Genomic DNA, 72,089 nt, shown 5'->3' on the forward strand with positions numbered 1-72,089 from the left:
GCTCTGTCATATGGGGGGGGTTGGTCATGATAGGCGATGCATGGCCCACTTCTGCATGGTACTGACTGAAAATATATGCATTCCCTCCTTGCCACCATTTGGGCACACAGGACTACCATCATGTACAGAATTGACAATAAAGGTGTTCTCTGGCAGTTGCATCCATACTCCACTTTGTTCACAATTTAAGACAGGGGACAGTGTTACAGGTGTGAAATGTGTTTTATTGGTAGAAGTGAGTGAATTGTGCCATATACAGTGATGTGTGTCCTAAGGGTGGGGGAGTCCTTAAAACCAACTTGGTGGCAGCATTGTTGGATAGTATTGATGGGTCCATTTTGTAAAACAGTACTTCAAATTGCCCTCAGTTAAGTGTTGTTGGGGAATAGGTGGGATGGTTGCTTACATTTGTAGCAGAGTCAATTGTTGGGGGGGGCCTTGTTCTTAGCTGGGTTTCCAGTGCCATATCTTGGCCTAAGAGTACATTTGGGTGCCTGCTGTGTAGCTTCTTGGGGTGACATTGTTGGCCACTGGATTTCCTTGGATGTTTCTGTTGCTTGGGTCATCTGATGCTAGTTGTCCAGGGCTGTTGTCGGGGCCTCTTGTCCAGTGTGACTGGTTTTTGACCAACTGCAGCAGTGCTCCTGCTATGGTGGTCATTGTGGCATTGTGCTCTTTCCACTGCTCCATGGCCTGTTGGTGTTGTTCCTGCTGCATCCTCGGACTTTGCTCCAGGGTGGACACAATCTGTGCCAACCTGTCTTGGGTATGTTGGTAGGCACCCAATACCTCTGAAATAACTTCCTGGGCTGCTGCATCCATCCCGTGGCCTCCCCCTGGCCCACTGAGACCCTTGAACTTGCCCTAGCCCCCTGTGCCTGTGTCCCCTGCACAGGTCTGGCAGTGCCACTTGTTATGGGGCCCTCACCTTCCCGCATGTTGGGAGTGGGAGACTGTGGCCTCTGTAGGTGTGTTCCACCAGTCTGTGCCCTGGGTACACTGGTGTGGGTACGCCTGCCCTGGCTGCTGGTCTTGACTGGGTGGTAGGGGTGACAGTGGTTTCCTGGGTGGGGCTGCTGCATGGTGAGAATCCAGGACTGTGTGAGGGACCTGCCTGCTCATCAGTGTCCAGGGATCCTGCGCCAGTGTCTTGTGAGGTGCCTCTGTCTCCCTGGAGGGCAGTGGCACTCCTTGTCCTGCCTGTTAGGGTTGCATGGGTGGTGGTGCCTGTTGGGGGACATAGACATGTCTGTTACATATGCATGTAGGTTTGAGGTGTACAAGACTGGGCTATTTTGTGCTGGTGTCCCTTTCAGTGGCATTCAAGGGTGCCTTTGTGAGGTTGACATTGCATTTAGCGCCAGTTTGGGGTTGCGTTGTGGTGGGGGGTATTGTTCCATTGTGGATACGTGCCGGGGTGGGTGGCTGCGCACAGTGGGAGTGATGTGGCCCTGTTAGTGAGTTTGAGGTCATGCAGGGGGGTGAATGTGGTGGGTAATGGCTGGGTGGGGTGTAGGTCCAGGTGGGTGTGGGTGGGGTGGGGTGGTGCATGCATTGCAGCTGTGGTATATATGGGTAATTGTGGATGTCTTACCGGAGTCCATTCCTCCAGTAAGTCCTGTGAGTCCCTCTGGGTGCAGGATGGCCAGGACCTTTTCCTCCTAGTCGGTGTAGTCAGGTTGTGTTGGTGGCGGTCCTCCACTAGTCTTCTGCACTGCGATGTGGTACCTGGATGCCATGCCACGGACCTTCCCCCGCAGGTCATTCCATCTCTTCCGTATGTGGTCCCTGGTGCATGGATGGGCTCCCACTGCGTTCACCCTGTTCACAATGGTCTGCCACAGCTCCAATTTCCGGGCAATGGGTGTGTGCTGCACCTCGGACCAGAAAATTTGTGGCTCCACCTTCAGGATCTTGTCCACCATGGTCCTTGAGGCGTGGATTTTTGGGGGGGACATGGTGAGTGTGGTGGATGGTGTCGCGACTGAGGACTAGGTAAGGGTGCTCTTCTGTCGGTCGGTGTGCGTCTCCTGTATGCTGGCGTTCGCTGGCTGGCTCTGGTGCTCTCCGTCTTCTTGTCCTGCTTTCGTTGCAAGGGATTCTGGGGTGTGTCTTGGGGTGTTTTATGGGGTTCTGGATGTGTATCAGGTGTGGGGTTATACGCCTATCCAATGTTTGCACTTCTTGCTGTCGAGTCCACTTGCCGCCCTTGGTGGTCGCAGCCGCCAATGATCGTCCGGCCTCCACTGTCCACTGAGGTGATTTGTGCATCATTATTTGGAGGGCGGGATGTGGGTGTGCTTGGCGGTAGCGGGGTGGGTTGGGCCGGGATTCCCGCCGACAGTGTCATGGCGGGGAGTGGTGGTCTGGGAATTTTTGGCGGGGTTGTGTTTTTGTTCATTATATGGTGGGATTCTGTTCACCGCCGACACGGCGGTCAGCGGTCTTTCCCGCCATGTTTATAATGGCCACCTATGTTTCCTAAGCACCTGCATAGTAATTAGTTTAATCTCTGATATATATATATATATATATATATATATATATATATATATATATACTGAAAGAAAAATTAAAGTAACTGCATAGGAAACATAGGCCCTCATTATGACACTGGCGTTAAATCCCTCTTACCGCCACGCTGACGGCTGCCAACATACTGCCGCGGTGGCAGATATCTGTTCTACATATTATGACACACACAAACCAAACTGACAGAATACAGCCACATTCACAAATCCGCAAGACAAAAGGTCAGTGATAAAGTGGCGGTCCCAAAACCCATACCGTTACGCCAACAAAACAACGGCCATCACATTATGACCCACAAATCACTATGGCGGACATTCAACAGGAGGTAAACCGGCGCGCTCAGAATGGACACCCACATACAAAACAACACCACATTGGCCAATACCAAAAACACACACCTGACACCCATACACACACCACTATAAAACAAACACCCACAGTACCCACAGCCCTTTGCAAACAAAAATTGCCACCAGGAAACTGAGAAGAAGAGCACAGAGGCAACTAGACACACACACCACTTACAGCCATACACCCCTCACACACTCTACATCCCACCCCCCACCACATCACCCAACACACCCTCACCAACACACAACAGCCATGGCACCACAAAGGCACCCCTGTTTCACTGAGGAGGAGTTATGGGTAATGGTGGAGGAAATTGTCAAAATAGAGCCACAGCTCTTTGGAGCACAGGTACAGCAGATATCTATAGCAGGAAAGATGGAGCTATGGCGGAGAATCGTGGACAGGGTCAGGTCAACGCCGTCATCACGACGAGGTGGAACGAGCTACGGGGAAGTACGTTCCATAGCTGCAAGACACCAGCTCGCAATACAGAGGACTGGCTGTGGACCCCACCTCCTCCCCCACAGCTCACATCCTCGGAGGAGCAGATACTGGCAATACTACATCCTGAGGGACTCGCTGGAGTTGCCGGAGGACTGGACACTGGTAAGTCATTATTTACTACCTATCACCTCCCCAGTAGCTGCATGCCATCTCACACCCACACCCTCATTCCCATCACTCCACTCCATCCCTCACACTGCACCTACACATCTCACTAATCCCAGTGCCAAGCACTACATGCCATACGAATGCATGGATACCCCTCCCAGCCCTGTATGGACACCCATCACTAAAGCATGCACAGCATATGGAAACTAACAATCCCACAATACATCACCATATACAAGCAAAAGCTGGCAGTGCAACACCAACCATAGAGGGGAAGCTAGGGAAGTACAAATGTCATACACTTGAAGCATAATACATCATTTACATCCCCACAGGTCCCCCAGCCAATTTCAGTGAAGAGGAGGTGCCACCACTATCCAGTCCCCCAACAGAAGAGGCCCCCAGTGATGACAGTAACTCTGGACTTCTGAATCTGGAGGACCTACCTGGCCCATAAGGGACCACTGGACAGCCTGTCACCCAAGCCCACTCACAGACCACCACAGAGCCTCCCCCATCAGAAACCAACACCACAGCACCCACCCAGCGTACTCACACCTCTGTCCCCAGGACATGTCAATCAGTAGTGTGCCCTCCTGTACAGGGACCCCAGGCCACACCTCAACTCCAAGACAATCAGGGACCTGGGGTCAGTGGCAGTGAGCACACCTTTCAGGGGACAGAGGCACAGGCCAACAGGGACACTGGGAGGACTGCTGTGTGCTGGGAAAGACAGGACCAGGGAACCGACTCTCCAGGAGGCACGCGCCGAGATCCTGGGAGCCTACCAACATTCCCAGGAACTGATGGGCCAGATCCTTGACAATGTACAGAAGAACAGGTGGCTGCAGGAGGGACGGTATCAGGGGATCAGGGAGGACTTACAGGCCATTAACAACACCCTGATCTCCATAGCAGGGGTGCTGGCAGACATGGCCAACATCATGAGGGAGGCAACAGCACATCAGCGGGCCTCTACCACTAGCCAGTCAACTGAACAGCCCTCAACTTCTGCTGCCGCTAGTGGCCAGTATGCCCAGCCACAGGCCACCAGCATCCCTCCTCCTGCAGAAGGTGAACCACCCCACAAACGTTCCCTGCGAACCAGACAGAAGCCAGAGACACTTGCCAAGACCACCACCAGGAAATGAGACTCTCCTGATTGTCACCCTTGTGATCCACTCAGTTACCTTGTCTACCTTAAACTGCCATTCCTCTCCTTCCTAAGGTGCCCTTGGACACTGTACCTGTGCTACAAAGAGACTGGAACAATACCCTGGACTTTCCTCCATCATCACCCTATTCCATTGCGCTTTCCTCTCTGTTTTTTAGCCCTTCAATAAACACCCTTGGATAAAACTCGACTACTAGTATTTCATGTATTGCAAATGTGTATTGCTTGAAACAGCTACATCCATTGCAAATGAACTGTACATAGTGAGAGCATAGAATGAATGACCAGTTGCTGACTGTAGGGATCACATCAGGACATTGTTGTCATATCACCAACATCTATAAAATGATAATCCATAGGTGATAGTAAGTAGAGGTAACAAGTGGTTAATGCCAGCATTCCACTACCACACAGAATACAACAATAGTCATAGAAATGTGAAGTTGCACTGTCTCACCTGTGTTTCATTGGAAGTACTGACAGATCACTAATGTTCTGTTGTCCTCATCCTCATCCACTGCCTCCTCATCCTCACTGTCCTCAGGGTCCACTGCTGCCACAGGGGCATATCCAGTCTCCTCCTCCTGCAGAAAAGTTACATGGCATCAAGGGCTAGGTTGTGCAACATGCAGCATGCCACTAGTATCTGGCAGACCTTCTCTGGTGAGCAGCACAGCGATCCACCTGTCAGATGGAGGCACCTCAACCCAGCCTTCAGGATGCCGAAGGTCCTCTCAATTATCCTTCTGGCTCACCCATGTGCATCATGATAACTTTCTTCAGCCCTTGTCCTGGCATTCCTCAAAGGAGTCAGCAGCTAGGTTTGGGTAGACAGAATCACCTGCAAGTATTGAGGGACAACATTTAGGCACACACTATCCTATTTGGCTAACAGCAGAGGCATACACCAACATACACTGAGTGGGGACCAAGGCTCACCTATAAGCCACACCCTATGCCTCTGTAGTTGGGCCATCTCATTTGGTATGCTGCTATTCCTCAAAACAAAGGCATCAAGCACCGACCGAGGAGATTTAGCATTGTTGTGGAAGATGTACTGATCCGCCAGGCACACTATCTGCACATTCATGGAGTGGAAACTCTTATGATTCCTGTACACCTGTTCATTCTGCCAGGGGGGGGGATAAACGCAATATGTGTTCTGTCATTCGCCCCAATAATATTGGGTATATGTTCCATTGCATAGAATCCGGCCTTCACAGTGGCCAAATCTTCCACCTGGGGGAAAGCAATGTAGCTGCACCTGTGTTGTTTTCAGGGCAGACAAGACTCTTGCCAGCACGATTGAGAACATTGGCTGTGACATTCCTGCTGCCAAGCCCACTGTCACTTGGAAAGAACATGTTGGCAGGAAATAGAGCAATGATAGAACCTGCACAAGAGGGAGGATCCCAGTCAGATGTCAGGTAGCTGAGATCAGGTCAGGCTCCAACTGGGCACACAGCTCTGTGATTGTGACCCTGTCCAGTCTATTTGTGATTATTATGTACCTGTCCTCCAGTGTAGCTAAGTCCGCCAGGGGCCTGTACACGGATGTATGTCTCCATCTCCTATTCATCCGCAGCGGTAGGTATCTAAGGGGCACAAGAGTGAGTAGGCTGTCACAATTTGAACAACTATACCACAACAGCAGTCCACTTCATGCAATCATGTATAGGGGCAGTGTGATTTAAAAGTATGTGGCTGTTTATCCTGTGACGCAGCAATTATTGATAGGCCTGTTCACCCCCGCTGAAATAGCGACTGTCTGTCCTGTGTGGAGGGACAGGTGGAAGTGAGGTAATTCCGCCGACGTTGTGCACCGTGGTGGTAGGCGGTTGTGAACTGTCGTGCAATTCCTCATTGGATAATATTGGGCCCTATGGGGTACAGAGGCCAATGGGGATCTACGCCGGCGGTGACGGTGTAAACCACAGCAGACGTGACTGCCATTTTCTATTTAATTCCTCAATTGTTTCCTGACCTTCCACAGGAGAAGACTTACACTGCACGTGCTACTGTGACCTGTGTCTGGAACCTACCATGGCCCGTGTGACTGGGGAAAGGGCCCCAGACTTGACTTCGGAGGAGTTGGAGCAACTGTTGGATGAGGTCCTACCCCAGTACGGAATGCTGCATGGGCCTTCAGACCAACAGGTGAGTACACTGTGGGCATGATGCATTTTGCATGGATGCATGAGGATGTGTGTGAAGGCATTGTGTAAGAGGGGGATTATCTGTTGGTGGTGTACCTGTTGTGAGCTGGGCAATATGTGTGCCAATGGTACGGGCATGGAAACGGGCATGGTGGGCCATGTGTGTGACAGCCTGGACTGTTAGTTTAATGGTGTTTTCCTGTCTTTATTGCCTCTGCAGGTCAGCGCCCATCAAAAGAAGGGAATATGGTGTGCCATCGCCAAGGAGGTGCAGACCTTGGGCATTAATGACAGGGGGAGCACCCACTGTCGGAAACAGCAGGAGGACCTGAGATGCTGGGCACAGAAGACCGCGGAGGCGCAGCTGAGGATGGCCTCCCAACGAGGAAGGTGTGTCCGTTGGACCCTGATGGCCCACATACTGGCAGTGGCGTACCCTGAGCTGGATTGGCGCTCGAGGGAATCACAGCAGCCACAATGGTGAGAGTACAGTGGGTATCATTACAACTTATGGCTGCTGGGGTGGTATCTGGGTGGTGGTCGTGTGTTAGTGGGTGCCCCTAAGGCCAGGCCAGACATTGCAGCGTGTGTCCTGTGAAGGGTAATGGTTGCATGGCAAATACAGGTAATCTAGCTTGTTAGTATTCACTTCTAGACAGGGCTGTGTGGGTCCCAGGTGTGATGCAGTTGGCGGTGTGTGCTTCTCCTCATTGTTGTAAGTCAGTAGCGATTAGATTAAGCATTAGCAGAAGACATCTTGTATTTAGCAACTATTGTGAACATTTCACAGAATCCATTTTGTATTCATTTTCTCTGCCATGTGCGCGCCATGTGCTCTGTCCTACCTTTCTGTTAACTACTCTTGAAAATCTGTCTAGTGACAAGTTATATTTAGCATCTCCCACTTTCGCACATGCCCAGTAAGATCTGCAGCTGTTAGTAATCAGTAACAGACAGTAATGTGTCAACTAGTCCTTGAAAACTGTTAGTCCCTCCTACCTGTCGACTGTGCATTTCCATATGACCTTATATGTATGTAAGTCTTGCTTCTATAATTGTACCACCTTCTTTTAGCCCCTGCGTGGGTATAAAAGGACCATGCTCTTTTAGTTCAGTGTGCTACTTCAAAAATTACCGAAGGGTGTTGTTTGAACTGCAGTACCACCTCATGAGGTTTAATAAACTTTGTCTTTTATTTCAGTTTCTGTGCAAACTTCTTCCTATATGGTATGAGGACTTTGTGCAGAGAAGGGCGAACCCCTTGCACTAGTAGGCCTTGCTGAGGCTTACTTCGACAAATTTGTGCCCGAACAGGGACTCATTGGCGACTCGGGACGCCCGACGGATTGGTCACGACGAAGGAATGGGATCTCGCTGTGGACAATCAATGCCTGAGGAGACCCGAGTCTTGGCAACCACAGCATTTTTCCCTTCTTTCTGATTTGACCATCCAGGTGGCGCCAGTCCTCGACTGAGATCCTTTTTGTTCATTCGTTATGCAGTGACCATTTGGTCGATTTTAGAACTTGGCAGTTGGAACCTGGACTCCCTGTGATTAGTAAGAGCCGTTTTACGGCACTTGCTGAGGGTTTTGATGCCTTTGTTTGGTAATTAAGTTTAGCACCACTTACTGTGGCTCTCGTGTTTTGGGTGACTAGTCAATTTGTGTCCTTTGAATTGATATATAAATTGCAATTTATATAGGCAGGTAATGAGGAGAATTTTCTCCAATTTAATTTTGATTTGAACGGCACCTTAAGTGCTACTTTGATTATAATATTGCATGTTCTGCACTATTTTTGGCATGCCTGTTTTTAGCGCACTTCGTAGGATGTGTTGGTTTTGTAATGGTACCAATTTGAGACTGGAAGAATCGCAACCGGCACCCCCAGAGGGGACGCCCAATAGAGATATGTATGTTAAACATGGTCTTTCTTCTATAATGTACAGCACACTATGGAATAAATACACTCGTGCAGATCCTGAGTTACGTTGGCCTATGCATGGGTCATTTGATTTGCGAAAGATTGAGTATGTGGAACAATGTATGTGTAAGCGAAGGTCTAGGCAAGATATGTTTGACTGTGTACGAATGTGGGAGAAAGAAGTGCGTGGAAGAGTGAAGCGTGAGCAAGCCTTGCTTGAGAAAGAGCAGCGGAAGAATGTATATGTGAAAGCATCGGAAATGAGAAATAAATAAATAAATGACTTAAAGGAGCTAGAAGAGAAAGAACGTAAATTACAGGTAACTGGCCAATACACTGTTAGGCAACCTTTCTATCCTATCCTTAATAAACCACACAATGTTTTTTTTGTTACTAGATCGCCCTCCACCTCCGTATGTCGTTCCTTCTGCCACTCATGAGTTAGCTGAGGTCTCCGGTTCAGAGCAACAGAAGATACGAGACAGTTGCCCTATGTTGCCTGCTGACCGTGCGTCTGAGCTTAGATCTATTGCTCGTAAAACAATTCATAGCGTTGTCTCTGCTTCTGAACTTTTAGACAACATGAAAGGGTAGACGGAAAAGGAGCAGCTATATTTTACTTAGGCATTTGGCACAGAAGTTATTGAACTATTTCGGAAATATTCTGATGAGTTAGAGCCCAATGATGTAGCAGCTGATCATAAGAAAATGCGTGATGGTCTTTTTCTTTTCTCCCAGGTGGCTGATGCAATCAGGCGTTTGGTGAAATTATGTGTTGTAGCAGTCTGTTTGCAAGAGGAGAAAAGGGTGTTTGACAATGTTCAGCATTCCGTCCATCACTTGTTGTTTTTGACGAAGTTGCACGGACATCTCAGACCGGTGGGGCGGAAACTTCCATCTTCGGAACAGATAAGACTATGATAGTTCACGCGAAACCAACGCGGGAGGCCACGCCTTTGTATGTTCCTCCTAAAGGATTGGGTACAAGTGATGATAAAACTTCTGTTGATGCTAAGGGTTATTTTATTTATAATTGGGTGTATATTCCTTGGAATAGGGCAGATGTAATGGCACTTAAAACAGCATTACCTGACCCGCGGAAAAATCCAGCCGCCTTTTATGAGGAAGTTGAGGGAGCAATTAGTTTTTGTACTAGGACTTTGGCTGACATTGAGTTATTTTTCGGATTGATATTCCTGCCAGATATGTGGAGAACTGTTCGTAAAGTTGATGATCGTGTAGTTTTTGGGGCGTCATTTAAAGAATTAGAACAGATGGACGGGGATAGGGAACCTGCGAAAAAGCCATATCAGTTGATTCTAGATCTTCCCGCAGCCATGTTAGTTAAGTTAAAAACGATTATTCCCCCAAAGAGATAGATTGGACTGTTTTAGCGTCTTGTAGGCAAAAGGCAGATGAATCGGTCTCTGATTTCTTTACACGCTTTGAAGAAGCATTTCATGATTTTAGCGGCCAGTTATTGTCAGATGATACGGGCAGACATTTGTTTGTCGATAAATATGTCTCAAATCTGTTACCAGGAATAGCTAGTCGTCTAAAAGCTAGTGAAAGTTCATGGACTACTTCTACTCCAGTTTCTCTTTTGACTATGGCTCAGTATTATGAATGTCAGTAATTAGAAGCAAAAGGTAGCGAGGATAAAAAGATTAAAGAATTAAAGACAAAGGTTATGTTCGCTCAAGCTTATGGTCCGCCTTTTAGAGCTAGTGATAGAGGTGGACGTGGATCTTATGGTTCTTCTTACACTTGTTCAAATTTGTCTGTTGATCAGTGTGGGTATTGTAAGAAATTTGGGCAATGGGCTGCCTTTTGTCCAGCACTACGTGTTCAGCAGTGTTCATGTGGTCGGGGACAAATGAGAAATCGCTCAGGATATTCATGGTCTAGAAGAAGCACGAATGCTCATGCTACAGTTAATGCTAATATACAAGCACGGATGGGTTTAACACTTTTGATAGATGGAACCAATACCAGATGTCTAACTATGTGCAGCCTGATTTCCAAGATTCTGCTTATGCATAGGATTGCCTAGGATGGGGCAAGGAATCAGTTGAATTTCCAGTAGATCAGAGGGGTCCTTATGTTAGAGCACATGTTTTGGGTTCTACTGATCAGTTTCTGGTTGATACAGGAGCTACTTGTAGCGCCTTGTCTAAACAATTGATTCCAAGGGCTCCCCTGTCTGGCTTAACCATTACATCGATAGGTTTCGATGGAACACCTTCCCCTAGCCCATTGTCACAACCACTTGCATTCCATGTTGATAAATTTACAGCTCCATGTCCATTCTTGCTTTCTCCAAATACACCAGACAATATTGTGGGTCTTAATATGCTCAAGTATTTCAGGGCTACAATACGATGCTCTCCTGAAGGGGTGCGTGTTATTTTGAATGATAATCATCCTGTGATGGAAAGAGTTTGCCTTGTTAAAGAGGATATTGCATTAGCTTCACTCCCTAGTACTTTGTGGGCTACTTCAGATACTGATGTGGGACAAACGATTATTCCACTGGTAAATATTAGTGTCAAGGAGGGAGCTGTATTGCCACGTTTGCCTCAATACAAAATTTCACAGGAGGGCGAAGAAGCACTCACACGAATTGTGCATGATCTTATTGCAGTTGGAGTTGTTGAGGAAGTTCTGTATAATGTTTGTAACAGTCCGATTCTTCCTATTCTGAAAAAGGATACTGATACTAGGATTTACCGATTCATTATTGATTCACGAGAAGTCAATAAGGATGTGGTACCACAATATCCTGTGGTATCTGACATCACAACACTTCTTACTGTGGTTCCAACTACGTTCTCTGTGATAGACTTGAAGAATGCTTTCTTTTCGATTCCTATTCATCCTGACAGCCAATATTTGTTTGGTTTTACTTTGAATAAATGATCATATAGATTTTGCAGAGTTCATCAAGGCTATACTGAGAGTCCTAGTATTTAAAGTCAAGCGTTAAAATGACAACTTGATTCTTTTGTTTTGCCTGAAGGTGTGGCTCTCATACAATATGTTGATGATATTTTGTTGGCAGCTGATACCCCTGAGCAATGTGAAAAGTGCACTTTGTCCTTACTTTCTTTTCTTGCTTCACACCATCATAAAGTGTCACGAAAGAAATTGCAATATTGTATACCAAAGGTAACCTATTTAGGTCACCTTTTGTCTAAGGAGGGCCGTGCACTTACATCAGATCGTATTCAAGCAATTTTAGACACCAGTACCCTCTACCCAGAAAGATATTCGTGCATTCCTTGGTCTTACTTCTTTTTGTAGGCAATGGATATTAGGGTTTTCACACATTGTCAAACGTTTTCTAGCACTTTTGACTAAAGATACTCCAATGCCCCTCCCATGGACAGATGAATGTGAGACTGCTTTCCGGCAGCTACAACAAGCCCTTTTTCAGCACCAGTGTTAGGTACTCCAGATTACACGAAGCCTTTTGCACTTTACGTACATGAGAAAGATAGATGTGCATTGTCAGTTTTAGTACAGACACATGGCGATAAGCAGCGTCCCTGTGCATATTTTTCAGCAGTACTTGATCCTGTCGCTCAAGCGTTGCCTGGGTGTTTTCGTTCAGTTGCCGCAACAGCTGTGTCAATACGTCAGAGTGAAGGGACAGTTTTGTCACATAAGCTGTTGGTGTTAGTACCCCATGGGGTTGATGCTCTTTTAAATCAAACAAAGACGCAACATTTAACTAGCGCTCGCCTGACAGGATATGAATTGACATTGCTGGCTCCTCACATTACACTGAAGAGATGTGCAACACTAAATCCAGCCACTTTGTTGTCATATCCGGTGACTCAGCCTCTGTCACAAGAAACACATGATTGTATAGTCCTTACCAAAGAACAGACAAAGGGTCGTATTGATTTACAAGATACGCCCCTTCCAGATGTAGACGGGGAATTGTGGGTTGATGGGTCTTGTTTGAAGTTGCCAGACGGTACGACCTAGGCTGCATATGCAATCACCACAATACACACGGTAGTGGAGACAGCTCGTATACCACAGAAGTCAGCTCAAGCAGCTGAACTAATAGCTTTGACACGAGCATTTGAGCTTAGTACTGACTTAAGTGTGAACATTTATACAGACAGCCGCTATGCTTTTGGAGTGGCTCATGATTTTAGTTTGCTTTGGAAGGAGAGAGGCTTTCTCACATCCCACGGGATGCAGATAATGCATGGAGAATTAGTGCATAACCTCTTGACTGCATTGACATATCCAAAGAAACTAGCTATTGTGAAAAGTAGTGCACACAAGAAAGTGACCTATAAGATAGGCCAAGGTAATGCCCTTGCAGACCGCATAGCACATGAGTCTGCGATTCAGCGAAGTACTACTTTTATGTATGTAGTGAAGTCACAAGCTGAACGTTGGCATAATGCTAGACAAGACATATTAGATATACAGAAATCTGCTTCTGTGAAAGAACGTGAGCAATGGTCTGAAGAAGGAGAATTGGATGATGAGGGCTGTTGGCGGAATAAGCAGATGGATAAATGGAAATTACCCATAGCTTTTGTACAACCTATGGTTCAGATGGCACATGGGCTGGCACATGTTGGAGCTTCAACAATAACGAAGTTGCTTACGCAAGTTTGGGAGCATCCAGAAATTTCCAGTACAGCTAAGAGAGTAGTACAGTCTTGTTTGATCTGTTTACAATACAATCCTGGAAAAGGGACACAAACTCCTGCAGGAGGGTTTGCTACACCAACTGCACCTTTCGAAGTTCTACAAATGGGTTATATTCAGCTTGAATGCTGCAACAATTTAAAGTATGTCTTGGTGGTGGTATGTGCCTTCAGTAAATGGATAGAGGCGTACCCCACAAAGGATAATACTGCCATTACCACAGCGAAGGTGCTTTTGAAATAATTTTTCCCTAGGTTTGGTGTTTGCAGACTTTTATGGAATGATAACGGACCTCATTTTGTTGGGGAAGTTATTAAGTATGTGCTGAAAGGATTAGGGATCAAACAGAAGTTCCATGCGGTTTTCCACCCACAATCAGCAGGGTTGGTGGAAAGGTATAATGCTACTTTGAAGCTGAAGTTAGCGAAGATACAGGCTTCCACATCCTTAACTTGGCCGGATGCATTACCGTTGGCATTATTGTCTATTAGGTCAGTGCCACACTCTCGAATAGGCCTTACCCCCTATGAAATAGTATTTGGAAGGCCAATGAACATTTGGGAAGTTCCTAAGCCAAATTCTGTATATGATGTACCTTGTGTCCTGATGAATGATTATTTGGCACAGATAACCGACAATTTGGTTTGTATTCATCAACAGGTTCGAGAAGCACTTCCTGACAGATCTACAGGTGAAGGCCATGAACTCCGACCTGGTGACCAGGTGATGATTAAGTCCTTTGAAAGATCAAGCAACTTGAAACCAAGGTGGCGAGGCCCAGAGCAGGTGCTCCTTGCGACAAGGACAGCAGTTCGAGTGACGAACCGAAAGAATTGGGTCCATAGTACTCACTGCAAGAGAGTGCTACCTACCTTGGTGGAACCTGCTGTGCTGACCGATCATCGAGAGATTTTGACTACAGAGAAAGGCCGTGCTATATCACCTGACGAATCTGCGGAGTTCTTCCCGGACCATACGATTTCTGGAGTGTCGCAATATAATTTGAGACCGAGGAAAGACACCGCAGTGCTGGAGAAAACTGGTTGAGCTACCGCCCTGGGTTAGTGAAACGGAGAGCCAATGTGGCAAGGGAGGTGGATCAGCCATGCATTAGAGTAGTGACACCCGTCTTGGCCTGTGGTGAAGAAATCAGCGGCTGCCCAGGGATAAGAGCTCCAACTATTGTTTTTAATTAATTTCTGAAAGGGTCGATTATCACTGTTGCTAAAATGAATAACAAACTGATCATTAGTACTATGGGGTTTGTTGTTGTTTAGGTGGTTATAGCAATAATCACCTGGTTTGTTGAAAAGAAGGCTCCTGCTCGTGAGTTTTTTGTTGCCACTACTCCAGTACCAGAGGATCACTATTACTTTACGCTTCCCTATCAGGAGCAGAAGCACTGTCAATCGTACTTCAATAATACTTTCATTCAGATGTTGCATCATACTCATAATGCTGCAAATACTACTAACTGTTGGGTATGTGGAATGATACCTGCGCATCAAAAGAAAGGAGGAACACCTTTCATTCCTCTTCCTTTTTCACACAATGGTTCTTGTCAAGCTTGGTATACTCTTTTGTTTGCATCTGGAAAACGTACAGAGGGCGGACTTCTTTTTCGCCTTAATAAAGTATGCTACCAAGACAAAGATGGGTATCCCCAAGCCAAAGGAACTAAATGGGAATGGGAAGAGTATCAACCGGACAATGTTTCAATACCATATGTCTTCGCAAATATAAGAGACTCTGACAAGAAAGAATATTTGTGATTTCTGTTCCAAAATTAAAGCAGATTTATGTATACGTCGCATTGGGCGAATTCCAATAATGGGATAAGCGATTGTACCTTGATTTTAACTATTGAGGGTGTAAATAATAGTAGTTTTACAGCTTCACATAATACATATTTTGTTTGTGGTAACTATGGATATTACCAACTACCTGTTGGGTGGTCAGGTGTGTGTTATGTATCTCTTCTATTACCCCCTGTGTTTTTGGCCCCTGCATCATATCACCAAGATTTTAAACTGTTCAATTACATCATTAAAAATAGATATAAAAGGACAATAAGTACAAATGAGGTAGACCAAACGGACACTAGCCTGCAACAATATGTTGATTTTAATTTAGTGTTGTTCTTCTTTGTGGGTGCTGCCTTAAACAGTAGGAAAGTGAGACGATTGACTAGGGTTGTGGAAGCTGTTACCAATCAGGCAGTTCTGGCACTTGGGAATATTACCGAGGAGCTACAAATTGCGAGGATTGTAGCGCTCCAAAATCGTATGGTACTAGATGTGATATTAGCTGCTCGAGGTGGTGTATGTTGCATCATCGGTAGTAGTTGCTGTGTTTTCATTCCAGATCACTCACCTTCAGTATATGATGCAATATCTAAATTGCATAAAATTGCTGCAGAAATCCACACAGAGACTGGTACTTGGACTTTTTCTGGATGGTTTTGGGCTCTTGTTTCCGCTTGGGGCTGGAAACTACTGACTATCCTGTGTGTAATGATTGCAATATTTTTCACATGCTGTATCTGTATGCAATGTGGTCCAATGTTCTGCTCCATGTGTATTACTGCTTGTATGCCTACCAAAAAAAATATAACAGAAATGAAAGCACAACACATGTTAGATAAGGAAATAGCTGAAATAATGAGCATAAATATACAAGATGAATATTTAGATTATCCCAGAAAGACGAATGTCTTCAGCTAATGCTGAAAGGGTCGTCTGTTGTAAGTCAGTAGCGATTAGATTAAGCATTAGCAGGAGACATCTTGTAATTAGCAACTATTGTGAACATTTCGCGGAATCCATTTTGTATTCATGGCAGCCATTTTCTCTGCCATGTGCTCGCCATGTGCTCTGTCCTACCTTTCTGTTAACTACTCTTGAAAATCTGTCTAGTGACAAGTTATATTTAGCATCTCCCACTTTCGCACATGCCCAGTAAGATCTGCAGCTGTTAGTAATCAGTAACAGACAGTAAGGTGTCAACTAGTCCTTGAAAACTGTTAGCCCCTCCTACCTGTCGACTGTGCATTTCTATATGACCTTATATGTATGTAAGTCTTGCATCTATAATTGTATCACCTGCAAGGGTATAAAAGGACCATGTTCTTTTAGTTCTGTGTGCTACTTCAAACATTACCGAAGGGTGCTGTTTGAACTGTAGTACCACCTCATGAGGTTTAATAAACTTTGGCGGTCGTCGCGGATGACGGAAGCACCACCAACAGGCTGGCGGTGCTTCATAGCCCATTCTGACCGTGGCGGTAAAGCCGCGGTCAGAAAACCGGGTCGGCGGTTTCCTGCAGTTTTTGCCCCGGCTGGGCGAATCCGCCATGGCAGCGCTGCAAGCAGCGCTGCCATGGGGATTCTGACCCCCTTACCGCCAGCCTGTTTCTGGCGGTTGTCACCGCCTGGAAGAGGCTGGCGGTAACGTGTGTCTTGGGGCCCCTGAAAAGGGCCCCGGCCGGCTTTTCACTGTCTGCCTAGCAGATAGCGAAAAGCGCGACGGGTGCAACTTCACCCGTCGCACGGCCGCAACACCGCCGGCTCCATTCGGAGCCGGCTTCTGTGTTGCAGGCCTCCTTCCCGCTGGGCCGGCCGGCGCTAACATGGTTAGCGCCCTCCGGCCGCCCAGCAGGAAGCTTGTAATGCCGGCAGCGGTCTTTTGGCCGCGTAGCGGCCAAATGGCACTTCCCGCCTGGCAGGCGGCGGTGGAATGACCACCTTTGTCTTTTATTTCAGTTTCTGTGCCAACTTCTTCCTATATGGTCTGAGGACTTTGTGCAGACAAGGGTGAACCCCTTGCACTAGTAGGCCTTGCTGAGGCTTACTTCGACATCATGCCTTGGTGACTAGCCATTTCACTGGTAGTGTGTGAGGGTGCTGTGTACGCCAACGGTGGTGTTGTTGCAGTCATTGACCCAGTGTATCCTTTGTCTCTCTCCCCCTTTCTTGTTTTGTCATCCTGCCATTGTCTGCATTAGCATCATCTGGCGGAGGAGCAGGGGCACTGGCAACAGAGGGAGCTGCTTCCCACAGGACCCTTGAAGCAGAGTCCACCAACGCCGAGGGAACAAGTGGGACGGAGGGCAAAGGGAGCACCATGGCGGATATTGAAGGGGACAAGACATACTCTGATACCTCTTCTGATGGGAGTTCCCTGGTGGTGGTGGACATCTGTGTGACCACCCCAGCTGCAGGTACAGCTGCCACCCCGTAACAGCACCGCCCGCCCAGTAGCCCCTCAGCGAGTTGCCTGTGCCCGCTCACCCAGGAGGGTGGGCTTCTCTTTCGCCCCAGGCACCTCAAGCCCTGCCCCAGTGAGCCCATCTGCCCTGAGTGAGGAGGCTATTGACCTCCTGAGATCCATCTCTTCAGGGCAGTTAACAATTGTGATGTCATCCAGGGACAATGCAATGCATTCCTGGAGGGCATTCATGGTGGTTTTGCGGCCCAACAAAGATCGATTCAGGCTCTGGCCTCCTCTCTGATGGCAGTTGTTGTTCCTGTTTCTAACATCCCCCCTCCAACTTCCACTTCCCAGTTCCATTTTCCTCAACCCCAACCCATCCCAAGTACACAGACAGATAAGCATGCACACAAGGCAACACACAAGAGAGGCACAGGCAAACACAAGCACCACACTTCATCCCACAGGCACTCACACAAACACCATACTTTTGCAGACACGACAACATCCACAGCATCCACTGTCTCCCCCTCCTCCTCCACCTCCCTCCCAGTCACGTCCACACTCACACCTGCATACACTACATCTACATCCACTATCAGCATTACCACACCAAGAAGAACAAACACCTCACTGACAGACACCTCTACAACAGCCATGCATGCGTCCCCTGTGTCATCTCCCACCGTGTCTGTCCTCCCCCCTCCTAAGAGACCGAAATGCAAGCACTCAGGCCCCCTAACAGCCATCCACCTCACATCAGCATACAGCCCATGCACACGCACCCAAATCCAGCAGACATACACCTTCAACAACCACTCCCTCATCCTCCACTCCCATTACTCCTCCCTCCTCCTACCCCAACAACCCTAAAAAGCTTTTAATTTCCCAAATTGACCTCTTCTCTACCCCTCCCCTCCCTTCCTGCAAGTATGGGCAGGGTAGCAAGGACACAGCCCAGCACTTCATCCAAACAGTCTACGGGGACAATGGTAGCACCACCTTCTTGTGGTGGTAAGGATACCAGACCTACGACACTGAAGGGGAAGGAGCCAGCACCACCAGGGATTAAAGGGTAGAGTCCTGCATCAGCTGTGAGGAAGGGGAAGGGGCCTGCACCAGCTGTGAAGAAGGGGAAGGACCCTGCACCAGCTGTGAAGAAGGGGAAGGAGCCTGCACCAGCTGTGAAGAAGGGGAAGGAGCCTGCACTACCAAGCAGAGAGAGGAAGAGCCCATCCACCCCTGCCAGGAAGGGTAAGGGATCTCCAACCCATGAACAGGAGGAGACGTAGCACTCCACACCAGTGGAATCTGTTAGGCTAACACCAATTGGCATGTTGCCCCCTCCAGAACCAGTGGGAACGTTCCTGAATTCAGCTGAGGTGACCTCTCCCCCTGAGGTGCCTTCCCACTTGCAAAATGAGGCCCCTGCAATGTACTTTCGGGCTGTGTCAGGGAACATGTTGGGCCTTGAAATGTGCCATGTGGCCTTGTCTGCCCTCATGACTTTGGACTGGGCATTGGCCCTTTATGGACATTTGTATATATTTGGTTCCTGGGGTGGGTTTTGCTATGCTAATACATTGTTGTTAGTCCAGCATTATGGTCCGTGTATTATTCTGCCATGTGTCTTGTGCGATTGGTTTAAGTGTGGAGCTGGTTGTGTGTATGGTGTGTGTAAGGATGGTGTGTGTTGTGTGTGTCTCACTGTCATTTTCCTCCCTCCCTCCCTTGGTGTACTAGGCGGCTGTACTCTTTGTTGTTGGCGTTGGTGTTCCAGGTGAAACATAATGTAGAAAATCATCGGAAAAACTTGCAGTTCGGGTACCATGCCGGCATGGTTCTTCCCTGTGTCTCTAATGGTGAGTCCTTTCACTTCTGAACTCTGTTTCTGCCAGGCTTTTGTTGGCACCTGGCTGTTGGCGGTTAGCGCCGTGGTGGCTGTTGTTTCCGCCGTGGCGGTTGGTGTGGTATATTGGCTGTCTATGGGAGTTATCACCGCCATGGTCATAATTTGGCAGTACTTGCTGCCAGCCTGTTGGTGGTATTACTGCCACTTTATCACCCACCGCCATGGTCGTGATGAGGGCCAGAATGTCTCTGTAGACATTAATGCAATCAGCAATTTATGAAACCATAATGTTGTTCATAAGAGTGTTAAGGTCAATATTTACCATAATGAGATCTACCTGTTAAATACCTAATCTGACATTGAATTTTAAGCTTAAGTCAACAATTTACCTTTATGTTGTAGCCAATGATAAGGCATATTTGTAAAACTACCTTACACACATTCTTCAAATGAGCAGAATGACTTACACCATTACAACAAGGCTTACAATCATTATGCGACTTGAACCATTTGTGAGTCACCTGTAGTTTATAAACTCTACCTATATTATGTCTCAAATTTTCATTGAACTTCTGTAAATAAATATCTATAGCTTCCAAACATCCAGTTTATATAAAAATCGTGAACACTATGTGACCACTCTTTAATGTTAGCATTTGCATAGAAATCCACAGGGTACTATTGTATTGTAAACAAAAACTTTTTTTCTCACATATTTTGTCAACAGGACTTTGATTTAAGCTACACCCTATTTGTAACAAACGTCTATAATTCACACTAGTTGCATTCAGTCTCCACTCTGTTTAAATGAAGCACTTTTTGCACTTACAATTTTTTTAGTGATTAAACTGTGCACAGTGTGAATTTCACAATACTGAATGAGACCTGTTTCCAGGACTCTGCTACTTTTATTTCATAGATGCACATATGTACATATAGTCATTTTATGATGTAATTGTTTGTGGGCCCTTTACTAGTTAGTTTCTTTTCTAAAATGATCAAGAAGTTTATAGAGTATTTTGAGGAGCAGTAACTTGGATGCTGTTATCAGTAATTACATTTGTGATGTCCTTTGAGATGTCATTTGCGATGTCATCAATGATGTCATCAATAATATTATTTAACATGACTTGAGTGATGTAGTATATTAGGTCATAAGTAGTGCATGGCAGGGGTGCGAGTTGTAGTTAGCTCGCTGATCAATAACTGCCAAATTTCAGTGATTAACCTTTGTTTTTGAGTGAATTTCTAGGGTATTTTCATGTAAGCAAATCTCTTATTACGCAACTAACTATTAGGGGCCTCATGATGATTTTAGCATCTCAGGACCACCATGTTGGCAGTGACGGTCATACCACCAACAGGCTTGCAGAGAAGACCGCCAAATTATGACATCGGTGGTATTCAGTACAGAACACAGCCAAACCACCGCTGGCACCGCTACTCTGGTCTGGCCGCCACGGACAATGGTAGCCACCTGCAGGTTGGCAGAGACCATGTTTCCGCCAGACAGATTATGATGTTACACACCGCCAAGATTTCCGCTGTGGTCACACCACTACAGAAACCCAGACAGAAACCAACTTCATAAAAGGAGACACCCACGTGCAGGAAGCCATTCTTGTCTGGAGCCGCCAGTCTTCCCACTGCTCATGCTTACCTGAAGACTTAGGAATCTGCGACGATGACAGCAATCGTGAGCACATGCACTTACCTGTTTTTGTTGTAAATTGTCAATTTTTGTACACTCACACAACATGCATTCAGGAAGGGTGTGCGAGGGCAACACTGACATGTAACAGCACACTAACATGCAAACTCACATACAACCACACACACACTCCCATATGCACAAAAGCCATGGGATGGCCACCAACACACACACACACACATACCCCCATACACACATCACAAACACACAGGTATTCACAGAAACACTGCACAGGCCCACACTCATACAGTACCCCACAACACAAAAACCTACATCACAACACAATGCACCATCTCCATTGTCTTGGCAGGGACCGAGAGGGGACACTACCCAGGAACACATCACACATACACAACGTAACACCAACCAGCAAAAACTATCCACAAATATACAACCAAACTACTTACCGATTGACTTACCTAGAACATCGTATCTAACATACCATGCACAAAACACACACATGCACATATTCAAAGCACACAAAGCCACACAATACAGCAACAAACAAATCTCAACACAAGCAACACTCAATACCAACACAACAAAAAATCTTGAACACACATGCCCTCATTACAACCCTGGCGGTAAATCCCGCTGACCGCTGTGCCGACGGCCGCCAACATACCATGTCCGCGGCGGAAATCCGCAACGGGTATCATGACCCACACTGAGAATTCCGCCACTATACAGACTCCCACACAAGTCCGCCAGACCAACGGTCAGGGTTAAACTGGTGATAGCAAAACCCATACCGTTAAGCCAATGAGAATACGCCTGCAGTATCACGACCCACGAATCAACGCAGTGGTCATTCAACCATTGGCGGTACACACCGCAGCGCTCAAAATACACACACACTTACAAAACGACACCACATTGGACAGTTCAAATTACACACACCTAACACATATACACACACACCACACCCACACACCCAATCCAATATAAAACACACACCCACATTACCCACAACCCCTTACACAGAAAAGTTTGAAGAAGCAGAGAGAGAGAAAAGTAAAGACCACACCAGCATCCAAAGGCGCACAACACCATCACTCATACACCATCCACGCACAACCACCATACACCCCAACACATCATCCCACACATCACATCAACCATCACCTCACACCACATCATGGCACCTCAAAGACACCACTGGTTTTCTGAGGAGGAGCTCAGGGTCATGGTGGAGGAAATCATCTGGGTGGATCCACAGCTATTCAGATCACAGGTGCAGCAGACATCCATTGCAAGGAAGATGGAGCTATGGTGGAGAATTGTCGACAGGGTCAACGCAGTGGGACAGCATCAAAGAACAAGGGATGACATCAGGAAGAGGTGGAACGACCTACGGGGGAAGGTGTGTTCCGTGGTATCCAGACACCAGGTAGCCGTACAGAGGACTGGCGGTGGACCCCCACCTCCTCCCCCACAACTAACAACATGGGAGGAGCAAGTCTTGGCAATCATGCATCCTGAGGGCCTCGCAGGAGTAGCAGGAGGACTGGACTCTGGTAAGTCAGATCTTTACTATTATATCCCTCCCACCCTACCTGCATGCCATCACATACTCCCACCCTCACCCTCACTCCCATGACTCCACCATCTCCCACACACCCCACTATCATGGCCCACCACTCCCACAGCCAAGCCCTGCATGTAACAACAATGCATGGACACCCATCACATACATGCATGGACACCCATCACCGAAGAATGTCCAATAGACAGACTCACCCAGGGCACACAATCACCACTCACACAAGGGCCAAGGTGGTAGCGCAAGCACAGTAACAGAGGGAAACACACCCATTACACAAGATGGCACACAAAGATAAAATAACAATGCATTTACACCCCAACAGGACCCCTACTCAACGTCACTGGATAGGAGGTGCCAGCCATATCCAGTCCCCCCCACAGAAGAGGCCCACAGTGATGAAAGCATCTCTGCCCACCTGGAACAAGATGATCAGCCTGGTCCATCAGGGACCTCTAAACAGTTGGTTCCCCTGCCACTGTCCAAAGCCACCACAAAACCTCCCCCTCAGGAAACACCACCACAGCACCCACCCAGAGGACCCATGCCACTGTCCCCAGGACACTTCAATCAGCAGTGTGTCCACCACTACCGGGACCTCAGGCAACCCCACTAACACAGGATGATCAGGGACCTGGAGTCAGTGGCAGTGGGCACATTGAGCAGGGGACGGAGGCACAGGACAACAGGGAAGCTGGGAGGACTGCTATGCGACAGGGGGAGGACAGGCCCAGGGAACTGACCTTCCACAAGGCACTATCAAACATCATGGGAGCATACCACCATTCCCAGGAGACCATGGGCACGGTACTGGCCACGTTTCAGGAGACCCAGCAGCTGCAGGAGGGACAATACATGGGGATAAGAGAGGACCTGACCAACATCTACACCACCCTGGTTACCATAGCAGGGGTGCTGGCTGACATATGCAAGACCATGAGGGAGGCAGTGGAACAACAAAGGGCCCCTGACACTAGCCAAATCGAGGAACAGCCCTCCACCTCTGCTGGCGCTAGTGGACAGGAGGCCCCGCCACAGGAACAACAGCCCACCAGCACCCCACCCCCTGCAGAAGGAGTACCACCCCACAGATGGTCCCTGTGATCCTATGCCCCATCGGACAATGAATCTGTGATACCAAGAGACTGGACTCTACTATGTACCTTCCTCCACTATCACCCCAGCCCCTTCCACATACCCCTATACACATTAGCCCCTAAATAAACACCCTTGAATCACAAACCAATCTGGAGTCAGTCTGTTCTTTCACAAATATATCATTACAACATCACCAACAAATATCAATGTAAATGTTCATTTGTTCACACCAATGTATGACAGTTGTTGGGCAGCAGTATATATAGCAGAAGGCAGAATGAGGTACCCAGATCTCTAAAATTGAAAGCCAATGTGAACTCTCAGTGTCCATAGACAGAGGTGAAGAGGCTGACTTATACAATGTCCTACAGTATTCAGAAATGTGAGGAGTAGTGACAGTCTCTTACCTGTGTGTCACTTGAAGTATTGCATGATGACGTTCGTTCGGTTGTCAATATCTTCTTCCTCTGCCTCCTCTTCCTCACTGTCCACAGGCTCCACCACTGCCACAAGACCATCTCCAGGCTCATCCTCCTGCAGAAAAGGTACCTGGCGTCGCAATGGCAGGTTGTGCAACATGCAGCATGCCACGATTATCTGGCACACCTTCTTCGTTGAGTAGTATAGGGAGCCACCTGTTAGATGGAGGCACCGGAATCTGGCCTTCAGGAGGCCGAACGTCCTCTCAATAATGCACCTACTTTGCCCACGTGCCTCATTGTACCGTTCCTCTGTTCTTGTCCTGGCATTCCTCACTGGGGTCAGTAGCCATGAGAGGTTGGGGTAACCAGAGTCACCTGCAAATGTCGAGGGAGAACTGTTAGACACACACTAACCCTTAGGGACTACCCCATACCCAGACACCTACTCATCCTGTGTGGGTACCTTGGCCTCACCTATTAGCCACACCCGTGCCTCTGGAGTTGGCCCATCACATAAGGGATACGGCTATTCCTCAAAATGTAGGTGTCATGCACAGAGCCAGGATACTTGGCATTCACATGAGAGATGTACTGGTCCGCCAAACACACCATCTGCACATTCATCGAATGGTAGCTTTTTCGATTTCTGTACACTTTTTCATTTCTGCAGGGGGGGGGGCAAATGCCACATGTGTCCCATCAATGGCACCAATGATGTTGGGGATATGTCCCAGGGCATAGAAGTCAGCCTTCACTGTGGGCAAATCCTCCACCTGGGTAAACATGATGTAGCTTTGCATGTGTTTCAGCAGGGCAGACAACACTCTGGTCAACACGTTAGAAAACATTGGCTGAGACATCCCAGATGCCATGACCACTGTAGTTTGAAAGGAGCCACTTGCCAGGAAATGGAGCACTGACAGGACCTGCACTAGAGGGGGTATTCCTGTGGGATGGCGGATAGCTGACATCAGGTCTGGCTCCAATTGGGCACACAGGTCTTGAATTGTGGCACGATCAAGTCTGTAGGTGATAATGATGTGTCTGTCTCCCATTGTCGACAGGTCCACCGGGGTCTGTACACCGGAGGATGACGCCATCTCATCATCTGCCCCAGCGGATGTGCCCTATGGAGGAAAATGGTAAGCAGACGGTCATGTACCACATAGGTTGCACAAGTGTGTTTGCAGTAATGTGAGTAAATCAGTGTGTGGCGTAGTTTGTCCGTATATCTGCCAGATTGTGCTGTGACGCAGTTATGTGCCACGCCATGTGCCGCCCTGAAATGGCGGCTCCCTGATTTGTGAGGAGGGACAAGGGGAAGTGAGATAACTGCGCTGGCATTGTACAACGTAGCAGTAGGTGGTTGAAGACAGCCGCACAATTCAGCATTGGTTATCATTGGGCCCTATGGGTTCCAGGAGGCAATGACGATGTATGCTGGTGGTGTTGGTACGCACCACCGCGGACGTGACCGCCATTTTCTATCTGTTCACTCACTTGATACCTGACCTTCAACAGGAAAGGACCTACACTGCAAGTGCTGTTGTGACCTGAGTCTTGAAGTGACAATGTCTCGAGTGTCTGGGGAAAGGGCCCCTGCCTTCACCGTGGAGGAGTTGGACAAACTGGTGGATGGGGTCCTCCCCAGTACACGCTACTCTACGATCCTCCAGACAAACAGGTGAGTACACTGTGAGCATGATGCGTTGGGCAATGCCTGTTTGGAGTGGTGTGGATGGAAGATACATGTGGGGGGGTTGAGGCCTGCATGTGAGGATGGTGAGTATATGTGCAGCAGGGCATGGGTGGGAACTGGTGGGCAATGAGTAGGATGGTCGGGATGGGTGAGTAATTTCCTTTCATCATGTACCTTTCCTCTAGATCAGCGCCCACCAGCAGAAGGGTATTTGGCGTGCCATTGCCAAGGAAGTGCGGACCCTCGACGGAGCACCCACTGCTGCAAGAGATGGGAGGACCGGCGCCGCTGGAGCAAGAAGACAGCGGAGGCCGAGCTGGAGCTGGCCTCCCAATGTGGAAGGCGTGCCCATCGCACCATGACCCCCTTGATGTTCCGGATCCTGTCGGTGGCATATCCGGAGTTGGATTGGCGCTTGAAGCCAACAAGGCAGCCACAAGGGGGTGAGTACAGTGTCATTAAGCTGACTCTGCGCACTTTACCAAGTGTCTGGGTGGGGGATGTGGGCTGTGGGTTCCCGTAGGCCAGGGCAAACTTGGTAGGGTAGGTCCCTTGTTGGGCAGGCTCTGAGTCACTCCAACTCCAATATTTTTTATGGACATCCACAACGGGGCAGGCTCCTGTGGGTTCCAGGTGTGCAGCAAATGGTGTTAGGCATAGTACTCCATGGCCTGGTGAATTTCCTACTAACTGCTAGTGCATGTCCTAGTGCATAGGGCTGCTCCCTGTGTGTTGTGTCTGCCAACGCTAGTGGTGTTGCTGGCATTGACCATGTGTGTTTTCTGTCTTCCCCCCCTTCTTGTTTTGTCACCCTGTCCTTGTGTGCATTAGCATCATCTGTCAGAGAAGCAGAGGCACCGGCGACGGAAGGAGCTGCATCCCACATGGCCCTGGAGGGGGAATCTACGGAGGGTGAAGGAACCAGTGGGACGGAGGGCGAGTCGAGCTCCACAACGGGGACAGGAGGGGATACCAGTGACATCGACTCCTCCTCCGATGGAAGCTCCATGGCGGTGGCGGACACCTCTGTGCCCACCCCAACAACAGGTACAGCCGCCAGCCCCCTTAACAGCATCACCCTCCCAGCAGCCCCTCAGCATGTTTCCCGTGCCTGCTCACCCAGGAGTGTGGTTGTCTCCTTCGCCCCAGGCAACTCATGCCCTGCCGCAGCCAGCCCTGCTGCCCTCAGTGAGGAGGCTATTGACCTCCTGAGATCCCTCACTGTTGGGCAGTCAACCATTCTGAATGCCATCCAGGGTGCCGAGAGGCATTTGCAGCAAACAAATGCATACCTGGAGGGCATTCATTCTGGAGTGGCGGCCCAACAGAGAGCATTTCAGGCTCTGGCCTCAGCACTGATGGCAGCCAATGTCCCTATGTCCAGCCTCCCCCCTCCAACATCCACTACCCAGACCCAATCCCCTCTACCTCAGCCTACCCCAAGCACACCATCAGACCAGCATGCACACACATCAACACACAAAAGTGGCTCAGGCAAACATAAGCACCACACATCCCACAGGCACTCACACAAGCACCATACCCATGCACACATACCAACATCTACTTCCTCTACCCTGTCCCCCTCCTCCACATCCTCCACCTCCCTCCCAGTCTTGTCTCCACTCACACCTGCATGCACTACATCATCAGCCACTACCTCCATCACCAGCATGCCCATCACTACACACCACTCACGTACAATCACCACCCCACTACCATTCACACGTCCCCTGTGTCCTCTCCCAGTGTGTCTGTAAGCCCTCCTCCCAAAGTACAAAATGCAGGCACACACCCACTCAACAGCAATCCACCTCACAACAGCCTCCAAACCATGCACCTTCACCCAAACTCAGCAGACGTACACCTCCTACAACAACTACTTCTTCCTCCACTCCCACACCCCTTTCATCTTCCTGTCCTAGTGTGTCACAATAACCTTTCCTAGCTAACATTAACCTCTTCCCTACACCTCCCCCCGTCCTTCCCCTAGGGCCAGGATGTCTAGATCCCAGCCCAGCACCTCAGCCACTAAATCTGCATCCGCTGTGGTCACTGCTACTCCAGTACGGTCTAAGGGGGCACCCGTCAGAGCTGCCAGTGTGCCACCAGCAGAAAAAAGGACCACCCTATTCCACCACCTGAAAAGGTCAAAAAGGGGCCGGCTTCCAGCAGGGGACAGTCACATCACCCACCCAGCAAGGCCTCGCCCAAACACCGAGTGGACAGTGCCAAGGACCCTGCAGCGACTGTCAAGACGGGGAAGGGACACAAGCCAAAGGGCACATCACCTCTCGGCAAGATGTCTCTTGGTGAGAGGCTGGTGACCACCATATCATCAGGGATGGCAACCACATGCACCACGATCACCACCGCTGCTCTGACCGCCACCTGCACCGCCACCTGTACCGCCACCTGCCCCACCACCTGCACCACCACCTGCACTGCCGCTGCCACAACGTCAGTCTGCAGCATCCTCCCCAAGGATCAGCCATCCAAGGCTGCCGGAGACGGTATGGTGTCTCCATCCACCACAACAGTCACTTGCACCATGGACAGCATTGGCAGCATCTCCCCCGCAGACACCGCCACCTGCACCACCATCAGCACCGTCACGTGCACAGCCGATGACACTCTGTCGAACGTCAGCCCCATCCCCAGTGTGAAGCCTTCAGAGTCTGCAGGTGACGTTCTGGACCCTGGATACGCCACTTGAGACACCACCTCCAGCACTGACATGAACCAGCAATTGGCAGCCTAAGTCACAGCAGGATGGCGTGTGACTCTGCCTCAATGAAGTATCATGCTACCTGTTCCAGGTACATTGCGTGGCTGAGACACCCAGGTGAGACGAAGTAAACTGCCACATCCCAGGTGCAGCATCACTGGGCACAAAGCCCCCTCCAGAACCAGTGGAGAAAGGCATCCACTCACACAGTCCTTGGCAGGATGAAGCACTCTGGGCACAAAGCCCCCTCCAGAATCAGTGGAGAAAGTCATCCATTTGGGAGACTGTGGCTTTGCACTCCCCAGAACCAAGCAGTGGGCAAACCACCCACTTGAGAGACTGTGGCTTTGCACTCCCCAGGACCAAGCAGTGGGCAAACCACCCACTTGAGAGACTGTGACTTTGCACTCCCCAGGCCAAGCAGTGGGCAAACCACCCACTTGAGAGACTGTGGCTTTGCACTCCCCAGGACCAAGCAATGGGCAAACCACCCACTGGAGAGACTTGAGAGACTGTGGCTTTGCACTCCCCAGGACCAGGCAGTGGGCAAACCACCCACTTGAGAGACTTGTGAGACTGTGGTTTTGCACTCCCCAGGACCAGGCAGTGGGCATGGAGCCCCCTCGAGGAGCAGTGGCATTGTACCATCATCCAGCTGAGGTGCCCCATCTCCTTCCCCCTGAGGTGCCTGTCTTTTTTTTACCTGATGCCCCTGCAGTGTTCTCTCCGTTTTGAGGCAGGTGTCATGTGTGGGCTTTGCCCATGCTTTTTGTGACCACTGGTCCACGGACGTTTCATGGGACAGTGTACGGACTTGTGTACTTGCTGTAAATATTTGTGTATACTGATTATTTGCTGTTCTCTTGATTTATCTGATTGTTCGAAGATTACACTAGTTAAACTCATTTTGTTTGGTCCTTGCATTCTTCCAGGGGGTGACTGGGTGTATCTGTAATGTAACTGGATATGTGTGTGTATGTTGTTCTGGGTGGGGGGTGGGGGTGTTGCATGTCGCGTGTGTGTGTCACTCTCTTTTCCCCTCCCCTGTGTGCTAGGTGCAGTACTCACCATCGACGTCGCCGCCTTCTTTCCACTTCGTGGTGTATTAATAGATACAGCAACATGGGTAGGATCTGCAATTTGGGCTCCATGGAGTCCTAGTTCTTCCTTGGGTGTCGAGAGGTGAGTGGTTTCCCTTCTGTGTACTGTTTCCGCCGTGCTTTTGATGGCGTTTGTACCGCCCTGGAAAAGCTGGCGGATTGGTGCTTTGTAATGGTGTGGGCGGTACATTGTCTTCCATCTGGCTGTTGGCGGTTACTGTTGCGGTGTTTGTTGCTACCGTTGTGGCGTCGGAGTGTTAAAGTGGCTGTCTGTGTTGGCGGTGTTTCCACCATGGTCGTGATCCCATTTTGTTTACCGCCGGCTGGTTGGCGGTATTACCGCCACTTTAACCGCCAGGGTTGTAATGAGGGCCACAATGTCCATCAAACACTCCCTACCACTTTCAGACAAAAGCACTGCACAAAACCTCACATACTGGCTAAACAACACAGGTAGGCCAAGCAGCACACACACACACACACACAACTAATGTCAGCCAGGAACAATTCCATATGAGGGAAAGAAATTCATGGCAAAGATCTAAGCAGTAAACCAACAACAGGTTGGTTCAAATAATTATTATTGTCCAAAATATTCTTAATGCACACAGTGCACATATGTGTGTCCCGAACTTGATTCCTGACTGCCATATAACCTCCACAGGTAGGGGCATCTATGGGGCAACCAGGCACCTTAGGGGTTATCTGGGGAAGGGGGTGGGTTGGATGAATGGAAGGGTTTGGGTCAGGTTTTGGAGGAGGGCGTTTAGGATCTGGTTTGGAGGGGGTCTTGGCTTTATCTTAGGTTCAGGGGAGGGTTGTATTTTTTTTAGGAGGGGTAGACGTCTTGGCAGAGGGACGGGTAATGGGTACTTGCAGGTGTGTCAGGCAAGGTCTTGGAGGTGGTAGGGCCAGACTTGAAGAGGGCCACTGAACATTTAGGGGTATCATGGGGTGGGAAAAGACTAGGGAAAAGGGCAGTCTCCGAAAGGAAAGCTTTTTTACACACACAGGGATGGTCATGGCAAAAGGGGTTTGGGTGGGGAGGGAGAGGGAGTGGCTGTCTGAGGTGTTGGTGTAGATGTCTTGGGTGCATGTTTGTGCGAGGTTGTAGGTGCTGGGTGTCTGTTGGGTGGGTGAGTGTGGGTGTTTATGTGTCTTGGGATGGGAGTGGAGGTGTTAGGGGATCCTGTGGTGGGTGGGTGACTGTCTGTTGGGACGGTGACTGCAGGCATGGTGGATGTGCTGCATGTGGACGTGTCAGTGATTGTGGTGTCTGCGGGTGTGGTGACTGGTGTGGATCTCTGAGTGTCTGCTGTGGTGCTATCTGTGGGTAGGATTAGTGAAGAGGCTGGATCTGTGAGTATTGGTGTATTGTCTGCTGGTGTGTCAGGTGTGTTGTCAGTGATGCTGGGGGTGGTGGGAGTGTCAGGGCAGGTTGTAGTGCTTGTGTTTGTCTAAGCTACTCTTAGATGTTGATGTGGATGCTTCCCTGTCTGTCTGTGTGCTTTGTCTGGGTCGGGGAAGAGGGATTTGGGATTGGGAAGAGGAAGGTGGAGGGGGGACGGGAGACAAAGGGTGACTGGCTGCCATCAGTGTGGAGGCCAGAGCCTGAAAGGATCTCTGTAGAGCAGCTAGTGCACCATGAATGCCCTCTAGGAACACATTACTCACAATGGTCAACTGACCAACAGAGATGGACCGCAGGAGGTCAATAGCCACCTCACTGAGGGTAGCAGGGCTGACAGGGGCAGAGGTGACTGCAGCAAAGGAGACACCCACCCTCTTGGGTGAGCGAGCACGACCAACTGGGTGGGGAGCTACAGGGACAATGACAGAGAATGTTCACTGGAGGGGAATTCCAAAGATGAAGAACTGGATCCTGTCTTCCCTGTGGCACTCCCATCGCACGTAGGGCCTCCAGGACTCTGGGTCCCTCAGTGTTGGTGATATCATGACTTTGGGCCCCGTGGCCAGCAGCTTCCCCACTCTGCTGTGCCCTGTATCTTTGGCTGCTGATGCAGAGAAACAGAGAGAGAGGTAGAGTCATCACATTCTTTACATTCTTTACATACCACTTACATTACACCCTTATCTCTGTCAATCACAGATTTACTGAGTTTGCAAGTCACAGACATTGTCAGGGACAGATGGGAATTGCAGGCAGACATGAGAAGTGGACATGGATGAGACCAGGTACTGATTGTCAAGAGTATGTTGAGTGTAACTAATATGGCCAGACTGTTAGGACACTGTGGTAGAAGGGTGTTTTCCCACCAAGAAGACCTGTTTAGTACTGGAAGTGATCAAAAGTGTATGACACGTGAAAATGTTGAACCATATCCTCTATCATCATGATCGTTTCTGTTGTATGTGACCTACCTGTAACATAGCTGTCAGTGTGTTCCTACTTTACAGACCAATGTGCATGTCTCTGTGGACTGACATAGGTGAGTGGCAAGCCTACAGCTATTTGACCACTGCAAGTGAAAGGTCCCTGGACTGGGGATATCAGTACAGATCTATGCCTGTATCATGGGGTATGATTATTAGGAAGCAAAAGTATGGGTTTGTGATAAGACTTGACATGGTGTTACAAAGGACCAATCTGTATGTACCCCTGGCTTGTAGGAAGACTGACTTGTCCTTAACGCCTCTATCCTGTAGGCTAGTCGTGCATGGCACCAAGCTGACAATCATAAGTCACTAGCAGTACTATTCTATTTCATGTTTGCACATGTACAAATAAATGTGTGGAGATGTAGAATACAGCTGTTTTGCCTGCTGTCTATGTTACAATTCCAGTGTAATGAGTCTCCTGGTGATAGAGTATACAAGTGATATCCATAATAAAGGTTGTATAATAAAGAGGGACATTTTGATACTATTGTTGACATACATGACAGTTGTACGTGGTTGATAAATTACACTTACACAGGACCTGTGTTAAAGTGTTATTTACTGGATTCGGGAGAACAAAACAATATGTGTAAATAGTAACCGAAAACCACAAAATAAACTGTGAAGGGTTCAGTCATGGTGGCTGATATCATATGGGTAGCTTCTACAACACTGGAAAACATAAGTCCAGTGTCCTTGTACCACTGTAAAATGGCGTTTGGTTTCAGAACAGCCAACAGGGTGTTTCTGTGGCACAAGGGGAACCAGTCAGGAGAGGTTTACATCCTGAAAGTAGTTTGGTCTTGGCACCTGCTCCTCCTGGATGTCTGGGTGGACATCAACATTTGTGGGGGGTTCCTCTGCTACAGAGAGTGGGGTGTCTGAGGCATGTCCTTCCTCTGGCAGGGCCTCCATTCCACTAGCAGCTGCAGATGTTGAGAGGCCTGAAGAGTCATTACTAGTGGGAAAGGCCTGATGTTGTGTGGTAAACCTACTCAGGGTAGTATTAATGTCCCTCAACACTCCAGCAATGGAAGCCAGGATGGTATTTTGTGCCTGCCACTGCTGCAAAACTTCCTGGTGGTTGTCCCTCTGAATCTTTTGGATTTCCCCCATCATGGTGACTACCTGGCCCATTGTGCCTTGGGAATTTTGGTAGAGTCCCAAGACTTGGAAGATGATTTCCTGGTTAGTATTGTCCCTTGGAGCCCCCATCATCTGGCCCACACCATCCCTCCCATGCACCCTACCTCCACCTGCATGTGCCCGTGCCACAGTGTGCCCACTCCCAGTGGAGGCAGGACCATCATTGTCAGGGGGGACAATGTGAGACTCAGATACCTGTACTGGGGGACGTATAATGGATGAAACAGTCCTTGGGACACAGGTTTGGGGGTGAATGGTTGTCTGTGATGTTGATGCAATGGGGCTGTGAGGAGTTGATGTGGGCAGGGTGAGGCTGACAGTTATTGACTGACCAGGTGTCCCTGATGAGCCAGCTTCATCATCAGTGTCCATATATCCAGGGGTGTTGTCCTCACTGGGGCTTTTATCCAGAGGGATAGTGACAGTCTCTGGAATCCTATGCATGGTAGCAATGGCAAGGTTACCTGTGGGAGAAGTGGAACACAGAGTTTCTATAAGTGAAACAACAAGTGATGTTTCCTTTAGAGTATTAGTGATGTTGTGTGAGATACATACAGTGCCTTAACATGATCCTGAGAAATGAAAATGACAATTGCTGTCAAATCTTACTTAGTACAAGATGATACTCTAGAATTTCAATACCATACACCACGTTTAAAGATATTAAACTAGGTTGGTAGTCATGAGACTGCTAATACTATCTTATGTTCTCTGACTATTGACATGGGTGTTCACCTTTGTTGCCTAGTGAAGTGTCTGGCATGATAAATGGCACAAAAAAGCTGGACAATGCACAATAGTGTGAGAGTAGGGACACAGTATGGGAATAAGCAACATACATTTGACCTTTATCTGAATGTAGTGCATGTGCATCCACTTTGGCATCTAGATTTCCACCCTAGGTGAGTGAATTTCAATCTTATGGATCTTTTTTCTAAGGGCAGTTGGATGGGGTACTCAGCTGTAGCTGTGGTTTGCTTGTAATGATAGTGGAAGAGGTCCTTTGCATTGTTGTCATTGCCATAAACTGTTTCACAGTTGGACATTCGTGATGAGTTAGATTGGGAGTTAGATTCACATGCATGACATCTCACTTTTTGATGCACTGTTCAGGTTATCATAATGGTAGGATAATGCCTTCTGTGAGTGTAGTGCTATCAGTTACCAGTACTTCACATGCCATGCCCAAGGGCTTTGGTGCCAGATGTGTTTAGTGGATATGTGGCATGCTCAGAGAGGGGTATTAGGACATTTGGACAGAGGGGTGGTGGGTGGGTTGTTAATTGGGTAGGGTAAGGTGGTGAGGGAGCACGCAGGACAAAACATTTGGGTGACATGAATGTTGTGGGGACTTACCAGACTGCACTTCCCTAGGTATTCCTATAAGGCCCTCAGGATGTAGGATGTCCAAGACCTTCTCCTCCCAAGATGTGAAAATAAGGGGAGGAGGTGGGGGGCTCACTGCAAGTCTTCAGTATTGCCAGCTGGTGCATGGATACCGTGGAATGCACCTTCGCCCAGAGGACATTCCACCTCTTCCTGATATCCTCCCTTGTGTGTGGATAGGTGCCAACAGCATTGACTCTGTCGACTATTCTTTGCCACAACTCTATTTTTCTGGCTATTGATGTTTGCTGGAAAATAGTAATAAGGGGATTCCCTGAACTAATAATCGTAGCTCTAGCAGGGAAATAATCAATATAGAGAAAAAGTACTAATAGAGCTACTCAAATAAGCATGAAGATACAATCATCTTCACGTACCAACTCTATGGGTTGGAATGATACTAACTATATATTACTGACCAGTTATATGCTCATGATATCAGGCTACTATACTTAGGTGCTTGGTCACAGATAAAGTAATCCTACTACATAATTGATGTAAACTCATTTTATAAATACAAATACTTTATTGTTCAATAATAACACAATCATGAAAAATAGAAAAAACATACAAAGCGCCTAAATCAAACATACCACATGCACACTGGACTAAACAGATAAATAAACATGTCTCATTTACAAGTGAAACAACACATCAAAAAGCTAATCAGAATGACATAATAAAGCTAAAACAATTTAAATAATAAAAAGAATGTAGAAATATAAATTGTTTTGATGTATTAACATTGATAGTCTGATACACAAAAAGGAAACAATGTTGATATAGTTCTATCCAAATGGTACCTTAGGGACCGAAGGCCTACGCGCGTTTCGGTGTTTTAGAATATTATGGACAACCTTCCTCAGGGCCGTTCCCAGTGGTACTATTCAATGATGCTCTAGTCTAAGCAGCCAAATCTTCTGGTCAGATTGGTTATAGGTTTGTAATGTTCTTTTTGATGTAGTAGTCAAAAAATCTGTTTTTTGGTGGATTTCACAGTGTAACTCTTAATACGGTGGTCGAATTACTGCCAAGATGGTGGTCTTTGGGCTGCCGCCACCGTGGCAGTCTTTCCAAAAGACTGCAAAACTCATCATAGCCCGCATGTCACTTTAGCTTTTGCTTTTTCAGTGAATTTCGAGGGATTTTGAACATAATCACCTCCACTGCACACAGCCTTTGGGCATTCACAACTATGAGTTGGCGAAGGCCCACCTCTCACTGGTAGCCAATCCAACAGAGCCTGCCCTCCAGATTGTAGACCCTATACCTGCTCTCTTTCTGATTGTGCTCCATTCTCCATTTGTTATGCCCCTGCCATCACCTCATGCCCTCTGTGGTCAGCTTGCTGCCCTCCTCTGCCCCCCTCCTATCTGCCCTCTGTTTTCTGTGTGCCCCAGCCCCTTCTGCCTACCCTCAATGGTCAGTTTGCTGCCCTTGTTCCCTTCCCTGTATAAAGATGGCATAAAGGGTTGCACATGTGTATCATAAATACAGAATGTTAGCACTGTATTTCTCATTAGAACACAGTAGTAAAGCTCAGTTGAACACCGGTGAGTTAACCCATGGACTGCTACTGGTGTTAAAAGTAGATGTTTCAGTCTACATGTCAGAATGTTTAACTGAACATTTTACTAAATCAAGTATCATATTTATCCTGTACAAAAGTAGCTTATGTAGTAAATATAACTTTCTACAGCACTGAACCTAATTTCTAGCACATAAAGAACCCCCTTATTTTGTTTCTGAAGGAAATATTTCAAGTTGTACAGCTTTGATTCAATCAAGGTGGCTTCGGTGTGCCATGTTTTTTTCATGAATAACAGAATGTTAGTATAAGTTGTTCATTAGAACACTGTTGTGAAGCTACATAGAACACTGGAGAATCATCTGACAGACTGCTGCTGCTGCTGTTGGTACATGTTTTACTTAGAATATCAGACTTTACTCTCACATGACTGAGGAAGATAGGGTGAACCTATAGAAAATGTGCTCTCATTTCAGCTTCTGGAGCGTCTTCCGTAAAGGCTATGAGAAAATCGTAAGAGAAAAAAGTTTTCTCTCAAACCGGGCTAATCAAATCGCCTCAGATAATCAGCAATTCTCACACAGTAAAATCACCTTAGAACACACCACAATTCCTAAAATTAGTATGGTACCACCAAGAAACAATTTATATTGTGCACAAAATATGTTATCACCCTTTCTATGTGCTCTTTTTTATGAGGCTCAAAACTAGCTATTCACCACAATGTATTTCAATGGGGACCATGTCCTTGAATCCTGTAATGGCTGTCACAACAGGTTGTGAATGTTGTGGCTAGTCAATCAATGCCCCCCTCCCCCCTTGGGACCCTTCCAGATGCATCTTAGATACAAAGTGTGCTCATCCTACCCCCTATATTTTTTTTAATTCATTTTCAGGACACAGGGATCATGTCACCAAGTCTTATGATGGCTGCCACAACATATTCACGATTTTGTGTAACTTCTTTGTGACTACAGCAAGCACCTATTTAAACACAACTTCTTCTAAAATGTCTAAACATATTTACACTAAACAATAAAGAGCACATTTCTAAGTGAAGTTGTAAATTTGGTGTCATTGCATTCCACCATTTTTTCGGTATCCTTTCCCAACATTTCCTATGGGAATTGAGATGGGAAATGATTGTCTTGGGACCCCCCTATTTTTGGACATCAAATGACGGCTCAGCATGAAACCTTCCAGGTGTGAATTGAGGTGAATGAATTCTTCCTGGTAAGAAACATGAAGATTAGCCAGTTGACACCAATGTTAGTACCAAAAAAATGCTCTTCCTATGGAACCTAACTATATGTAGATCCAGAAACAAAGGGTTATCAAGCCCGGCGGGAGCCAAAGAGAATGGACCACTCTCAGCAGCATGAGAGTGGGACTCCGTGCTGCCTTGTATCAAAACAAAAAGAGCAAAAGGCATATGGTTAGCCCAAGTTGGACTGGGACACCCAGAAAGTATAGAAGAAAACAATAGCAAACCACATGGGGCAGAAGCAGAGGATCTCCAGTGATGCTGTTCATCAGGCAATCTGAAAGTAGGCTGAGGAGGGCTGCATAATGATCCATGCAGACATGTTTGCCTATTTTCTTCTGTTTGTGTGATCCCAGAATGGCAGGTCACCTCCTACAATTGCTTCAGCTGCTATAGAGGGCTGCAGGAGGCACCATGCTTTTTGGAAATTAACCCTCAGTTCCTGGAGCATTCTAAGGATGACCAGGGAGAGGATCATTTCATCTTAAAGAACACTCCCAGAGCTGGTGCTTTTGCTCTCATGCTTTGGAGTGGGGAGACCCTTTGTTGATGATCCAATTGCTGCATTATGTGGAATGAAGTGTGTATAAAAATACACTGACACATTGGTCTATGGTTCTTTGAAATACAAATGTTTTATTGATCATTTTAATGATGAACACTGCAATATTATTTTCTATAATGAATTGATTTAATTATGATTAGTGTTTCCATTGGTTCTAATGTTGGTATATTGCTTAGGTATAACATGTGGCTTTTTATATAATGTGGGTACACCCTGCCAAAGCTACTAGGCCTGCTTTATATATAGTGATACTCCTTTTTATGTGTTACCTTTATAAAGCATGTGAATATGCCTAAACCTACATTATTTAAGATGGTACCTTTTGTAATGTTACATCTGGTCTAGGTGGGTATCTTTGTGGTTACGGGGTTCAGGACCCTGTAGGGGTGAAATGCAATATTAGGGTGTCACCAAAGGTAATTCCTTTCTACCTGATGTATAGATTTTGTTAATTGATGCATAATATTTAGTTGTGTCTCTTTAATAAACCTAATTTTCTTCTTTTAATAGAAAAAGTACTGACTGGACAATAATGTATTGAGCATTGTTGTTGTGTGCCAGAGAACTGGGATTGCTAGCCCACACCACCACCCCTGAGTAGGCCTTGGACCTCTCAGCTTGGCTACTGTGAGTGAGCCATGTTCTACAAAAAGGGTAGTAGGTTCCCCATAAAAAGACAATTGTAGACCTATAGTGGTGAGGGAGGGCGCTCGTCAGGGTAGCGAGTGTAGCTGCAGCGAGGTGTTTTTTGACCTTGCAGTACATACAAGTTGTGGCCACAATGAGAAGCAACTGTGGTTGCAGTACAGCTGGGAGCTGCTGCCATCATAGCACAGAAAGAATTAAGAGTGGCGCATTGTCACTGAGGTTGCTTTCTTTTATATCTGCAGTGGTACATTTGGGGATCTACGTTGTCTGTAGAACCTTCACTAGCATGATGAGGCTGCTATGCCAGCTTAACCTGGGAAGGTGCTAGAAGTCTGGTGCATTTTTGCAGGCTCTAAAGCAGAGTGGACTACCTTCCCCCTGCCTCTGGCTTGAGGCTTATTTTATGGAGCCACAGGTCCTGTTTGAGATAGCAAATCATAGTGTATTCAGGGCTTCAAATGCCCTTGTGCTCTGGGAACGTATCTGTTGTTTGCCTATCTTTCTAAGGTCAGGCAAGTTTGGTACAGATGCTCTATTTGGTCACTTTGAACCATGGATTGTAGCAGTTAAAATGGCTGAAGTAGTGTTCCATTGTCACCCATCCCTTGTGCACCAATGATCCTTATCACATTGTCCTCTTTGTTTCATTCAATAAATCACACCAAAAGTAGTCTTCCCTTCCCATGTTTTCAGACTATCACAACTCTAAACTTAATTGTCTTTATCATATGTAACATGGTATGTGCTGTTGATCTATTTCTTCATGGGAGTTTTTGCCCTGAGTGTGAGAGTTACTACTCAAAAGGCTTGAATGAAGTTTGCTGAATGTTCATCTAATACTGGTTAGTTGGTCTACTAAGGCCAAAAAGAAGGTGAGGTACTTTGGAATCCTGCATATGAGAAATTATAACTTCAGTTTTCACACCTGTGTCAGCCCTGGTCATTCAAATGAATTCATAAATTTTTCTTATCCAGGCAACAAAGGGCCTGATTCTAACTTTGGAGGACGGTGTTAAACCGTCCCAAAAGTGGCGGATATACCACCTACCGTATTACGAGTTCCATAGGATATAATGGACTCGTAATACGGTAGGTGGTATATCCGCCACTTTTGGGACGGTTTAACACCGTCCTCCAAAGTTAGAATCAGGCCCACAATCTTTGAATATCTCCACATACCTTTGTGACTGGTAAAGTAAGGACAATGTCTATACCTTATCTGTGCAGCTGAAGGAACAACCAAAGCACTATCACTAGCTAATATTTCCCACTAACCAAGAACCTAGTCACCTTATGATGTAAGTGTGGCCTCCCACTCCCCTTTGACTCTCTGGAAAGAGATGGATGAGCAGTCACGGCGTAGCCCAAAGAAGGCAGTATAAGGTTGCGTCAAGGTATAGTATGATACATTTATCAAAGTTCCAATAAATATTTTCAGTGCCCTATCAGGATAGTGAATTTTTGTCAAGCCACAACACTTTTTATCTATGCGATTGAGACAGACAATATAGTGATGTACAGAATGGCACAATGCATTCTGGTGATTATTTCATCACTATTAGTAAGCACTAGAAAATTGCATGCTGTGGTTAAATAGCAAAGTATCAATCTCTTCCCCTTACATCCATTACTCATGAATAGACAAGGATGTTGTTAGAAATTGGGTCTTTGGTTGGCAGTCAGGTTACACCCTGTCCAAGCAATGACCCTCACTCTAGTCAGGGTAAAGGAGAACCACCCTAAGTTAACCCACCTCACCCCCTTGGTAGCTTGGCACAAGCAGGCAGGCTTAACTTCAGGGTGCTAGATGTAAAGTATTTGTACCAACACACACAGTAACTTAATGAAAACACTACAAAATGACACAACACAGGTTTAGAAAAATAGGAAATATTTATCTAAACAAAACAAGACCAAAACGACAAAAATCCAACATACACAAGTCAAGTTATTAATTTTAAAAGCAAAAGAGTCTTAAATCCTTAAGAAAACAGTAAAAACACTGTTAGTGTCGAAAAGTACCTGGGTAGCATCAAAATAACATGCACGTGTGAGTGTGCGTCAAAAAAGGTAAGCGGTGCGTCATTTCTCCTTCTCCGGTCAGATCAGAGTGTGTTGTATTTCCTCCACACAGGGGAGCTATGCATTGATCCTGACAGCACTCAGATCTGGGCAGGGGTTGCATAATTTTTCTGCCACATAGTATCAGCAAAACCGGGCAATGTGGGTTGCAATGTTATCAGCCTCTGTCAGCGGGTGTTGCACGTCATTCTTCCAGCTACATGCGTCGATTTTCCAGCCGCGATGCCGGTGGAGCGTTGATTTCTGCCGCGAAGCCGGCAGCACATTGTTTTTCAGCCGCATCTCAGAAGGTGCGTCGCTATTTTCCCCGCACAGTGGTCTATGTATGGATTTTCAGACTTGATCTGCCAGCTTCACCTTCTAAGGCCCCAGGAACTGGATAGGGCACCACTTGGCAGGGCAGGAGTCTCAGCAGAGAGTCCAGGTGCTGGCAGGAGAAGTCTTTGATGGCCCTGAGACTTCAACAAGAGGAGGCAAGCTCGAGACAAGCCCTTGGAGATTTAGGGGGTCATTCCGACCCTGGCGGCCGGCAGTATGTTGGTGGTAACACCTCCAACAGGCTGGCGGTGTTCCGCCAGCAATTCTGACCGTGGCGGAAAAGCCACGGTCATACCGCCGGACCCTCCACTTTCCCGTCAGGCTTCCGTCTGGCAAGCACCGCTGCCCTGGGGATTATGAGTCCCCGACCGCCAGCCTGTCCGTGGCGGTAAACACCGCCATTGAAAGGCTGGCGGTAAGGGGACTGGGGGTGCCCCTGGGGGCCCCTGCACTGCCCATGCACTTGGCATGGGCAGTGCAGGGGCCCCCAGGCATAGCCCCATCGCGCATTTTACTGCCCGAATTTCGGGCAGTGAAATGCACGACGGGTGCTACTGCACCAGCTGCACATCAACATTGCCGCCGGCTCTATTATGAGCCGGCGGCAATGTTGATGTGCCATTTCCGCTGGGCCATCGGACGGTAACACTGTTACCGTCCGCTGGCCCAGCGGAAATGTCGGAATAGGGAGGCATGAATACCGCCGGCAATGGCGGTATTCTGTCTCCCCCGGCCTCGGCGGTCTGGAGAAAAGACCGCCGAGGTCGGAATGACCACCTTAGTAACAAGCAGGAATTCACAACAAAGTCCAGTCTTTGTCCCCTTGCACAGGCAGAAGCAGCAACTGTAGGATAGCTCCACAAAGCACAGTCACAGGCAGGGCAGCACTCCTGAGCCCTTCAGCTCTTCTCCAGGCAGAGGATCCTCTTGATGTCCAGAAGTGATCTAAAGTCTGTGGTTTTGGGTGCCCTTCTTATACCCTTTTTGGCCTTAGAAGTAGGCTTACTTCAAAGGAAAGTCTTTCTTGTTTGTGAAATCCTGCCTTGCCCAGGTCAGGCCCCAGACACACACCAAGGGGTTGGAGACTACATTGTGTGAGGGCAGGCACAGCCCTTTCAGGTGTAAGTGACCACTCCTCCCCTCCCTCCTAGCACAGATGGTTCATCTGGATATGCAGGCTATACCCCAGCTCCCTTTGTGTCACTGTCTAACAAGAGGTTCAAGCAGCCCAACTGTCAAAATGACCCAGACAGGGAATCCACAAACAGGCAGAGTCACGGAATGGTTTAAGCAAGAAAATGCCCACTTTCTAAAAGTGGCATTTTCAAACACACAATCTTAATACCAACTTAACTAAAAGATGTATTTTAAAATTGTGAGCTCAGAGACTCCAAACTCCAAATGTATATCTGCTCCCAAAGGGAATCTACACTTTAATCATTTTTAAAGGTAGCCCCCATGTTAAACTATAAGGGTGATAGGCCTTGCAATAGTGAACAACGAATTTGGCAGTATGTGACTGTCAGGGCATCTAAAACACATTAGTATATGTCCTACCTTAAACATACACTGCACCCTCTCCATGGGGCTACCTAGGGCTTAACTTAGGGGTGTCTTACATGTACGAAAAGGGAAGGTTTAGGCCTGGCAAGTGGGTACACTTGCCAAGTCGAATTGGCAGCATAAAACTGCAGACACAGAAACTGCAGTAGCAGGTGCGAACCATCTTTACAGGGCTACTAATGTGGGTGGCACAACCAGTGCTGCAGGCCCACTAGTAGCATTTGATTTACAGGCCATGGGCACCTCTAGTGCACTGTACTAGGGGCTTACCAGTAAATCAAAAATGCCAATCATGGAAAGCCAATTACATATACATTTTGTACAGGAGCACTTGCACTTTAGCACTGGATGGCAGTGGTAAAGTGCCCAGATTAACAAAAAGAGCAAAAACAAAGTCCAGCACACATCAGCAACCTGGGAAACAGAGGCAAAAAGTTAGGGGAGACCACACCAAGGATGAAATTCTAACACATGTACTGTTCTCCGTGGAGCTATGTGATCTTTTTTCTCTCCAGGTCTCATATCTTTAGCTCTAGCCACATTATGAGGAAAAGATTTGCTTAAAGTTCCTACACATTATTAATAAAACACTCAGTGCCCTGATGCCTGATCATTGGGTTGCCTCAGTCTTAACACACTATGGGGGTCATTCCGACCCTGGCGGTCCAAGACCGCCAGGGCCGGGGCCCACAGAAGCAACGCCAACAGGCTGGCGGTGCTTCAATGCCCATTCTGACCGCGGCGTTAAAGCCGCGGTCAGAAAAGGGAATCCGGCGGTTTCCCGCCGGATTTCCCCTGCTTGGGCTGAATCTCCATGGCGGCGCTGCAAGCAGCGCCGCCATGGAGATTCCGACCCCCTTCCCGCCATCCTGTTCCTGGCGGTTTTTACCGCCAGGAACAGGATGGCGGGAACGGGTGTCATGGGGCCCCTGCACTGCCCATGCCACTGGCATGGGCAGTGCAGGGGCCCCCTAACAGGGCCCCCTAAAGATTTTCACTGTCTGCAGTGAAAATCGCGACGGGTGCAACTGCACCCGTCGCACCCCTGCAACTCCACCGGCTCCATTCGGAACCGGCTTCATTGTTGCAGGGCCTTTCCCGCTGGGCCGGCGGGCGCTCCTTTGGCGGGCGCCCGCCGGCCCAGCCAGAAAGCCAGAATGGCCTCTGCGGTCTTTTGACCGCGGAGCGGCCAAATGGCGGTTTCCGCTTGGCGGGCAGCGCCCGCCGCCTGCCAATGTCGGAATGAGGGCCTATGTTGTTGCCCATGTTACCTGAGGTTCATAGACATATGCGATAATGCTGCAGAAAACAATTATGGTTTTAGTTAACATATAGGTGTCTACATGTAGAGTTATGAACATTAAATCTATACTTACCTACATATACTTATTTTCATGCTATTATAGTAGTTAATATGTTGGCCATGATATTTAGGCTTGTGTGTATAACATTCTCAATATTCTGGTAGAAAACCCTCCGTCTCCATTTTTATTTAATGTAATAATAAAACCACTCTTCCGCATTTCAAGAAATGGGAAGCTGTCATTATTACAGATATATCTGCATACCAATGGGCCACTCATTGTACATACAATTTACACTGTAAGTCGAGATCTAGATTGCATAGCCATATTTCAGCAGCCTTAATCTTGGAATGGCCAAAATCCTGAACGTCAATTTAAGTCTTTTTATTAAACAGTGCGTAACATACAATGCATACTCTGATTGAAATGCAGCCATCACCTTATTTACATTTAATCCATAATACAGAACATCGTAGATAAGAATCCTATATATATGCAATATCCTTTCCAGTCCTTGCCCCACATTATTTCTCACGCTTTCTTACACATACACACATTTACACTTACACATATCTCTCTCACATAAACACAAACCGGCACGCACATAACATACATTTGAAAAGCAAATAGGTAGGAGCATTACCGTTCGACGTGTTGTATACTTTTTAAGTATACTTATACTGTAGGTTCAAGTAATTTCATTTGTTGGTTCCAGGGTCCTTTAAAAATCCTTGCTTGCTAGTGGTCAGTTCTGCCTCTTTATCCTGCCTTTTTCTCTTTGGGAGCAGCACAAAGTACTGTAGACTTACGCTATGTCCTGTTTATCTCTTCTGTAAGGGACTTTTTTTTAGTATTTGTCTGTTTGTCTTACACTGTGGGTGCGTGTTCAGTCCATCCTCCCCACCAGCTCCCTCTGTAAACATAAACCAACATCAGAGGAGGGCTTTTCCAGGGCCAGCTCGCCCTTGCTCTCTTTCTCTTGTTATTTTCAGTCTGTGTGGCAAGAAAAGTCCAGTCAGTAATTTACAACGCTAAGAGCTCTAACTCGAGCAAACACAAGACCATTGCATGCCAAATGCTTAGGGCCATAAATCTTCTCAGGCTGCTCTGCTAGTTGAAATTTGAGGTGAGAGTGCATGCAAGACTTTTCATTCTGTTCAAATGAAAAGAAAATACTTTCCCAGCCTTATTTTCCAATTTCTGTTCAGACAGTGCCGCATGAGTAACAGTAGAAAGGAAAGGCACTTGATGACCCCTGTGAAAAAAAAAATGTGGCCATGCTAAGGCTAGAAGCCAACAGCTTGTCACCCTCCACCAGCCTCTTCGAGCTAAGCACGTTCCTCCCCCCACCACCAGCAATCCGCAAGCCACTTTATAACTGTTAACCAGCAAGCTGCCCCTCTGCATGTGTGCTCAGTGAAGGTGTCCCTGCCGAAAAAGTTGTTGCCTGTCCTGCAACTCAAACCTGTATGCAGCACGTCTCCCCCCTACCCCCCTCCATTGTGTTCACTGCACGGAGCGTCTGGGTTGCCACACCACGTTCTGCTCTCAACACATCTGTCTTCCTGTGTTATAAATAAAAACGTAAAATATGAAGAACTTTGCTGAGGTGACGAGGCCATCACTCACTGCGAGTACTCTTGAGTTACAAGATTCCAAGTTGTGGATGCCCTGTTGTCAACACAATTGTAGAGTAGTGATAGCGCGTCCAGTCTTTATAAATTACTTGTACTTGGACACGCTGGAGGTCGTTGAATCTTTTAACCGAGTTGGGTTCTCCTCATCCAAAAATAGTCGGATCTCTCATATCAATAGTCAATAATCATTATAATCAATACCCAATACTCTATTAATAGATCAAACAACACATTAAGAATCAATAACAATCAGTATTTTGACGCACCATGACCTTTCAGTCATGAATAACCACACCAGTTTATTAGAAGTTAATGAATTTATTACCCTATATTAACAAAGCTAGCATGATATAAGTGAGTCTCAAAATCAAATGGTGTACATACACGAACATTACATGTCCATAGCGGCTGAAGAAACGCAATCTACGCAAAATCTGGATTATAATGCACTCGGTTATAGCAATACAAATCACTAGTATAAGCAACTGAATTTGACTAATTGCATACAACGGTCAGCATAACAAGATTTCAATTTAGCATGGAGCATCAAGTGAATACCTCAACTAACCTCAACTAACCTCTAATTAGCATTGGCATGTGGGGCTTCATGCAAAACTAATTTAGTTAACACAAATTTAGAAAACTCCTAGCTTGGGCCCTATCAAAATAAGCAGTTGGTACCTAGGAAGGAAAACACAATGCAAAATACAATTATCCTTTCATATTTACCAAATACAATCAGCATTCAAGAAAAGTCTTCGTCCTTCAGGTATCGGTTCGATCGGCATGGGGCAGATTTCAAAGGGGCAAAGTTAAAGCAGGTTTTCCTTGCGGCAGCAAGGAGAATGGGGCAAAAGTTACTGCATGGGCAAGACGGGGCAAAATCCAAGTTAAAGTCTCTAGGGTGAGAATTCTTAAAGTCTCTTTCTCTGCGACAGAGAAAAGGCATCAGAGGGTCGTTCAAAATGGCTTCTTGAATCAGGCTTCAAAAGTGGCATCAAGGAAAATGGCTGACTTCTCTTTGTCTGGCGGGTTTAAGTAAGAAACATTCCAAATTCTTCAGGGTCTTCCATTGGAGGGTTCATAGGGTGGCTTCCTTTTGACCAATGAATAGTGTCTTTCGCTTAGTATTTATGCATAAGGTGTCCTTGGAGCGTTGGAACACAAGTTGCAACAAAGTTTGCCAATTATTTCTTTATCAGAGCTTTTATTGTCCGCACCTGCAGAAACTGACCTTGCTTCAAAGAGGATGAAACTAGCCTAGCACGAAACCTTGAGATAAGTGTATTAGTCATCCCTACTGGAAAAATACAACCTTAAAGTAAAATAATATGTCTTTGTTAATACAAGTGAAAACCACAGTTAATTTTTGAGACCAGACAACTAGGCCAAAGCCTCTGCTAAATTTAAGCTAAGCATATAACAATTTCAACAAGAAATTCATAGAATACATTTGCAATTATGACGGATTACTACATTGTCAATTCTTCATGATTAATTAAGCTTGTTTATAATAATGGCGAACTACCCCGTGGGCACAATTTCCCACGTCCATTATTTTTCTTTGCTAAAATCACACTACCTTATACGATTTTGATTACATGATATATGAATATTTGTTAGTCATTCTTTTCTGCGTCATCAGTAGGGTACATGGGACATCCCCAAACAAGGCTCTCTGTGACTGGACTGCAACCCCTCATGTGCGCCAGCGCAACCTGGTGTCACCTCCATCGTTTGTTAGTATTACATGCTTGCACGTTACTTAAAACAGCATTCAGGGTAATCGAAAATATGTCTCTATTTTACCACAAAGATGTATAACATTTTTAACAGCAGTGAATAACATCTGACGGTACAAACACGTTCTGGAGAATACAAAGGAAGCGTGCCACGTGCGTTTTGTTTGTCTTCTCGACACGGGAAGGGGTAATTCTTCACCACCCATCCCACGTGGGAGCTTCGTTTCGTTTATTCACCACTTTTAAGCAGTTCATAATGCAATTATATGACAGTCTCCCAACATGTAATATTTTGTACCATATTCCTCATACAAACTGTGTTTCTTTTTTCTGTAACTTTAAAGCAGTTCATTTATAAATTTACGCTCAGTCTTCGACCCAAACCTCCTTGATTGGAGCACTCACAGAGTAATGCTTGAATAGGGTCACGTGGCAGATCTGAACAAAGAGCATGCCAGGACACACTTGTGAGCACTTCCCATTCATAAACCTTTTGGACTACTTCTATTTGAAGTCTCAGCCCAATATATGTTGTGAGCAATATAGCCTCTACCGCTCACCAGTATTTTAGACTGTATATAACAGGTATTGTTGCCGTTTGTGCAGATGTCCTCGGATAGTGCATCTACAAAGGGAATAAAACACCTTACAAATAACAGAAAGAATACCAGCTAATGTAAAATTGCTAAGCATAAGAACGTGATTTGCAATACGAAGTCACATACAATTGAGTTGATTTCTGTTTGACATCTCACTTTTCATAAATAAATGAGTGAACATTTTTGTTGGCCAGCACACTATCTCACGCCTCCTCCTGTTACAGCCGCGATCCTTTCTAGACATTCACTCAGGGAGCCAAGAACTCTCACATTCATGGCAGCCGTGATGCTTTGAATTGACTTGCTTCTGTCAACTGTTTTACTTTTCATTTTCAATTTATGTGGCAAGAAAAGCCCAGTCAGGAATTTACGATGCCAATTGCTCTAACTCAAACAAACGTGAGACCCATTGCATTGCAAATGCTTGTTTTGCTTGCCTCAGCTGCCAGGGAGGGATATATTCCAGTTAATTGTACTCCATTTTTATTACACTAACAGTGAATAATGAAACATTATTCACTGTTAGTGTAATAAAAACATTGAAAAGAAAACAGAGTAGATCCCCAACAACTTCTATAGGGACAAGCTGCCACTATGTTACTGGCACTGACTTTGCCACCTCTGAGGCCAGGGGTCGCAAAGACAGTACCAGGGTTCGCAAGGGACAAGCCCAGGGTCACAACTGCGACACCTGGTGACCCCTAAATGACGTCCACGGCCAAGACTGAGGGGCTGCTATTGGATCACCTGCTGAGTTTGTTCTATCAATACCACTCCTCAACCTCTTAATTTGTTCAGCAACTTAAACTCAATTGTGACAAAGAAAAACATCTGAGAGTAATCTGGGACAGTGAACTCATCTTTGTGGCTAATACTAGGGTTAAAGTCCGGTGAGTGTTCCTCTGCTTTAGACAACCTAAATGGTTACCATAGCGTGTACATTATTGAACACTTTGTTTCATGCCTAGGAGAAGCAGCACACAGAAACAATTCAGTTTGTAGGGTGCCCCACATAAATAAAATTAATTAATACATTAATAAAGATCAGATGAAGAGGATGTGGGATAATGGCCAGAGGTGTCGACTTTGGAACGGGTGAGCCAGATTCAAGTTTGGTTTGGACTCAGCATTCTGTGATTCTGGTCAAATCACTTAATTTCTCTGTGCCTACCATAAAAAAAAAAATTGTACTTGTGTAACGTAACTGGTGCTCATGTAAAGCGCTCCAGTACCTTTGGATCGAGTTTACGCTATATAAAACCGCAAAAAAAAAACACATTGATTTATGACACTTTCATATCTTTTTAAATGATCCAAGCATGAATATGTTACTGCACAGTCCTGAAGGATTGTGAACTTACTTATAGATGCTTCGATGTAATGTACCTATTAATTGCTCTTTTAGTGGTTTTCCTGCTGTCCACATATTGTCAATCATGCAAACACTTCCTACAAATAAACTGAGATGGGCAACAATTCGTTCTTACTTAAATTATAATAATAGTGAATACTGATTCCTCATATTTTTACCATAGAGAGAGCACACCGTACCGATTGCTCCTCTCTTCTATTATGAAACATGTTTTGAATTCAGATTTCCGATAATGTATACTGTAGTGTATGCTCTGACAAAGTCCAAATCAGCATGAACATTTTGACAATTGAATGACGTATTTCATTAACTATTGTTGAAAACCAATATGATGCATTTGTATTATTTCAATTTCTTCTTCTTTCTTTTTTCTCTTTATCTTTCCAACTCTAATTTCAAATCAGCCTTGAAAAGGTGACCTTACAGCTCTGAAACGCGTTTGCAGGAATGTTGGATCTGTCACTGAATCAGGTACTTATTGAAAATTCTTACATTTTTTAGAGTGCGTAGAAGATTGTACTACCAGTCACTTATGATTTAAGATTGTGCTTAAACATTTACAACTTACAACACGAAAGTTTCTAACAAAAACAAGAAGATACATGGGTTATATGCTCTTACATCACCACCGATTCTTACATCATTTCCAAGAGATTATTCAATATTGATTCACCAAGACTGGCTTTGCTTGTCTTTCAAAGAGCACTACTCCTTCAAAATCTTCATTGGGTGGTCTTTTTTAGAGTCATCCTGCAGCTCACTTGTCTATTTATATATCTATCCCCCCATATTGTAATATGTTTGAAAAAGAACTGGAAAAACTATATAGGGGCGTGTCCAATCTGTAATCGCATTAATTGTTTGACCTGGCCGTCTCTGCAGGGACACCTGCAAATATTTTCCCTTGACCTTCCTGGTGTGCTGAATGTTTTTGCTGATCTTAGGACTCTGTGCACTTTACCACTGATAACCAATGCTAAAGTACTTTTGCCCTCTTGCTAAAACATGTTACATTTGGCCTATATCTAATTTACTTCTAAGTCCCTAGTAAATAGTACTACATGTACCCAGGGCCTGTAAATTAAATGCTATTAGTGGGTCTGTAGCACTCATTGTGCCACCCACTAAAGTAGTCCTTTTCAACATATCTCTTGCCTTCCTTTGCAGCCTGTAGTGCAGTTTTAAATTGTCATTTCGAACTGGCAAATTAAACCTTCCTTTTCAATACTTATGTCACCCCTAAGTTATGCCCTAAATGCTCCTATGGCAGGGTGCATAACATTTGAAAAGTAGGACATGTTGGCTTGAGTTTTACATGTCTAGGTACTGCAAAATTCCTAAACTAGTTTTTCTGTTACTATTGTAAGGCTTATCTTTCTCGTAGGATAACACTGGGTTGCCTAATTGCAGTTAATAAGTGCTAACTTCAGATTAAGAGTAGATGGAGAAATACTTCCTGGTCTCTTTTTAATTGTAATTTAAAATGTATTTAATGGTAAAGTTGGACTGTAAGTCAAAATTTTAGAAATGACACTTTAAGAAAGTTGGCATTTCTGTGCTCAAACATAGAGAACCTTTCTGTCAGTAAACATGCTCACATGATTTTGCCTATCACCTCTGCGATATGTTGTTGATTCCGCCCAGACATGGAGGCAAAAGGAGCTTAGATGTGAAAGAATATGCCATCCTGGTGGGAGACTAAGGGAGGAGTTGTACCAAGTGCTGAATTGTACTTTAAACACCTTGCCTGCTGCACACACGAAGGAACCTGACACTAGACTTTTGTCACCCCAGACATTTGGGAGTCACACCCAGGAAGGCGAGGGGAGTGTGCCAGGCGTTGCCTCTCTCAAAAAGGCTGGCAGTAGGTATAAAAAGTGGCATTCACAGATCACCCTTGGACCTGGGGAAGACTCATAAGAGGAACTGCTTTGTTGCCCTGCTTCCTGGGAAAAGAAGATCTGGACCTGTTCATTGAATCCACGACCACAAGAGTGAATTCAAGGACTTGCTGCCTGGCCTCATGTGTGAGCTAATAAATACTCCATAGACCCTATAACCTACTTTCCTGCTGCTCCTTGTGACTACTGGAGTGAATCCTAGCCCATAAGCAGTGCCCCCAGGTCCTACACACTTGGTGTGGTGCTAAAATGGCTTCCTCCTACCAAAATCCAAAACCTGGGACTGAGAAACATCTTCAGCAAAAAATGCTCAGTGAACCAACAGAAGACCAGGACCTACTTGCAAGCCAATCCGACAAAGATGCATCGTCAGAGGGATTGACTTTGTCATAGATCCTGCTATATTCTTGTTCACAGCAGCAAATCCTCCTCAGCTGTACCTCTAAAAGACAGTTCCAGCCTTGTGGAGCCTCTTTGGCTACAGCATGAACCCTCATCCCGCTGGAAGAATACAAGTTCCAGAAAAGCTTCAAAGTCCAAAGGTGGAAATCTTCACCTTGGTTTCCAAACAACCAGCACCCCATTGTGAACGATGACTTCCTTGGCCAGAAAATTCAGCTTTACATACTCGGAGCCTTTCCCGCTATCATTCACAACTTCACCAAGTCTTCATCCAGTGGCACCCCATCATCAGCGACTTCTTCTTGGCTGCAGCCTGCTTCCTGGCCCTGAAGCCTCTACCTTCTCCAGGAAATCTTCAGAATTTCTCCTAAGTCTGGAGGTAATTCTTGGCTGAGGCAAACCCGTACCTATATCTGACCTACACTCCAACACAATCAGCTTTAACTTACTTGTGACTTTGTCCTGGTCTCGTACAACGAGTTACCTGTGGTTGGCGCTTTGTTCTTTTTGGCTCAATATTTTCACTAAAAGCTTTCAAAGTTCAAAACTCCATTTCTATTGATTGCATTTAATTTGTGTTGGTGTCATTTTATTTATTACTATTTATTCTATATTGCTAAATTGGTGTGGGATTTCTCTTGTTATGTTTTCCCTTCATTACTGTTTATGTGCTGCATAAATACTATACACGTTGCCTGACTCCTTTTTTTTTAAGCTGCCAGAGTGTTAAGCACAGCTTAATTCATTGACTTTTGTGGTTCACCCTGACAAGGATTGTGGGTGTTGCCTGAGTGGGGTGTCCACTCCTGTCAACCAATAACCCAATTTCTTACTTTATTATAAACAAACAATTCAAGGGTGGTTGTCCAGCAGCAGTGACATTCAGGCGTGGGAGTTCAAGATTGCCAATAGATTATATTTGTAGATGTCTTAAGCAGTTTAAGTTCATAGAGGACTTTGGTGTGATAGACTTAGGGTTATGAGACCACTTGGCAATGAGGATAGTTCTACATGTTTGGCACATTAACAGTGATGAGGCATATCTCAATATTGACGTAACCTACAATCACAGTATAAGAGTGAGCATTACAGATGAATGCCTTAATTATCTCTCAGTGGTTGAAATAGATGACTACCTGATAGATAAGAGTACATACAATATACAGTGAAAGTCTTTATTGCCAATTAGTAAAAATCATTGCAAAATATACAAACATCAATAAAATTATTATTAAATAGATCATTACAATATGTATATTAAAACTCAAGGAAAAGCTAAAAAAATGGACAGCAGCAAAAATAATTAATTACGTTAAAATTAGGTACAAAATGTTTGTTGCGGATGCTCGTAGTAGATCCAAGGCTACAACCGATAAAGCGTTCTTGAGTTTTAGATTGGGGGAGCTGGTGTTTGCTGTGTGAGCAGCCTTGCTATGTGAGTCAAAAACCTAGAAGTCTTGCAGGATAGATGTAAACTGTGGTTGTTCAAAAGAGCCTTGGCTGTAGGGCAGTATGACCTGATCTGAAGAGCCCTTAAAGCTGTACGCAACAGTTTCCATCTAAGAGGAAGGGAGGTGGGACACACACCCACAAAAAATGAAGCAGGCTTTCATGGCTATAGCCACACAAGCAACAGTGGCTGTACAACCAGCACTGCTTCAGTAGGGAACCAAGGGCCAGATGTAGCAACATTCAGAATTGCGACCCGCAAATTGCTATTTGGAGCGACTCCCAATTTGCGAGTCGTCAATTCGGAATGTTGGATGGTGTCCCTGACACCATCTGCGACTCTCAAGGGGGTCGCAAAGGCCCACCTCATGAATAATCATGAGGTGGGTCGCAATTTGTGCCCTCTTGCAATTGGCAGCCCTTACAGGGATGGTGGCCTGCTGCGGACAGCAGACCACCATGTCTGTGACTGCTTTTTAATAAAGCAGTTTTTTTTTGTTTGTAATGCATCCCGGTTTCCTTTAAGGAAAACGAGATGCATTACAAAAACAAAAAATGAAACGTTTTCGTTTCATTTTTTCAGAGCAAGCAGTGGTCCATAGGACCACTGCCTGCTCTGAAAAAATGTTTACAGTGCCACTCACAATGGGGAAGAGGACCCATGGGGACCCCTTCTCATTTTGTGAATGGGTTACCACCAATTTCAAAAGGGTGCAAAATGCGATTGGTTTGCAACCACGTTTGCGGTCACAAACCAATCCTGCATTGCACTGTGACTCACAATTAGGAAGGGAACACCCCTTCCTAATTGCGACTTGCAAACCCATTTTGCGATTTGGTAACCAGGTTACTGAATTGCAAAACGAGGTTTGTGCATTGCGATGTGCTTTTTGCACATCGCAAACAGCGAAATTCGCTGTTTGCGATGTGCAAAAAGCTTTCTACATCTGGCCCCGAGTCATTTGAAAGGAAAGCACCCTATTGAAATATTAACAATGAATGTTGTGTGGGTACTACAATGTGGGTCGTCAGATATGGTTGTGGTCTCCAAGAGGTGTAAGAGTGCAGAACTGGCCAAGCAGCCCATTTCTGCATCCAACTCTGCCTTTTCTATTATTAGTGATTGTAAATTTGCGGCCTTATTGACTATTTTTTTAAATGCAGGGAAATAAAAATTTGAGTTTGAGGCATTGTCAAGGTTTAAATACCTTATGGCCTGCTGGAGGACCACTGGCCACAAGTTTATATGGCTAGGCCTCCTCTTCATTTTTAACCAGGACATAGTGGACAGTGAAGCTTGTGGGGCTGCTCTAAGCTTGCAGAAAAGTTTTGTGAGGGCAGGAATCCTGCCTGGACTCTGATGGAGCAGGCCAAACTCCAGTCTGACCTGTGATTGTGATATGTGTTGCGGTAACCAGAAGAGGCGTTGAAAGAGGGACAATTGAAGCAAGTTTAGGGTGGTAGCATCACTCTCCTTTAATAGCTCGGATCCACATGAGTGATGAAAGGAATTTTGCCTTGATGACTTGTAACAAGTAATATTGTGAAGTTCCACCAATCTTCTTTTGAAGTAACTTAAACACAAACTGAAGTTTGCTGGTAAGGGCGCTTCTTTGAATAAGGTACTCTAAAAGTTTTCCATAACCTTTCCATTTGAAACTAGGGTGACTACCCCTTATGTTTACACAGAAGCATACAACTTTTGTTTTATTGTAATTTAATTCCAACCCCAAAGCTTGGGTATATTGTACTAATTGAGTGATCAAGTGCTGGAGGCCAATCAGAGTTTGGTTTAATAAAAGAATATCATCAGCATATTGAAGACATCTGAGTGGTTCATCCACTAATTTGGGAGAATCGCACACTACTTCAGAAAGGTATCTGTCAAGGTCGGCCATGTAAATGCTAAATAATCAGGGGGGTAACACGCACCCCTGCTTTAGGCCACTATGCATGGGGATCTTACAAGTAAATCTATCGTGTAGGAAACTGGCCCTTGTTGCAGTCACTTTTTGCCTGATATCTGATGCTAACTTGATTGAGTATGTGCTGGGATCCTGCTAACCAGATAGGCCCCCTAACCCTAAAGGTGGGGTTACTCAAGCTGTGGGTAGTCTCCTTGGGTAAGCTGGGTGTGGCCCTCGCCAAGATAAGATTAGCAGAGGTAGATGCCTTTGGCCCAAAGATAAAAAGGAAGGAAAAGACAGGAAAAAGACAGGAAAAACATAAACAAGAGGCAATTCAGTTTGGGTCCTACCACTGTTGAGTTAGGTCATTTCTACAGAAGGAAGGTCCTGAACAGGAGAATGCAAGGCAGAGTGGGCCCTACAACAAACCTCCATACTCTTCCTGCCTGACAGACTAGGAAGACTCTCCCAGGTTTGACTGAGTCTCCTGGCCTGTGGGCTGGGGGAGGCTTGTGTAGGAAACCAACCCCATTTGCAGTTACCCCCCCACACACATTTTGCCTGATATCTGATGCTAACTTGACTGTGTGTGCTGGGACCCTGCTAACCAGGCCCCAGCACCAGTGTTCTTTCCTTAAAACTGTAGCATTGTTCCTACAATTGGCACACCTCTGGCACACAGATAAGTCCCTTGTAAAGGGTACCAGTTGTACTAGGGGCCCTGTGGCCATGGAGGGTCCCTAAGGGCTGCAGCATGTGTTATACCACCCTAAGGGACCCCTCAGCGAACACATGCATACTGCCATTGCAGATTGTTAGTGTTGGGGGGGAGAAAAAGGCAAAGTCAACATTGCATTCCTCTCAGGGTGCCATGCCCACAAAATACTGCCTGAGGCATAGGTAAGTCACCCCTCTAGCTGGCCTTACAGCCCTAAGGCAGGGTGCACTATACCACAGGTGAGGGCATAGCTGCATGAGCAATACACCCCTACAGTGTCTAAGTCCATTCTTAGACATTGTAAGTGCAGTGTAGCCATATTAAGTGCATGGGCTGGGGGTTGGGGGCTTGTCATTAGAAACTCCACAGCTCCACGATGGCTTCACTGAAGGGAAGTTTGGTATCATACTTCTCAGCACAAAAAACCCACAGTGATTCCAGTGTTGGATTTAGTGTAAAATGCACAAAGAGGGCATCTTAGAGTTGCCTCTTGTATTTTACCCAACCCTCTCGTGAAGGGTTGACTGCTCTGTGTCAGCCTGCCACTTGCAGACATGTTTCTGACCCCATGGGTTGAGAGCCTTTATTATCTCTGGGGACAGGAACAAAGCCTGTCCTGAATGGAGGTGCTTCACACCGCCCCCCTGCAGGAACTGTAACACTTGGCAGTGAGCCTCAAAGGCTCAGGCCTCCTGTTACAGTGCCCCAGGGCTCTCTAGCAACGGAGATGCCCGAACCGGACCAAGCCCCCTTTTTGGCATCGGGTCCGGCGGGAAAATTAGGTAAAACAGCAAGGAGCGACCATTCCAGCTAGGACAACCTCTAAGGTGTCCACAGCTTCACTGACCCCCTCCCTGCAGAATCCTCAAAATTGGTTTGGAGGACAGGGACCAATACGGTTAGGAATGAGCCTATTGACTCCCTTGCAGAGGAAGCGTGTAGCCACCCTCAGGGACAGTAGCCATTGGCTACTGCCCTCTGACCCCTATAACTCCCCTAAATCTAGGATTTAAGGGGTCCCCTGAACCTAGGTCACCAGATTCCTGGTGACCGCAGGATAAGAAGAAGGACTGCTAAGTCGACCCCCCAACAGTAAAGACTTGAGATGCAAACTGACTTGGCCCCAGCCCTCCCAGCTTGTCTGCAGCTTCAAAGACTCTGCTACCAAAAGGTGACATATCCAGCAACACCAGCGACCTCTTGCAAACCCATAGACGACCAGAGGACCAAGGACCTCAGAGGACAGCGGCCCTGTCCAGAAGAAATCCTCCAAAATTACTCCAGAACTGCCCTGAATCCGAGACTCCTGCACACTCTGCACCTGATGCCCACGACCCATGTCCAGGTGGCCCACCAGTCCAGAGCAGGTCCCCAGGTGATTCTGACTTTGTGTCCACCTTGGGTTGACCCCTCCTGGCCAACACGACGACGCCTGCAGCCTAAATATGGAGGACCCCACTGACCGCAAGAGAACCGGACAAAGATTCCGACGCCTAAAGGTACCCCTGCACCTGCAGCCCCCTGACCTTGGGGAATCTGTCCACTGGATGAAACAATGTTTAGCAGGCAGATACTCCTCCTTGTCCAGCCTGTGGTTTCCTGGAACCAACACCCTGGGCCCAGCCTGCAGCATCTTTGTGACCACCAGGGTCCCCCTATTGAAAAGCATTTGAAGCTCAATTCTGTGTGTGCACCCTGCACCAGGCCATCCCTGTACCACTGAGGGTGTGTTGTGCCACCCACCGGTGCCCACCTAAACCTCCAGGGTCTTCCCTCCGAAGTCGCTGGTACTTACCTGCCAGCAGATCTGTTTCCGAGTGCCCCCAGTCTCCGTAGGTTCCCATTCTAAATCTAACTTCACCGGCCGGCCCCATGCTTTTAAGTTTGGGGTCATCCTGAACCCGACCAGTGGACATGGCCGAGTACTTTCCTCAAAAATGCACTAACACTTCCCCCAGGACTGTTCTGAATATTGCACTTTTAAAAATGAAAAGTGTTACTTGCCTGTAAACCGTTTTCTTTGCCAAATCTAAACAAAGTGCTATTGGTACATATGTTCAATACTTACTTGCAAATGTGCTTACCAGAATCAAAATCCTTATAGAAATAAAGAAACAAAATATGTTTTTCCAATATAAATTCATTGGCCTGGAGTTAGTCATTGAGTGTGTGCCTCATTTATTGACTGTCTGTGTACAGCAAATGTTTTTCACTACCCTCTGATAAGCATAACTGTTTGACCACACTACCACAAAAGAGAGGGTTAGTATTATCTACTTTAGCCTCTATTAAGCCTCTGGTGAACCCCTGGACTCTGTGCACACTATGGGTCATATTTATAAGCCCCTAGCGCCACCTTGCACCACATTAATGTCATTTTTTTACGCTAATGTTGCCCAACGAGGCCAAAATCCTCGTGCCATATTTAAAAAGTGGTGCATTGCGCCATTTTGTAACCCTTTGCGCTACATTATGCCTGCGCCAGGCATCTTGTATGCAAAGGGGTCATTCCCCCATTAATGGAGGGGGAAGAAAGGGTGCAAAGGAATTTATGCGATTCCTTTGTGCCATTTTTATCTGCATTTTTTAATGCCTGCTAAGTGCAGGCGTTAAACAGAGTCTACCATTGAATACAATGGGCCTCTGGGTGCTTTGCAGGATTAGCATCATAATTTTTTACGTTAACCCTGCAAAGCGCCGTACAAGTGTAAAAAATTATGACGCTAGCCACCCTAACTACCGCCATGGTGAGCCATATTTTAAATACAGTGCGACCATGGTGGTGTTAGGGGGGCGCTATGGGTCGCAAGAAAAGTGGGTGGTGCTGCACTATGTGCAGCACTCATTTTCCTAAATCTGCCCATATATCTCATTTTGATATAGTATAAACAGAGCCAGCTTCTTACATATGGCTATTACCAATTTTAATTTGGATCCAAGTATCTGAATAATACAAGTTGATCACGGCTTCAAGTAGTTTAGGGGGTATTCCCCATTTAGCCATTTGGACCTTTGCGGAGCCCTAGGGACCCTATCAAATGCTGCTTTCAAATCTAGGAAGCACACATAGAGTTTTGATCTTTTCGTCATGGCTTTTTCTGCAGGGAGGTTGACTGCTAGAAGATTTGTTGTTGTGCTCATACCTGCACAGACGCCTGTATGCTTTTTTTTTATTGGATTTTCTGTAGATGAAACCCACACTTCCACATCTATCAGAAGGTTGGAGGCATAGATCTTAGCCTCAATGTCTGTGAAAGTAATCAGTCTGTAGTTTGCTGGATTAGTCAAATTTATAAAATATAATAATATTATTAATGCTGCCTCACCAGGATGCCGTAATAGAGGTGGAGAAGAAGACATGATTAAACAGCTAGGTCAGATGAGTGGTCCAAGAATGTTGATCATATTAAAATAAGGCATTTGGGAGTCAGTTTGTGCCAGGTGTACCTTCCGATCTCAGTTGCTTAATGGAGTGATGGACCTGAAGGTGGTTCAACTTATTGATACAACAAGTATTGACCTTTCTACAAATTAGTCACAAACCTACCAGTCTGGGCAACAGGGGGAAAAAAGATTCTATGAGGAGGTTGTTTGACTAAGAGCACCGAATAGTCAGGGAAGATGTTAATACAATGCTCAAGATATTTAAAAAGATAAGATTGAAGTAGTATCAAGAGAGTTTAGAGCTCTGAGAAATAAATGTAGACTGTTCCTGGGTGATAATCTCAACTTGAACATTATGCTATAATTCCAAACACTTCTGGTGTCTGTCAAATAGGGCAATATTGATCTTACCCACCAATTTGGAAGCCCAAGTGACTGAAGACCAACAACATTTATTTCACAGCTATATTGCACCAGTGGGTCATCTAATACAGATTGAGTAGAGGATCCCTTGTTGGTATATTAGCTAATGTTTGCCCAAGATATAAAGACAGTTTCCAAAATGATTATTGAAATGTAGGTATCATGTGTGGGGGACTAGAAAAGAAAACCTGCTGTCTATAGTGTTAAAGGCTGATTCCTCGTGCTGTGCTACCATCCATAAACCTTTCTTCAAATGAGTATCAGTATCAGGGTTAATCCCTAAATCATGGAGCGGGGCAGGTATAAAGCCATCCACAACTACGGTTCCTGATTCTGCAAATTATAGACTAATGTCACTCCTGGACATATCCTCTGAGATCTACGCCCAGACCTTTCTGAAACAACTTGACATGTGGGCAATTAGCGCAGACATTATCCCAATAGTACAAGGGAGTTTCAGACAAAATCATTCTAGAGTTGACCACTGCTGTGCCCTGTGGGGAAGGGCCAGGAAGTTGGTGAGTAAACGTTGCTGCTGTTTCTTCAACTCACAAGCTGCCTTTGTCCATGTAGATTGAGACACTCTCTGGGACAAATTGAGTAGGGGTGGAAGTATTGTGTAATTTTGTTTGGCATAATTATGTGGAATTATCTCAGAATTCCATGAGATTCAGTGCAACTATGCAAGAAGAGTAATTCTGGGTTTAGCAATATTTCTTAGTGTGAAAATGTCCTCATGTGTCCAAAATAAATGCAAGGATGCATTTCTGTGCTGAGAAATAGCGCAAAATGCAACACAATGCAATTAGAATGCACAGTGGCTGCTCAGCCTTGCTAAATGTACTCTAGGGGAAGGGTTTTCCCAAACTTACTCCTGGCAGTTAGCCCTATTTTTATAGCATAAAATGCACCACATGTTCAAAGTGGATGTGATCATGCATATTTGTACTAAGAAATAGCCCGAAATGCATAACATGATTAGCAAGCGTGAGCAGGCGCTTGTGCACACTGAGGGCCAGATGTAGGAACATTCCGAATTGCGACCGGCAATTGGACCACTGCCTGCTCTGCAAAAATGTTTGCAGTGCCATTCACAATGGGGAAGGGGTCCCATGGGGACCCCTTCCCTTTTGCAAATGGGTTACCACCCATTTCAAAGGGTGCAAACTGCGATTGGTTTGCACCGCGTTCGCGGTCACAAAGCAATCCTGCATTGCACTGCGACTCGCAATTAGGAAGGGAACACCCCTTCCTAATTGCGACTCGCAAACCCATTTTGCGATTTGGTAACCAGATTACCGAATCTCAAAACGAGGTTTGTGCATTACAAAGTGCTTTTTGCACGTCGCAAACAGCGAAATTCGCTGTTTGTGACGTGCAAAAAGCTTTGTGCATCTGGCCCTGAATGTGCTCTTGCTGTAGGATTTGTTCATCCAAATTACACGAGCAGGAGTAATCACCCAATTGTTGGCAATACCACATCAAAGAGTAACACAAATTTACTGAAACTAATCTGATTACTCCTTCTTCAGGCTTTCCTCTACACTTAACTGTGAATCGGCAAGTCTCACCCTTGTCCCTTTGAAGTAAATTACAATTCTGAACCTTTGCAGCTGCTCTTCCTGGGCTGACAGGTGTCTCATACCTAATTCACAGTCTATCCAGTAACTAGATCTAAGTTGCTGTCTCAACTCTTAGAGCAGTTTTCACATCTCATTAAGGTCACGCACTAGCAGTGGCATGCAAATTAGAGTCCAAGAACTTCAGGCAAATAAAGATAACTTTCTAAAAATTAGTTTTCCTAAATATTAAACAACTAACTTCATCATTGAATTGGATGTATGATGCACATTAAAAATAGTGGTTGAACATTTTGGCTAACATAATGTATTATTCTGTACTTTTCGCCATAGGACAGCCAGAGCATTCTAAAGTGAAAACAGCTTTTAGGGGCTTGTTCCTGTAGGGAGATGCCAGCATTTAATTTCTTCATATCCTACTTTAGGCATCATACCCTATTTGCTTCAAGGCATAAGTAAGCTACTAAGCGGTGACATTAATATTCACAAGTACAATTTACCCTCTGCAGGTTTAAACTACAGCAGTCAGGATGTATTGGTAGACCTAAATTCATGTTTTTCTTGTTACATTAGTGGATAGCACAATAAGTCTACTTTTTAAACCATAAACTATTGCCTTACAAGAGAGTTAAGTATGCCTGTAAGAAATCAGGATATTGTTTGAGTGGGTTGTAAACCCTTGTCAAATGACAACCACCATCCTTGTAGGCTAAACTACAAAAGTCACCAAATTAACCTGTGCTTAATTCTCTGGTCACTTGACATATATGCAGTCAGGCTTAACTTAGGGGCACTATGTTACGCATTTATGCAGCATGCAAACACAAGAAAACAAACAACTTAGAAAAATAGAGAACATTTTAAGAAATAAAATGAAACCTAAATGCCAAAACTCCAATCAGTGCACACTGTGATATGCAGTTTTAATGATTAGGTAAGTATGGTGCCTAAAAACACAAGTCATCCCTCACAGTCATCTGGTCATGCTAGACTGAGGGGCAGAGTCACATGCTCAAGACCACCGCAATTGTGAGTGGATTGGATACAGGGAAAGATTTAGTCTAGCTAATTAAGTTACCTTCTCAAAGTCTGGCATGAATAATCCAGAACATCAGGATTCCCACTTTTCTTGTAGAGGAGTGCACTCTGAATGGTGCCAGCTAAGGGTTCAGGACCTGGGGATCACAGGCTTACTCTTTCAGAGGCCAGCAGTGCTCAGGTAGGTCCAGTTTTCAGGTCCAGGCAGATCTAGTTGCAGCAAGTCAGCTTGGCAGTTGTAGGGAGGCCTCTGGAGGCCTCTGGAGCTTGTTGTGTCCCTGTAGTTCAGAACAGGAGGTAAGCCAATTGACCCTTGGAATCTGTTAGGTAGCCTGAGATGCAGGGAACAAGTCCAGTCTTCCTCTCCGGGAACACTCCTATAGGGAACTGGGCAGGCCTCAAATAGCAAGACAGTCTTCTGGGGAAAAATGCAAGCCTCGAGTAGCAAGGCAGTCCTTTGGGAGATGTAGTGTAGTCCACTGAGGAACATGGCAGGTCTCAACCAGCAGGACTGCCCTCTGTGGAATAATGCAGCCCTCAAGCAGAAAGGCAGTCCTCTGGGGAATAAGGCAGTCCTTCTTCTAATATCCTCAGGTGCAGGAGTGCAGCTCAGGAGGACCAATATTTAAACCTGGTGCCATCCTTTGAAATGGGGGATTTTTTTAGGCTGCACCAACATATGGTTATGGAAGGTTCTTCTCTTTCCCTGCCAAGGCTCAAAGAAGTCTAGGGTCACAAGAGACATATGTTAAGTTTCTTTGTGTGTGCTGGAAGCAAGCGCTTTGAAATTTAAGTGGGGCAGTGAATAGCTCTATCCCTAAATATCATGGCAGAACAGCCTATCCTAGCAACACAAAAGGATGATGGACAGAGTTTGGACCCAACCATATGCAAATTAGTCTTGACCCTGTTCCCCAGGGAAATAGTTCAGCCCATCCTACCCATCGCTAGACCCCAATTGCTCTCATTCTTAATGGGGGTATCATTAACAGGCCCTAACAGCTGGAAACTCTTAGAAGGCCCTAGTAGCTTTTAGGCAGGAAAATAACAACTTTCTAGAAGTGCATTTTCCAAATTGTAATCTAATATCCAACTTTACCATTAACCCCTTCTGTGCCGCAGACGTAGTGGTTACGTCCTGCGGCACAGTGCTGCTGTGCCGAGGACGTAACCACTACGTCCTCGGCACACAGCCCAGAAGGAGCGCTCTCGCTCCCTCTGTGTGCTTCCCCCCACCCCCCCAAAGTCAGGGATGGAAGGGGAAGCCCTTCCCCTTCCACCCCCGAACCCCCCACCCCCCCATAATGACGTCAGCGCGCGATCGCGTGCTGACTTCATTATGGGGATTTCGCCGCACAGGAAGCCATTTGCTTCCTGTGCGGCGAACGGAGAAGAGGTGAGTTCCTCTTCCCGGTGGGTGGGGGGTTTGGGCTAAAGAGGCACCGGGGGAAAGGAAAGGCTTTTCCTTTCCCCCGGTGTCTCTTTGAGCATTCCTGCTGCCCGATCGCATTGCGATCGGGCAGCAGGAATGCCCACTAGACACCAGGGATTTTTTTTTGTTGTTGTTCTTTACTGTTTCTTGTTTGCGGGGAGCGGCCCCTTGGGCAAGGGTCGCTCCCCTTGTGGGGGCAATTAGTTACGGCCATTTCTGCCCCCCTTGGGGGCAGATTGGCCTACTTTTTAGGCGGATCTGCCCCCAAGGGGGGCAGAAACCACTGGATCACCAGGGATGTATATTTTCTGTGCATTTATGTTGGGGGGGGTGCCCCCTTGGGCAAGGGGCGCCCCCCCCAAGGGGGCAGAGAACTGTTGGCCTTTTCTGCCCCCCTTGGGGGCAGATCGGCCTATTTTTTTTAGGTCCATCTGCCCCCAAGGGGGGCAGAAGCCACTTAGGCACCAGGGATTGTGTGTGTAGTGAATGGGGGGGCGCCCCCTTGGGCAAGGGTCGCTCCCCTGTGGGGGGCATGTCCTTTAGGGCCATTTCTGCCCCCCTTGAGGGCAGATTGGCTACTTTTTAGCCAGATCTGCCCCCAAGGGGGGCAGAAAACACTAGATCACCAGGGTTTTTTATTTTTATGTGTATTTATGTGTGGGGGGTGCCCCCTTGGGCAAGGGGCGCCCCCCCCAAGGGGGCAGAGAACTGTTGGCCTTTTCTGCCCCCCTTGGGGGCAAATCGGCCTATCTTTTTTAGGTCCATCTGCCCCCAAGGGGGGCAGAAGCCACTTAGGCACCAGGGATTGTGTGTGTAGTGGATGGGGGGGCGCCCCCTTGGGCAAGGGTCGCTCCCCTTTGGGGGGCATGTCTTTTAGGGCCATTTCTGCCCCCCTTGAGGGCAGATCAGCCTATTATTTTTAGGCTGATCTGCCCCCAAGGGGGGCAGAAACCACTAGAACGCCAGGGATGTTTTTTTATGTGTTTATTTTTGTGGGGGGGCGTCCCCTTGGGCACGGGGCGCCCCCCCAAGGGGGACATTGACCTGTTGGCCATTTCTGCCCCCCCTGGGGGCAGATGGGCCTATTTTTCTAGACCCACCTGCCCCCAAGGGGGGCAGAAGCCACGTAGACACCAGGGATAGTGTGTGTGTGTGTGTGTGTTAGTGGATGGGGGGGGGCTTGGGCAAGGGTCGCCCCCCACTTTGGGGGCATATGTACCCAGGCCATTTCTGCACCCCTTGGAGACAGATCAGCCTATTATTTTTAGGCTGATCTGCCCCCAAGGGGGGCAGAAACCACTAGAACGCCAGGGATTTTTTTTTATGTGTTTATTTTTGTGGGGGGCGTCCCCTTGGGCACGGGGCACCCTCCCAAGGGGGGCATTGACCTGTTGGCCATTTCTGCCCCCCCTGGGGGCAGATGGGCCTATTTTTCTAGACCCACCTGCCCCCAAGGGGGGCAGAAGCCACGTAGACACCAGGGATAGTGTGTGTGTGTGTGTGTGTTAGTGGATGGGGGGGGGCTTGGGCAAGGGTCGCCCCCCACTTTGGGGGCACATGTACCCAGGCCATTTCTGCACCCCTTGGAGACAGATCAGCCTATTATTTTTAGGCTGATCTGCCCCCAAGGGGGGCAGAAACCACTAGAACGCCAGGGATTTTTTTTTATGTGTTTATTTTTGTGGGGGGGCGTCCCCTTGGGCACGGGGCGCCCTCCCAAGGGGGGCATTGACCTGTTGGCCATTTCTGCCCCCCCTGGGGGCAGATGGGCCTATTTTTCTAGACCCACCTGCCCCCAAGGGGGGCAGAAGCCACGTAGACACCAGGGATAGTGTGTTTGTGTGTGTGTGTGTTAGTGGATGGGGGGGGCTTGGGCAAGGGTTGCCCCCCACTTTGGGGGCACATGTACCCAGGCCATTTCTGCACCCCTTGGAGACAGATCAGCCTATTATTTTTAGGCTGATCTGCCCGCAAGGGGGGCAGAAGCCACTAGAACGCCAGGGATTTTTTTTTATTTGTTTATTTTTGTGGGGGGGCGTCCCCTTGGTCACGGGGCGCCCCCCCAAGGGGGGCATTGACCTGTTGGCCATTTCTACACCCCCTGGGGGCAGATGGGCCTATTTTCTTAGGCCCACCTTCCCCCAAGGGGGCAGAAGCCACTTAGGCACCAGGGATAGTGTTGTGTGTGTTTTTTTTGTTTTTTTTTGTTTGAGGGCTGTCCCCTTTGGCAAGGGTCGCTCTCCATGGGGACACAGTACTAAAGGTATTTTTTGGCTTCCTTGGGGCAGACAGGCCTATTTTTTTAGTAGGCCCATCTGCCCCTATGGCAGAATCCACTTAGGCACCAATTTCTAAAATGTTTGATGGTGGGGTGTTTGTCAACTGAAGAAGTCTTTGCATTTGTGATAAAAAATGTTTTCCTCCTTTTTGTTCTAGTTCAAAGCTTTTGCTTTATTTGCTGTGGCTCCTTGCGGTTTTGGCGGTGGTTGACCTGCAGTTTGCACAGTTGCATGTTTTAGGTAAGTAAAAACAATTTACTCCAAAGGAGTATTGTTGCCATGCATGAATGACATGTTTGTAGGGGGTGTACTAAATGCAGGATTGTGTGTGAAATTGTCCTTAGGTTTGTGCACAATGATATTTGTTTTGTCTTATTTCTAATTTGCCTTTCTTTCTTTCTTTTTAGTGGGATATCATTGGTGATTGCTGTGTAGTTGCTGGTGAATCAAGCTTTTTCAGGCAAGTGAGCGGTATAGTTTTTGAGTTTGTAACTCTTACTAACAAAGCTACACTTTGTTACTTGTCTTACACAGTGCTGGTTGTTGGTGGTGAATTTGTCCAGTTAATTTTAGCAGGAGAGATCATGGCTAGCCGCAGGATGACCGCTCAGCAGGTGGTTGGTATGCTTTTTGAGTCACAGTCTGATCATGACTATGAGACGGACTCTGCATCTGAGGCAGAGGAGGAAGTCAGAGATTCTGGCAGTGATGTTTCTGTTGGAGGGGAATCTTCTGATGATGAAGCCACACTCAGTGCAGATGAAGGTTCTGTTTTAGAGGAGGACATTGATGTGCCAATAGTGCAGCAACCTGGGGCTGAAAGGTTTCCCGTTAGAAGACCTGATGTCTGGGTTGCCCCAAACATGGAGCAGCCAGAGTTGCCTGCCTTTACTGGTCTCCCGGGGTGTAACGCCAATACAGAGAACTTTATGCCTATCAATTTCTTTGAGTTATTCATGGATGATGTGTTTTTGGAAGAGATTGTTGAGCAGACTAATTTGTATGCGGAGCAGCATTTGAGGGACAACGCTGCTAGACTTAGGCCACACTCTAGAGCTGCCCAGTGGATTCCCACAAATTTGGAGGAGATAAAAAAGTTTTTGGGTTTGACTTTTTTGATGGGGTTGTATATGCTGTCTGAAAGTAGGACAGGATATGTGTATAGTTTCCGTGTGTACACTGGTAGGGATTCCAATATTGACCCCCCTGGTTGTCCTCCCACTTTTGGAGTTACTGAGAAAATTGTGTGGGATCTTGGTAGACGACTGTTCAACAAAGGTCACCATTTGTATGTAGATAACTTCTACACTGGTGTGCAGTTGTTCAAGGAATTGTTTAGAGTGGACACAGTTGCTTGTGGCACAATCCGTTCTAACCGGAAAGGCTATCCAAGGGAGCTTGTCTGTAAAAAACTTGAGAGGGGACAGTGCTGTGCCTTGCGGAACGAGGAGCTGCTAGCTTTGAAATTTTCAGACAAGAGGGATGTCTACATGCTAAGTACCATCCATGATGAGAGTACTTCCCCTGTGACTGTTTGGGGCCAGGTTGCTGAAGTGCGCAAACCTGTGTGCATTTTAGATTATAATAAGCACATGGGAGGTGTAGATAGAGTTGACCAGAGGTTGGAACCTTATACTGCTATTCGTTAGTCTTATGTTTGGTATAAGAAGTTAGCACTTCACCTCTTCCACTTAGCAACCTTCAATGCTTTTATTGTGTTTAGGGATAGGTCTCCAGACTCAAAGATGACATTTGTGAAATTTCAGGAGTCAGTGATAGAGAGCCTTATTGTGGTGGAACAGGCCAGAGTTCCTAGAGAAGCAGTGGTGGAGGATGTGGCTAGATTGAAAGATCGCCACTTTGCTGAGCACATTCCTCCCACACCCAAAAAAGACTTTCCAGCTAAGAAATGTAGAGTGTGTTTTCGAAGAGGTATCCGGAGGGAGTCTCGAATGTACTGCCCAGATTGTCCTTCAAAGCCTGGGCTGTGTGTCGGTGCTTGTTTTAAGAATTACCACACCCAGAAGAATTTCTGGGAACAACCATGAGTGTAAACTCATGTCTGTTTTGTATTTTCATGTGTTTAGTTTCATGGTTAGCATTTCTGTCATGTTCTTAGTTAGAGCTTTTGTGTTTGTTGTTTTGTAATTCTTTCTACTTAGTTAGGGGTTCCTCTGTTTAAAAAAAATATATATATATGATGCCATTGTGTGTGGAGTGGGGCTTGGCTGAGACTGTACATATTGACTTGATGTTGGCTACTGCAACACACTGCCAGCCAAACACCAGTCCACACACTCCCATCAGCTGGTGTGATTGTTGTATCAGGCATGTGGGCGTATGTAAGTGATGGGCCCTTGAGTGGCGCTGTCTGTCGATGTGAGTGTTGTAATGTGCTGGGCCCGTGGCTGGCGGTGTGAATGGCCTTGTGTGTGTCATGTATGAAAGTTGTGTGAATGGACTGTAAAGCGGTTGGTGCCTTGTCGCGGCTTTACAGCTCACGAGCTGTGAGTCATTGGTTCAGTTTTTTGCCTTTCAGTTACTAACAGTGCTTTTCATTTTTGTGAAAGCTCTTGTTAGTAAAATTTGATCCACTGAACCATCACTCACCCTCGTGCCAAATCCAACCAGTATGTGTGGTAAAAATGACCAAACCTGCTCCGCTGTAATCAGGCGTCGCAGCACACCTATGACACGCTAGGTGCCTCAGGTGGGACCCCGATGATGAAGCATGCCACCAACTTGGTTGGTGGGTGAGGGGTCTTTTTCACATAACCTAAGTGTGTTTCTTTTCAAAATTTTAGTGTTTGGCACATCACGGACGTATCTGGGCACATCAAAACGATATATTACAAAACTACCTGTGTTTGGGGGGGGAGAGGGCACCTATGTTTTTGGTCCTGTGTGCGGCCTTCATCTAGGGAAACCTACCAAACCCAGACATTTTTTAAAACTAGACACCCCAAGGAGTCCAGGGAGGAGTGGCTTGCGTGGATCCCCCAACATTTTCTTACCCAGACTCCTCTGTAAACCTGAAAATGTGCTTAAAAAAAGCCTATTTTCCTGACTTTTCTTCATACGATCACCACTCCAGCACAAAATTCCTACTCCCCAGTGTTCCCCTCAGTCTCCCAAATAAAATGACACCTCACGTATGTGGGTCCCCAAAGCAGAGTCAGTCTAAAGATGTATAAAAGAATATGTCCTTATAAACTCGCAGTACTATCCCCTGTATCTCTACAAGTTTTGGGCCTTATTCTGTTGGAGGCACCTGGCCCACCCACACAAGTGAGGTATCATTTTTATCGGGAGACTTGGGGGAACGCTGGGTGGAAGGAAATTTGTGGCTCCACTCAGATTCCAGTACTTTCTGTCACCGAAATGTGTGAAAAATGCGTTTTTTTTAGCCAAAATTTGAGGTTTGGAAAGGATTCTGGGTAACAGAACCTGGTCAGAGCCCCTCAAGTCACCCCATCTTGGATTCCCCTAGGTCTCTAGTTTTCAGAAATGCACAGGTTTGGTAGGTTTCCCTAGGTGCTGGCTGAGCTACAGGCCAAAAACTACAGGTTGGCACTGTTTTAAATGAAAAAATGTGATGTGTCCACGCTGCGCTTTGGGGCGTTTCCTGTCGCGGGCGCTAGGCCTACCCACACAAGTGAGGTATCATTTTTATCGGGAGACGTGGGGGAACGCTGGGTGGAAGGAAATTTGTGGCCCCTCTCAGATTCCAGAACTTTCTGCCACAGAAATGTGAGGAACATGTGTTTTTTTAGCCAAATTTTGAGGTTTGCAAAGGATTCTGGGTAACAGAACCTGGTCCGAGCCCCGCCAGTCACCCCTCCTTGGATTCCCCTAGGTCTCTAGTTTTCAGAAATGTACAGGTTTGGTAGAATTCCCTAGGTGCCGGCTGAGCTAGAGGCCAAAATCTACAGGTAGTCACTTCGCAAAAAACACCTCTGTTTTCTTCCAAAATTTTGGTGGTGTCCACGTTGCGCTTTGGGGCGTTTCCTGTCGCGGGCGCTAGGCCTACCCACACAAGTGAGGTATCATTTTTATCGGGAGACGTGGGGGAACGCTGGGTGGAAGGACATTTGTGGCTCCTCTCAGATTCCAGAACTTTCTGCCACAGAAATGTGAGGAACATGTGTTTTTTTAGCCAAATTTTGAGGTTTGCAAAGGATTCTGGGTAACAGAACCTGGTCCGAGCCACACAAATCACCCCATCTTGGATTCCCCTAGGTCTCTAGTTTTCAGAAATGCACAGGTTTGGTAGGTTTCCCTAGGTGGCGGCTGAGCTAGAGGCCAAAATCTACAGGTAGGCACTTTGCTAAAAACAGGTCTGTTTTCTGTGATGTGTCCACGTTGCGCTTTGGGGCGTTTCCTGTCGCGGGCGCTAGGCCTACCCACACAAGTGAGGTATCATTTTTATCGGGAGACGTGGGGGAACGCTGGGTGGAAGGAAATTTGTGGCTCCTCTCAGATTCCAGAACTTTCTGCCACAGAAATGTGAGGAACATGTTTTTTTAGCCAAATTTTGAGGTTTGCAAAGGATTCTGGGTAACAGAACCTGGTCCGAGCTACACAAATCACCCCATCTTGGATTCCCCTAGGTCTCTAGTTTTCAGAAATGCACAGGTTTGGTAGGTTTCCCTAGGTGGCGGCTGAGCTAGAGGCCAAAATCTACAGGTAGGCACTTTGCTAAAAACAGGTCTGTTTTCTGTGATGTGTCCACGTTGCGCTTTGGGGCGTTTCCTGTCGCGGGCGCTAGGCCTACCCACACAAGTGAGGTATCATTTTTATCGGGAGACGTGGGGGAACGCTGGGTGGAAGGAAATTTGTGGCTCCTCTCAGATTCCAGAACTTTCTGCCACAGAAATGTGAGGAACATGTGTTTTTTTAGCCAAATTTTGAGGTTTGCAAAGGATTCTGGGTAACAGAACCTGGTCCGAGCCACAAAAATCACCCCATCTTGGATTCCCCTAGGTCTCTAGTTTTCAGAAAGGCACAGGTTTGGTAGGTTTCCCTAGGTGGCGGCTGAGCTAGAGGCCAAAATCCTCAGGTAGGCACTTTGCTAAAAACAGGTCTGTTTTCTGTGATGTGTCCACATTGCGCTTTGGGGCGTTTCCTGTCACGGGCGCTAGGCCTACCCACACAAGTGAGGTATCATTTTTATCGGGAGACGTGGGGGAACGCTGGGTGGAAGGAAATTTGTGGCTCCTCTCAGATTCCAGAACTTTCTGCCACAGAAATGTGAGGAACATGTGTTTTTTTAGCCAAATTTTGAGGTTTGCAAAGGATTATGGGTAACAGAACCTGGTCCGAGCCACACAAATCACCCTATCTTGGATTCCCCTAGGTCTCTAGTTTTCAGAAATGCACAGGTTTGGTAGGTTTCCCTAGGTGGCGGCTGAGCTAGAGGCCAAAATCTACAGGTAGGCACTTTGCTAAAAACAGGTCTGTTTTCTGTGATGTGTCCACGTTGCGCTTTGGGGCGTTTCCTGTCGCGGGCGCTAGGCCTACCCACACAAGTGAGGTATCATTTTTATCGGGAGACGTGGGGGAACGCTGGGTGGAAGGAAATTTGTGGCTCCTCTCAGATTCCAGAACTTTCTGCCACAGAAATGTGAGGAACATGTGTTTTTTTAGCCAAATTTTGAGGTTTGCAAAGGATTCTGGGTAACAGAACCTGGTCCGAGCCACACAAATCACCCCATCTTGGATTCCCCTAGGTCTCTAGTTTTCAGAAATGCACAGGTTTGGTAGGTTTCCTTAGGTAGCGGCTGAGCTAGAGGCCAAAATCTACAGGTAGGTACTTTGCTAAAAACAGCTCTGTTTTCTGTGATGTGTCCACGTTGCGTTTTGGGGCGTTTCCTGTCGCGGGCGCTAGGCCTACCCACACAAGTGAGGTATCATTTTTATCGGGAGACGTGGGGGAACGCTGGGTGGAAGGAAATTTGTGGCTCCTCTCAGATTCCAGAACTTTCTGCCACAGAAATGTGAGGAACATGTGTTTTTTTAGCCAAATTTTGAGGTTTGCAAAGGATTCTGGGTAACAGAACCTGGTCCGAGCCACACAAATCACCCCATCTTGGATTCCCCTAGGTCTCTAGTTTTCAGAAATGCACAGGTTTGGTAGGTTTCCCTAGGTGGCGGCTGAGCTAGAGGCCAAAATCTACAGGTAGGCACTTTGCTAAAAACAGGTCTGTTTTCTGTGATGTGTCCACGTTGCGCTT

Source organism: Pleurodeles waltl, chromosome 12 (assembly GCF_031143425.1).
Source record: "Pleurodeles waltl isolate 20211129_DDA chromosome 12, aPleWal1.hap1.20221129, whole genome shotgun sequence".
NCBI classification, from domain to species: Eukaryota; Metazoa; Chordata; class Amphibia; order Caudata; family Salamandridae; genus Pleurodeles; species Pleurodeles waltl.